This window comes from Poeciliopsis prolifica, unplaced genomic scaffold, assembly GCF_027474105.1.
Source record: "Poeciliopsis prolifica strain line A6 unplaced genomic scaffold, Auburn_PproV2 SCAFFOLD008, whole genome shotgun sequence".
Taxonomy (NCBI): Eukaryota; Metazoa; Chordata; class Actinopteri; order Cyprinodontiformes; family Poeciliidae; genus Poeciliopsis; species Poeciliopsis prolifica.
Window position 1 is genome coordinate 9669319 of NW_026562383.1, and position 70413 is coordinate 9739731.

The following is a 70413-nucleotide window of genomic DNA, read 5'->3' on the forward strand; positions in this document are numbered from 1 at the left end:
GATATTAATTCATCATCCATCGATTTACCACAGTCGCTTAATTCTGGCTGGATAGACTAAGTTGGTGATCCCTGTTTTAAAAAGTGGTTAAAAATAGTTAAAAAATAGTAGTACTCAAACCCCACAAATACTTGAGATCCCCTTTGAGAATGCTTAGAACCGTCTATTTTAACAGTTTCATCTCCAAAATACCTTAATATACATTAATACCCATCGTGCAAATCGTGTTTGCCCCAAGATGATTTTTTTCGGCTGTATTCTGTACAGCCAATCAGCGCCAACAAAAATAAATGCAGCTTCTGCATTGGCCACTTTGGAAACCTCAGTCAGTGGTGTGTCAAGAAATTTTGCAGCCACTAATTCCAGCATTCCTAGTTGCATTTTCTTCCCAGCATTATAGAAATGTCTCATGAAAAACTCAGTTCTTAGGCATATTTGACTGTAGTTTCTAAAAAGGGTCCGATATTATTTTTTGTTTGTTTGTCAAGAAAGAATGTGGATCTTTGATGCCCTCCATGAAGGTATTTGAGCTAGACAGGAGATTAATAGTACAATCATAGGGACATATACAGAAAGAATCAGGCCCTGTCTTTACTGCAGACTTTAGACAGAGGATTATTTCTTTCTGGAAAACCCAATAAATGACTTGGATTATGCTTCAATTTTTCATTAACAATAGTGTATGTGTCTGGCAGAAACAGGTAAAGTTGCCTGTTTAATCCAGAGCAATGTTTTGACAAAAATAAAAAATAAAAAAAATCCTGAAAACTTTTATGGAGTTTCCACATATGTATAAGGCAACGTTATTCAGAAAATAAAGCTTCAGCCCACCTGGGTGCTCTGAAGAGTCCAGTGATCCAAGAGATCTTCGAGACCTCTTCAGGGAATGAATAAGAAGGCTGGCTGTGAATACCAGAAAACACTGGAGGAAAAAGTCCCTCCATCTCGCCGCTTAAAGGCTATGGAGTGGGCGAGAGAGTGTCACGGAAAACCAAGACCAAGAGTAGGAGCTGAAGTTGCTGCAATGGCCTCTGGGGGAGGTGGAGCATAAAATCTGTGTTTATCTCCTGCAGTGAAATGGATAATTGATCCAGGCACTGGTTAGTAAAGGTCTGTTGTTTTCTCAAAAGTTCTCATGTAAGTGAAGCTTGATGCTTGTTTGTGCCTGACTTGGCGAATGAGCCATCAAGAAAAAAAGACTTAGTGTTTGGGAGGAAAACAGCAAGTTGATGTAATTATTAATAATATTTCTTTCAAGTAAAAATAGGACACTAACTGTTCAATAGGTGTCAAGATTTGGGTTTTTTAGGCTAAAAATGCAAAACTTTCTGTGGTCAGATTTGGATTTTAAAATAAAATGACCTTTTAAAAGTAACGAGCATGCCTGTCAGCATTTGTGTGGGAGGGATGCATTTCCAGTTTTGGATGGTTTGAAACTTTTAATACTTTGTTGGTGTTGTTTCTGAAAAAAATTTTAAAAATCTGCTTAACGAGAGAAACTGCTCACAAGTTTTCTACAAGTTTTTGTGCCTAAAATATAAAAATAAGAAAATGTTCTGCCAAAAATAAGCCAGATTGTTATCTCTCCTTAAGCATTAAATGCTGAAGGGATTTATTAGTGATAGTTCATTCCTCATTTTCTTTTTATCCCCTATTCCCTGTCGTGCTTCTTGTTTCATCACTCATAAATGTCCATCCATAAAACTGCTGCTTTGAACGCTGCGGCGTGAGTTTGAAAATATCGTTTTACATGAATATCAAATAAGTAATTGTCAGGAGAAGGAAATAGTGACTCAACAAGAGAAGTTATATGTGCCCCAGTTTTGAATTTTTTTTTTTTAACTTCTTCCTACTTATGCCGATGGTCAAGTGTTCAGCTGTCAACGCTTCCCATGAGAAAAAAGAGACAGACAGACATGTAGTTCCTGCTCAGAGAGCACAGTGATAGGGTCTCAGGTCTCCTGTTTTTCGATTTGTGCAAACAGAAGACAGATTGGGGTGATGGGAAGAAGGAAAGATGCAGAAGACAACAGAGATACAGAAAGTGGAGTTGGGGGGGCAGACAGGCAAGGAATGAGGGAAATAGAAGGTGAAAGACAAGGAAAGATGTCATCATTGAGCGTCTGACTCATTTGGTGCTGGATATAGCACCGAGCTCTGAGGCATGTTGCCTAATTTACGATCGCTCAGGAACAATTACATTCAAGCTGGAATCCGTCTCATATAGAAAATTAAGCTGGTCTTTACAAACATATATATATATATATATATATATATATATTATATATATATATATATATATATATATATATATATATATATATATATATATATATATATATATATATATATATATATATATATATATATATATATATATATATATATATAATGATAATACAGACCTTTGGGCACTTAAATAACTTAGAAACATCATAATATGTAGGAGAAAGAAAAGAGGAACACTGAACATTGCACTGACAGTCAAACACAGCGGTGGAAGAGTGGTGCTTTGGGAATGCTGTGCTACTTAAGAACTTGGATGACTTGGATGATTTACCATGTCTGATGGAACATTGATGGAATGCCAACATATTGTGACCAATATAATATGTACAGTACAGCAGTTTCATAATTTAAATGATATTTTAATGTTACGTAAATCAATAAATGTTTTATTTCACTTCCAATGCCAACATTTTGTGTTTCAGAATTGTTCTGAGCATTAAGTGCAACAACTTGAGATCACCAACATGCACTCAATATCTGATTTTTATTCTGTCACATTTGGAGCGCCATTATGTCTGTAGTTATCCACAGAGGCGGTTAAGGGTATCTGCTTGGCATGTTCTCTGTCTGTAAGAGCCTGCAGAAAGTCCTGGCTGTGAATACTGCAGTCAAATAGCTGTAATTATCTGCAATCAACTGACAAGCAGGGGCCGGCTGAAAGGCCGCTCACACACAAACATGGCGGAGGATGAGAGAGGCAAGAAGGGAGAAACCTCTCCTGGAAAGGAAAGGGAAATGGCAGAGATGTTGGATGCAGGAAAGATCAGACGCCAAGCTCCTGCAGTATCCTCAAAATCAGAGTAGAATGTAAATAAAAATCCGACGAGGAAATGACAAGATTGGAGATTGCCATCTTTGAAGCTTTACGCCTCCTACACAACCTCATGTTTGTATCAAAAAAGAAGCAGCTTGCTGCCAAAATCCTAGAGGCATGGCATCTTAAAGTAGCTGTATATATATAAAAAAATATATAAAAATATAAAAAAAAAATATATATATATATATATATATATATATATATATATATATAATATATATATATATATATATATATATATATATATATATATATATTTTTTTTTTTTTTTTTTTTGGCAGAGATTTAGTATTTTTATTGGTGAATTTGACTGCAGAAAATATTGTTATGTGACTATCTTGTTTTTGATTGCTTTTGTCGCATTTAATATTTCGTATAAATAAACTTTTGTATATCAGAAGACGATAACTACGTCAATGTAAATGAAGTTTTCAAATGATAATGTATTTATAATGGGAAAACAAGTCATGGAAACCAAGATGGGCCGTTGTTAAAACCAAAATTTAATGTATTTAATTAGATGGAAAAACTGAGATTGAGCATTAGCAATAACACTTAAACACTCTCAGAAATCATTCGAGCTTTATTTGGCCTACTCCAGAAAAGGAAATGAGACAACTTAGTCAAATCTGATGTATTTCACTGTGTTTCATCAAACATCCAAAATCTTGCAGCTCCAGACCAATCACAATGTTCCAGCAATATATCCCTGATTCATTAGTGCATGAGGATTCACACTGCTCGCCTCCCACAGGCACACAGGATTCTGCCAGAGCATTAGGGTCGTGACAGAAGCTGTGAACAGCCAGCCTGAAAGTGCTGCTTTGTGACACACTGAAAGGACGAATGGCCTCAGATGAATAGATGGTAATTAATACACATCGCACCCACGAGACTCCAGTACAAGAACAGAGCAAATTACTCTGTCAATAAAATAGCCCAAAGACACAATGAGAGAGAGGAAGAGACGTAGACTGGGCTGCCAAGGGGCCCGTAACGCAGTCATGCCTCCCTGGACAAACACTTTTAATGGAGGAAGTGTCCTAAAGCAGCCTTGAAAAGTCCAATATGGGAGAATATTTATGAAAGAAATGAAAAATAGCTAAAACAAAGATTTTTATGTTAACAGCCCAGAATAAAAGCCACACATAACTAGATAATAGACTCTGGAACAAAGAGATGATATTTCAGACCTGAGCATTTATGGTCAAACAATATTGACTGGATTCTAGTCCATGTAATGACACAAATTACGGTTCTTTCTTCCTTTCTCAGTTCACACATCTTCCCTGATGTCTTGTGTGCTTTTTATTTAGTGATGACGAAAAAGGCTTGGAGATATTTTGGAAGGAAAAGATCAATGAGTAGAGGCACATGCCCCGCACAAGGGGGAAATCTTTCATCTTGTTCTCTGAAATCATCCATCCACTGTAATGTATGTCCAGACCTTCCTCTGGCTCTTTCCCAGACGTCTCTCGGGATTTTTACCTTTCCTCTCCCGTGATAAAAATGTGACAGGCAGAGTATCACATTGTTTAGACAGTTGAACATATATCTGCCTGAGGGCGCGGCTTGAGCAGCAGAAGGGTCCGTCCTTCTTCACCACCAGGCCCCGTGCGCTCACATGTCGAGGTCTCTTGGAGATCAAAGCTTCAACGAGCCGCCTGAAGACATACAGAGAATGTGGGAAACAAACGAGTCCCACAGCAGCTCCAGGAGAACATGAAGCCTTTGGTCCGACGATGCGAAGAGAAAGGCAAACAGCAAAAAGACAATGACTATGAGCCCTCATGGATCTGGTGTCACTTCTCCTCAGATGTAGAAGTTTTACACTGTCAGCACAATAGTGACAGAGGATGCGAAACACACAGGCAGATACTGATGTTGGAGGGTAGAAAGGTTGCCCTGTGAGACTGCCTGGCAGATGAGAGCTGCTACTTGGGTCCTGTTGACTCACAATGGTTGACAACTGCTGGTTTCAGGAAACAGTAGTCTCGAGTCATCCTTCATATCTGTATTGTGAGTCAGCTTTCTGGTAATCTTGAGTCAATAGATTTGTAGGTTTTCTCAAAGTTCTCAAAATTTAGCAAAATGCACATTTCTGGGTTTGAGTAAACATAGTGCTTAAATCTTTCCTGTTTTGAATATAAGTTTTTCCAATTGTGGGTCCAAAGTGTCCCACTCAAAATGGACAACTGTGTGTGGTCCAGAAAAAGAAAGAACTGATGCATTTAGAAACTATTGGCTACAATGTATTTTCAAAGTGTTCATATGCATTATGTCCATAAACCTCAATGTATTTTATTGTGCTTTCATGTCATAGACTAGAAATGCAGCAAAAAATTATCTGAAACCACAGTTTTGCCATGAAAAAAATGTCCAAATGGCATTGACCACGTTGGCAAGACAAGAACATTCAATCTTCATCTTCTACATGTTTGGTTCCCCTAGAAGGTTTCAATCAAATGGTATGCAATGTTTTTCATCCATTTTTTATATGTTCTTTATGTTGCCACTGTTTGATAAAGGTCAGAGGTGTAAGGGGAGAAAAGCTGCTACTCTGCTGTGAAATTGGATTTACTCCCTGGCAGACTCTGTAAGATGTTTAAGTTTCTTCCAACAGACCCGACCAGCAATATTCGTAAGTACATAGATGGGTTGTTTATTCTGCTTACCAAATGCACTTCATGTCTTATGACCTCATTTCTGTTCAACCTGACATTTTGCTCAGGATTCAGAAATGAGTTGAGATAAGGACAATGTTTTGGCTGAACTACTTGCTCTCCAGGGAAATCTCTTTACTTTGTGAAGTAGACAACTATTAATCAAACTGCTGCTTTGGAGATTACTTCTGCTGTTTTTTTCCCACATAACTTATATGACAACATGAAGTAAATCAAACGATCTCAAAAAGTAACACTTCATTGAACCAACCTGAATAAATTTAAGAAGGGATATGAAACAATATCAAATCAATTACTTCTATGAATCTTAAACTGATCACAAAGCAGTTTTGATGACTCTGGGACTAAATCCAGCCACAATGAGGGTCATCAACATCCAAAAATGGAGAAGACATGAAATTTATTTTACTTTTTTCTATTTTGAGGCTATTTAATATAAAAATAAAATAAATACAAAATTATCAGAAGCCAAAAAGGGACCAAGAGCAACAGGCAAGACATCAAGCTGGAAATAGGTTAATAAGAGGATCAGATAAATGACTGGAAACTGGGCAGAAACTGGGATGGAGTGAAAACAGGTTAAGCGATTACCTGTCGGATGCAGGTGTTAGGACAGTGTGTGACCAGATTTATAGAGTAGCACTCTAGAACATGTTCTTAATGTGGGATTTCTTTTCCACCTCCAACACATTTAGTTACATTAGGCTTTTTAGTTATAGCTTCTTTTAAAAATGAGATTATGGTGGTGCCATGAAATCTGAATGATTCTGAATGTTTGTAACCAGGTAAGCCGAAATAAGAGATTGCTTTAGTCACATCAACTCTCCAAACAGTTAAGAAAAAAATGATAATTTAATTGACTAGGGTTTGTCTTTAACAATCAAATAGTAATCCAAACACAGAACCAAACTGTTAATTTTGATAAGAACTATATTCGTCTTGTCTTTCCTCCCCATAATATTTTATGAGCTGCTTGCTTAGGCTGTCCTCTTTTGTGGAAGGACAAAAAAAGGACACAAAATGGGACAGAAAGCTTCATCGGGTCTCTGGTGCCACAATCTGGAACTTAGATTTTTGCCGAGAGCGATGTTTGCTCACTTAATGTGCTGAAATGTTTGCACAAGGGGCTGTTTTTCACCTCAAACCATCCTTTAAAAAGTTGACCCCAAAGAGTCACTTTAACCTTCTTAGTTTTTTTCTCAAAAAGTGCTTGGAATACAAGCACAAAGTTAAAATGAGTCGATAATAAGAAGCAAATTCATTAACTATTTTTCGGTTGAGGCTTTTTCAACCAATCCCGTGTAAATAGAAGAATATCTTGTTTTTCGAAGACATTTCATTCAAAAGGCTTATTCATTTCACAATGAATCTCTACCAAAGAGTTGCCTTTTCCACCAGTGTTAAGTGAAACTACTGATTCCTTTTAAGGTCTAATAAGATCAGAGGGTTGAGTGCAGGCAGAAGATGGAAAAGCAACATGAAACATAACTGGTATTACTGAGGAGTTTGGAATAGAAACTCTTCAATTTAGGCTGCGTTAATTTTGGAATTAACTTGAATTAACGTTTAGAAGCGGGATATGTAGCAAAGCAAGCCACAGGCTGGTTTAGTACAACCACCAAACTGACCTTATGCTGAATAAAAAGCCAGACATCACACTACAGAAGATAAAGTACCGCAGGCCAGCTGTTCAGCCATATGTCCCTGATTTGGGTATTTCTCTGCCATCTTTTGACCAGTTTACACATATCAAAGGTTGCAAAGCTAGTGTCCAATTGGGATTACAGATGGATAAAGCAAAGTGTGATTCATCTGGAACTGGACACCAGCAGATGCATGAGTCACTAACATATATCGCCACAAGCCTGTTTACCAACACTTCCACTGCACTCCCACATACAGGTGGCCTGAAACCACCTAACCCTGATAAAACCCAGTCATTGCTACATCTGGTCATAGAGATTTGTGCTCGCTGTCTGCTAGCCTTTTCCCTCAAACAATTACAAAACACACAGTTTGCAAACATCTGTCAAAAAAATTTGGGGGGGAAATGAAAGAAATAGGGAGATGCACCAAAGCTACAATAGAAACATAATTCAATGAATCACAGTGGTCTCAAGATAAACTATAGAAACTGTTATGGTTTTTCAGAAGACTGAAATTAATTTGTTTGAGTTTTTTTTTTTTTTTTTTTTTTAGCAGACTTGAGCTGTAACCCAACTTGTAAAAGCAAAGTGACATTCAAGAACAGTGGCGCTCTCTGCTGGTGAATACCCCACATGACAGCCACACATTTTCCTGGACCAGAGAAGTGGAGAAATCTGCATGTGGGTCGTTTCCCAGCACCTGATGCCTCCTATGTCTTTAAACCTAAAGGCAGGAGTTTATAAGTTCCCCTTTGTGTTTTTATGGAAAATCAGAATAAAATAATCAAACATAACGACACTAATGGTGCAAAGGATGCCCTTTTTGTTCAGTGATTTTATATTACCTAACCACAAACAATGTGCTTTTTTATCGTCCATAAAAATGTGAAAGCAAGTTTGGAAAAATTGTGGAGAAAGTGTGGACAGTTATTAATGTATTTTACAGTTCTGGGTGAATATGAAACAAAAATAAATAAAAGAATCTTAAAAACTGTTTCGTACCTTTTATTCTGTTCACTTTACCCTCCCCCCAGTTTCCCTCATCATACTTATAGTTTGTTTGTTGTTGCTGTTTTCAGGTTTCATTTATAAAGGCTGTCCACAAAAAAACATCTGACACTTAATGTCTTTTGAGTATATATTTTAACACTGAAGTAAATAGGTTGTCTTTTTTTTTCTTTTAAGGATCAAGTAGGTTTAAAGAACCTTGAACGACACTCCATGTAGATCAAGGATCAAAGTTTGAATTATAAGGGTTTGTATTCCCTATCCTAAAAGCATTGTAAGATTACAAAAAACCTTAGAACAAAAGCTAAAAAGTCAATAATAACAACTTATGTGAGCAAAGTTCTGGTTGTTAAGTAAAACTGTCTCTACATACCTTCACTTGGCAGGTTATATTTGTCTTTATTCTTACTTTACAGCATAATATCTAACAGCTGAAGGAGGCATGGTGATTTCAAGCTTGTCTCACTCAACACGTTTTGTTTTTTCATCCTCCTGCACCTGTGCTTGGCTGTCAGACAGCCCAGAGACTCTGTGGAGGAACAACAACCCCGTGACAAAGGTTTCCTGACTCCAAACAAGGAACACCGAATGTCAAGGCAGGTAGGTCCTTATTTCTGTCAGGAGATTTTCACCAAATGGACTTAATAGCATTCAATTGTTACAGCCAACATATTCTTTTCATGTATTTTTACACTGTCAATCCATGTGTCTTTCTGGGTGGCCCTGCTCCATCTATTTATAGGCCTACAAGGACATTAGCTCAGTGTTCGTGTAGAAATGTCATGTAAGACAGGAGGGCCTTACAGCATTCATCTTTCAATGTGAAGGTCAAGAAAAAGGAATCAGTTTTGTCCATAAAGGGGAGAAATTAACCTTTTTCTTTTGACAGTCTGTGCAGCCAAGCTGAATACTGATTTATTCTGACTTTTTTGTTTTTTTTTTAAGTGTGGGTAAAAGTAAAAATAGTGAAATAAATAACCTTAGCACTTGGAATATTAAATAGTGTTTTTAGCGGTTCTCAAATCAGAAAAGATATCATGTGCTAAACTGGTGTCTGATTACAACCTTATGTAATGTGCATGCATGAAGTTTCAGGCATAGTTTAAATAAAAGAATAACAATTTATGCTGCTTCTGTCTTCCTTTGTCTTTATCTTTATCAGGGGAGGAATGGAGGAAAGCTATGAGACATTTGAGGAGGAGTTATGGCCACCGAGGGCGGACGCTCCTCCACAGAGACCCGTTCGACAGATCCGCAGAGCGAGTGGCGGCACGTACAAAATCACACACACTGACTCACTGATGCCTGCATGTTCAGCTGTGTTCAAAATAACAGCAATCCATTGCCACTGAGCTCCAGCGCCATTTTAGATTAACCTTATATTCCGTTCAATTATATTATAAAATAAGAGAAAACGAAAAGAAGTAAATTCACAACATGTCCTTTTTGATAAAAAGGTTTACAAAAGTCGACAAAGGTTGCAACTTCAGTTTCACACATCATTGCCAAGAAGAACCTCACAGAAATGACACATGCATTTACCAGTCACATGTTTGCATAATGAAAGCCTGCAAATATAGTATTAAGGGCTTATTCTGGTGGGTTCCCTTTATTATTGGTTGTTTTATTGTGTGATACTTCAGTGGATTTATTATTTTTATTTCAGAAATGCACACTGCAAGAAAAGTCAGAGAGGTGAGTTTGGAAGCAACCAACATTTACAAAAGTGGTTCATACTGAGATCCTTTATCACTAAGTTGTTCTGCGACAGGAAGTGCCTCCTCTGTCTCTGCAACCAATATCAGAACCTAAGAACTTCCCCAGAGAACCCAGCGTCACCAAACTTAGTGAGTAATTTACATACCTCCTCTAAAACACGTCAATCTTTTCAGTTCAATATTTAAAAGCGTTCCCTTTTCTTCCAGCATCTGTGCATAAAACCCTCTCGATCCAGAACCTGAGTCAAGTAGAGACACCCTGGGAAAACGTCACCCTCAACCGTTGTCTTTTTGTAGCCATCGCCATCTTGGTGCTCACCTCAGGCTTCCAGAAGCTTCATGGCAAGTAGACTAAACTATAAATGAACTATAAATACATAAAAGTACACTTCTGATCAAAATATGAACTCTGGGGGGAAAAAAAGTTCAGACTATCTGCATTTCATGCTGTTGGACTTTAACCTGCTTTTACGTTGACGTTCAGGGACATGAGATGAACAAAATTAAGCAGACAATTTACAAAAAAACACAACTAAACTGTTCATCAGTTTAGGGCCAAATAAAAAACTAAATGAAACACAAGGTGCAGAATTAAGTGACCCTGATGTTCTTGTTGATCACTTCAAAAAGTAGTTCAGACATGCTTGATGCAAATGTTCATAGTTGGCTTGAAGCTCAATTGTTCAACTAAAGGGAAAAGCTCCAAGTTACAATGGACTCATGTCCACATAGAGGACACCTGTCCCGTGGGATCTTCTGGTGTTTCCAGTGACATTGGAATTCGGCATGACTTGTTTTTATCTTCTGGTCAGAAAATAAAATTTATCCACCTTTGAACATCCCACCTTTGGTGCTGCAAGAAAAGATAGAAGGAAACAAGGCCTTAGAGATGTTCTTTTGCAGCCCTTCTCACACAGACAGAGTCTTTTGACTTGTTGGCTGTAGTCAGCATCAAGGACTTGCTGGTGTCATCACAGGTAGCTCATCAGGACATCTGGCTCAGCACAGATGTGAACTTTTTTGTGCCTCTAGGTGATAATTAATCTAAAATGGCTCAACAGTCATTGCACTTTCAAAGACAGAAGGGCATTTTTGTGTTTTGCATCTGGGGAAAAAGAGAATCTGAATGCATGACAGAAAGTAATACGAAAGCCATATTAAATATTCAGGTTTGGACTTTCTAATCTTTTGTTCTTGATCTTTGATTAGCTGATGGGCAGCTGAAATGTTTTCAGTAATTTGCCAACTCTGTCTCTTGCAGCATGATGGGAAATGATCCCTGGTTTCAAGATATTGAGCAGAAGTACATAGAAATGACTGAGTTGTAAAATAAATGTAAGAAAATGAAGTATTTCAAAATTCCACAGAAACTTTACGTGGCCAGGTAACAATAGAGGAAGAAGAGGAAGCTGGACTAACAATGAGACGATCAGAGTTACGTCACAGAGGCCGTCTGCCGGAGGTGAGCTGGTCTCTGTTGCAGGTTTTACAATTAAACCTCAAGAGTTTCATCACTGTGACTTTGACAAGCCCATCTAAGCTAGACACATTTCATTTCCTTAAAGCCAGAGACGTCTCTATGGGAAGTCGTGTTTTGGTGGCTGCCAGACCTTGATGATGAAGACGAAGATGAGGATGACGATGAAGAGATCAAAAGAAGAAAATCAAAGAGAGAAGTAACAAGACGAACATCGAGAGGTCTCAGGAACAGGCCGCTGCCAGAGAAAAAACTCTTAAAGCAAAGAGACGGGAAATTAAAGGACAGGAGGGCCAGGAAAGCCGAGGCTAACAAAATCAAAGACAAGAGAGGGAAAGCCAGGAAAGAGGACCCTGAAGAGGCGGCAGACGAACGGGATGAAAGAGAAGAGGAGACAAATGCAAAAAAAAAATAAGCTGCAAGATGGGAAATAATAAAAAAAATGACAGAATTTGTATTCTGCTCTTACTACACATCAAATGAAGTCTCAAATGTTTCCTAATCACAAGGCAGAAAAGTTTTAAAGCTCAGTGGGGCTTCCATGGAAAGTTGTTTTAATGTGTCAAGCTGAAAATGAAAGCAAAATATGTTCTCTGCTTCCTTATTGGAGAATATGTTTTTAAAAATTCTGTTCTAAATTGACTGCTTAGCTGAAATCTGCACATATCAGGTGAACTCTCAAAAGGTCAAAGGTGAATTCAGGTCAGGTGAATTCATCAAAAGGTGAATTTATTTTACTACTTAAAAATTTAAAACTGAAACTCATGCAGATGCATGCAGTTTTATGCAGTTTTAATAGTTTATCTCTGTTACTGCTGATGATCCACAACTACTAAAAACCCAAAGAGTTTTTCTGAGAGAAAATCTGATTTTTTCTCCGAAAATTTGATTACAGGAGATCATGAAAAAAAGGATTTTTACGGCAGATGTTAAACCCACAATATGAACAGATGTTGGAACTGGAACTGACCTCCAGCTGTCACTGAAAAAAAGGGAGCTGCTGAAGAAGCTGGTTGTTCAGGTCACATACAAGATACATACTAATATATATAGTTTAGTGGAAGAAAACTATCTTCCACTAACATCGATTCAAATCCACTGTAACAGGATAGTGAAATAAAGTCCATTGGTGGAGATTTATGGCGTACGGTCTGTGGCTGGAGTCAGCTCTTAAAATGCCGCCACACACAGACACATGCAGGACATGAGCTACCTGCCGCATTCTGTGATCTGTGCAACTCTTGAACCAGAGATGTCTGAGAAGCATTTTACTCAGTGGTTCAACATCCTCTTTTCAGATGAAAATAAATTTTTCTGCTCATTTGGACGTTTTAGAGTCTGGAAGAAGAGTGGCAAAAGAAACAAACTCAACTTGCCTGAGGCCAAGTGTGAGGTTTCCAGCGAGTGTGAGGTTTCCAGCGAGTGACGATTCGACCCACATCACCTGCTGAGGTTATCCTTTTATCATGTTAAACGTCAGTGAAGCTTTCCAGAAAGAAATTTTATAGCATTTCATGTTCGAGTTTGCTGTCAAGTTTTAAGCTAAAGCCGATTATATTTGCCAAGAGGACAAGAGTAACCGCCCACATGTCCAAAACAACCAAAACGTGTTTTACTGAGAATATATGGAGTAAAGGGGGAAAGGAAACATACAGAGGTCGAACCCAAACCTACAACTGACAGCAAATGCAATATGAGCACATAGTTTTCAATGAGCTAACAGTTCTGTAGGAAAAACCCTCTTTGGCGTTGTGTAATTTTTAAAGGTTCAGGAGAACATAGTCAAAATGCATCACTGTGAAATAAATGACTTTTTGAATTGGATTAAAAAAGTAATTTAAGAAGTGGGGGGAAAAAATCCTAACATTTGACGTATTGAAACAAACCTGAAAATGATGTGTGAGGAGCTGTTAGAGATTAAATCTGAAGTTTTGTCCTTTTGACTTCAAACAGGTCAGTACAGTAATATTTTCACAGTCACAACGGACAGACAATACTTTTTTGTTGACATTTATTTAGAAAAAACTGTTTTTCAACAAAGTTTTCAGCTCACATTATGTACTGATTTTGGTGTTAAAACAGAAACCATGTTGGAGATTTGACCGAACATATTTTATCCTGAAAATTGAAAAAAAAACAAAAAAAAAACAAAAAAATCTACTGAACAGACTCGCACTGCTTTTTTTTTTTTTTTGACAATCCAAGAATTATCATAAAAAAAACTATTATGATTAATTAACCATAAATTAATTAATTGGACATTCCGAGGCCCTCCGGAGGTGGCGGCCTCATGGGCATGGGGGGCATGGGCATCTGTGGGGGCATCTGTGGGGCGCCAGGAGCTCCGGGTGGGAGAGGAGGGACCGACATCCCTCCTGGAGGAGGAGGGGGCAGAGAATCGCTAGGTGGCCGAGATCCTGGTCCGCTCATGAGTGGAGGTGGGTGCTTCATGCCGGGAGGAGGAACTGGACCGCCGGACTGGGAAATACCTTTCTCCATTTTGAAGTGAAACTGCAGGAAAAACTGCACGCAAGAAAAAAACAAAACAAAAACATGGTGTCAAAACATAAAGTCATATTCAATAAAATAAAATTTATATCCCGACGAGTCTTGTTTGTCAGATTAAAAATGACTTAATAAATTGTAAGAAGGCATTCAATATACTTTTCACCGAGTCAACATTTCACTTTTGTATTTGGAAACAGTTTTTTAATGGTTTGATTGGATTTAGTATTTTTAAATGCCCTCTATTCATTTGCTGCAAGTGGAAAATTATAATCAACAGATAATAAAGGCTTTCGAACATCCATCTGCATGTAATTAATTAATACAGTGTGTTTCACTTGGTGATAAACTGCCATAATTGAATGTGTGTTAGTACCTGTTTAGTTTCTTTGTTCCAGTGGGTCCAGAAGCGATTTTCGGCTTTATCTATTTCCCTGCTGGGAACCTGAGAGAGCAAACATGTTACATTGGTGCCGTCAGCACTTTGACATAATTTTTACTCATATATTTATAATCAGCTTTCATACTTTGAAAGTCCAATTTTTCACAGTTTGCATTTCACCTTTTGCACATTTTCTCAAAGTACAAATACAAAACTTCCCCATAAACATAACTGGAACATTTCTGTCCAGGTGCAGCTTTAAATACAGGATGTCAGAATAAATGAAGGAAGAGCTTGTCTTGAATGAAGGTCTTCCTTCATTCAAGACAGAATGAAGGAAAGTATAGTCAATTACGTACTTACAGAAATCCTGTAACAATTACACAAAGTGAATGAGTAGTTCACCTTGAAGGCAATAGTTTCATAAGGTTCGGCAGCAAACAGCAGATACTGCCAGCGGCGATCAGGAGGCTCAATGCGCTGTTCATAGGCAGACATGAAACGGTGCCTTGGTCCGATTCCTTCTGCAATCTCAGGATAGTCGATCTGAACAAGACGGATATGAAATATTAGCAGCAAGTTACTTGGAACAGTTTGCCTTTCAGATTAAAGTGGTTGCTAATGAGAGGAAGTTATTTTTCTGACATCTGGAGCAGACAGCAGCTTTTTAAGTAGAATTGGTAGGGGATGTGTCCAAATTATTGCAAAAAAAAAAAAAAAAAAAAGAAAAAGTAAATGGGAAGATTAGGTTTAAAAAAAAAAAAAAAAACATACAAAAAAATTAATGAGCTAAAATAAAGATGCACTTAGCATTTCATTTTTCCTTAGGCACAGACCAATGTGAGATTCCCACAGCATAACATTGAGTAAAAACCACAATACATTCACACAGATTTAAGACATATGCTTTAAACAGAAAAACAATTCTAGTAAAACAAAAATAGAAAATACTGATTATAATAACCCAGATTATGCACCATAAACTTAATCATGTTCAAATAAACTGTCTTACTGTGCAGAACATTGGATATTTCAGCTGCTCTCCTAGTTATTAATACAATTATTTGCTTCATTAGTGTTTGCAGTCGCTTATTTTACAGAGATGTAAAAAACGTTTAATAATTGTAATAAGCGACCAGGCTTTAGCTTTGCATAATTTTTTTAAAGGCTGGAAATATCCCCAGTCAAACCCATCTGTTTGAGTTTGACCTTGCTATTACAAGATCAAACTTGTAATAGCCTTCTTTCAGCCAGCTGAGTGGCAGTGCACAGAACAAGGTGGGGGAAATAAAAACCCTTATTACTTTATACTCCATAAAGTTGGAAATAATCTAATACTTTCTCTGGCATCTTATTAAAAAGAACTTTACACTCTTTTTGTTTTTTGGGTTTTTTTTGGAGTTGTGAAACTGAAAATATTTAAATCCTACATCTTCCTTGAGGAGTTTTCCCCAAAACAAACTGATTTTGGTTTTCATTTCAAGTTCTAACCTGGAACAATAACGACTGCTGACCGGTCTCTGGATCCCTCTGCTTGGTCACTAAGAAGAAGAATAAACACATAATGCACTCAGAAAGCATTCCATTAGCAAAATATGAGAAAACCACAATGAACCTGATTTGATTATTGCACAGCCAGCCTACCTTTGTATCCTGGGCGACCAATTTTGACAAACTTCTTGACCTCAACTTTTACTTTGGCTGGAGCTGGTTGAGCAGGCGCTTCTTTTGCCTCTTTGGCTGCTCTCCGTGCTCTGAGACACAAAGTATCAAACCATCAATAGGATGAGGGCAACATGTGACACAGCATCGTACTGCTGCCTGAGCCACAGAAATGACAAAGTAGGTGGTATCGCAACACAAACAGAATTATATACATAGTTATAGTTAAAAACCAATAAATGTGAAATATAAACATACATATTCCAAAGCAAGAAAAATAATGTTGCATTTGGAAAAGCATGAGTGAGATGCACTTACAGGTTAGTCTGATGCTTCTTTCCTTGTGTGTGAGCTAAGTAGCTACCCTGTAACACAACAGAGAAACTTTTAAGTTGTCTTTTTTTTTAAAAAAGTGCACAAACATATGGAAGCATAACCATAAATCTAAAACACTGCGCAAGCCAGTTGATCATTTGCATTCTCACCTCATTGTTGTGAAGCGTCAGACAAAGTTTGCACTCATATGAGCCTAAATGATTCTTCATAAAGTAGGGGTCTTTGTTAATGTCGATGGTCTCCAGAGCCAGCTGGCGCAAGCGCTCACGTCTGTCACGGTTACTCTCGGAGGCAGAGGCCACCCCACCGCTGCCGGTTTTCCCTCCGGCTCGATGCTGGAAATCCATGTTTTCGTCTGGATGGACTCAACCACTTGAACCAAGTCAGTCCAGTTAAAATTAGACTTGGAACCAATTCCTGTGTGAAAACAAGAGCATAAAAAGCGTATGACAGACAATTTTACTTGTAGAACAATCAACAGAAATGCAGAGAAAACTATTGTCTGGAAACCAGAATCTGGTCATTTTTACTTTGATTTACTGTTTTATCCATCAAATGATAATATCGAGCAACTAAAAACAAATCAGAGCTTTTTTCAGATTTTTTAAAACAATGTTTTAGGAGAAAATAATATCTTGTTTTACACAGTTGCACAGTGGGTGCACATTACATTTTGGTTTGGGGACAATTATTCTACTTGGAGAGAAAATCAGAAGTATTGTAATTCTTTTAGCATGAGTACATTTGGGAAAAAAAATACCTCCCTCACATTCATAAAAAGAATCATATTTCATTTGTAGATTTTCAGTGAAACACCAGTATCACTGAAAATTATGTAGCCTGTAACCTTTCGCTGTTTTTAGGAATCATAATTTTACAGACTATATGTTATTGTTGAAACTCTTACAATAAAAAGGTTACTATCAGCAGCTCAGTTTCACCAGCGCTTCCTGTTGAAGTTTTTTGACCCACTGTGCAACTGTGTATTTCGTATGGATTGTATTTTACTTAACCAATCCATTTGCTTTAATGATGTTGCAGCCAAAAATCGGCTAAAATTAAAACACAACACGTGAAATAAATACTTTAAGTAGGTTCCCTAGAAACTAATGTCTTAATCTGACTGAAGGTTCCAGTTCACGTGCTTCATAAACAATATTTTCTTTTATCCAATTTGACCAACATCATTTATAAACACATGGGGCATAATTTACTATTTCGCAAAACACCAAAAGTTTCAAAACCAAACAATCCATTTAAAACGCATTTAGCTCTATGTTAGCTTAGATTACGTTGTAAGCGTGCTAATACAAAGCTAACATATAGAAGTAGATTTCTCCCAGTTTCCCTCGCTAACCATAATCACAAAGCATACATGTATATATAATTATTTCCAGATACGCACAGAGTAAAATATTGTCGATATATAACAATGAAACTACGTTTCCCAAAACACTTACCGACTCAAACGAAAGAAGAACGCAGAAGCTGTTAGCTTTCCTGCTATAGTTTTTTTTTTTGTTTGTTAGCAATTTATGAACTGAATACTGCCAACTACTGACTGGGAGTCCAGCCCTCTCCTCTCTCCTCTCTCCTCTTTTCTTTGCTTTCTCCTCTCATCTTTGTTTCCTTTCTTTTCTGTTATTTTATCAAATTTTCCTTTCCTTTCCCTCTCATTACTCTTCTTTCCTTTTTATTTTCTCCTACATTATTTCATTTTATTCATAGCAGGTACTTTGAAGTCTTGTATTAAAAGAACATGATTGAATCATCAAAAGGTTTCCTCCCTATACGTTGCATGACATAAATTTGTGTTTGACATTGACTGAACAAATCACAAACTTATTCTAATAATTACTCATCATTTAAATCAATTTAAGAAAACTAATGCTGTGTTCTGTGGGCCATATCGATTACATTTACTCAAAGAGAATTTATTTTCTCTGTCTATGAGTGTAGATGTAGAAATAACTTTCATTGCTGGGGCAAGTTTCATATATACACATAAAAAACTATCTATCTGCTGATTTGCATTTGTTTTTAGTCAATTAACACATTGAATAAGAAATTCAGCGAGCTAATTTTCTAATTATTTTTACATGGTTTTTTTTTTGTTTTAATTATGAATATGCACTTTGTTAAATTTAAATAATTATAGCATTCATTTTTATTTCCAATTTATTTTAACTTAGACAAAGTAACTTATTTGAACGTTTATTCAATGATAACATTTTAATATTCGATAGATCAGGGGTTAGCAAACTTTTCAATACAAAGTGCCGCTTTCCCCCCTACTGCTATTAAATACAATTTGTCTAGAGCCTCAAAAATTTGAAACTTTATAAACATAAATAAAATGTTTTATCTTGAAAAATAGTAACATTTAATTCTTTTGTTTTATTTTCAGATATTAGAAAAAAAATATTATTCAATTTTTACAACTGAAAAAAATATTTTCATTTGTAAATATTCAAGCTATGACATATTTTTAACATTACATTATTTTTAAAACCGCTTTATTGCCGAATTTGATTCTCTGGAGCCACAGTGGAGGGGGCAAAGTGCCACACGCGGTTCGGGAGCCTCAGGTTGCTGATCCCTCGGACGGACGGGCACGTCACCTGACATTCCAGCCCACTAGATGGCGATAATGGACGTTCTGGAAGCTTGACAACCTTCGCAAATCTCACCAGAGAGGCACAAAGTAGTGAGTTTATCCGGTGTGCAGCAGAAGGAGAAGAAGTGTGGTCACGGATGTTGAACAACCTCACCGCAGAGATGAGTGGACTGCCTCTGTCACGGTGCGACCACATCAGATAAGCAAGAAGCGAACTCGGCTTGAGAAACACTAACGTTGCTCCGGCATATTTATCGTTCAAGGTCTCCTTTGCGATGTTTTTATTGAGTAAAGCGATTCACTCGTAGCCAAAGAAAACCCCTCCGCCTTCTTCAGTGATCGAGATGCGTTTCAACGAGAAGGAGCTGGTGTGTTTGAGCCGCCAACCCTCAGAGATGGCAGCAGAGCTGGGAATGCGAGGTCCCAAGAAAGGAGACGGTAAGACACGACCAATTTCCTCCTGACTACAATATTTGTTCACCTCTCGAGTATTCTGTCCCAACAGCTAATGTTTATTTATTGGCCGTGCTAACATCAGTAAGTGTGCGGTTCAGAGGAGTATCTGTGTGTCTTTCAGTTGTCAAGAGGAGGCTGGTGAAACTGGTCGTTAACTTTCTGTTTTACTTCCGGACTGATGAGGAGGAGGTCAGTTTGAGTCACTGCTTCCTCTTTATCTCAACACAACAATTGCATCTGTTTTAGTGGATGACTTGGCTCAATTCCATGTAAATGTTTACTTTACAGCCAATCGGGGCTCTGCTCTTGGAGCAGTGTCGTGTAGAGAGAGAGGACAGTCAGACTTTCTCCATTGGTGAGCCATTGACACTCAACATATACACCACATATAAATACATCACATTTCTATTCTCACCATTAAATTAGTGAGAATAATTTAATGGTGTTTTTTCTTACTAGGAAGAAAGTTGTTTTTCTTCAACAACTTTCTTCCTAGTAAGAAAACATTTTGGTATTTTGACACCAGTAACAATCCCATTCCTATTTCTGCTAAAAGGCGCATCCGTGTAGGAGCAAAGTCCAATAATCATGACTGTTTTACAGTTTCAATTCAAGTGTTTCACTAACTTGATGGTTGTTTCTCTCCCAGCATTTCTAGATGAAGCGGAGAGGAAATATCTGTTTGAGTGCGACTCTGAAGAGCAATGTAAGGAGTGGATAGACTTTATTATCAAAGCCAGGTAATACTGACATCTTTCCTTCTTTTAACACAAACAGTGCTTAAAATAAATATGGGATGATCTTACCATAACCTCAGTTAACCTCTACGGTAATCATAAAATCACTGACAAATTGATTTGTGCATCACCGTCTTGCATATTTTTAATTTCTTATTGCTGTGAGAAACAGTGGCATGAGTGTCAACCATATCATTTTTAATGATATCTCTTTGAAAGCGCGTATTCTTTTGCAACTGCTTGAAGGCGGCTGTTGTTCATTGGGAAAAGTAATTGTTTTAATCTTGCTTCATCAGTTTCTTTCTCTTGTTTACTTTTTTTTGGGTTTTAAATATGTTATAGTTATTGAGCTATATCCCTGCTTGGGCGATTTAGAGTGCGACATGAAAGTGATACAATTTTGTAATTACATGAGAAATATTTCTGCAGAGGGAAAAGGATAGTCTTGTTTGTTTAGATTGCATCCCATGATATGTGGCTTTAATTATTATTTACACTTTTTTATGTTTTGTTTATCCTGAACTTATTGAAACATTTTTACAGACTTCATAAAAGGCTAATTTCCCAATATTACCTGGTTTATTAGTTGGGTTACCTGCTTAACTTGAAAGAATATAGCCTCCTACTTAAGAGATGTGATTCTTGTAGATTTCCAACTGCAGTGTAAAAATACTGTAAACTTATGGGTTTTTCCATTTGAAATTATACATTCTTACCAGCGACAATCCTCCTAAAATGCTCAATTAATTTTTGTCATTTCTTGCAGCTACGAGTTCATGAGGAGGAATCTTATATTCTATCGGACGGAAATCCACAGGCTCACTGGAAAGGTGAGATCTGCAGGAACACAGATTAAGCTTCTTTCCTGGTGGCAACCTTTGAACAGTGATTGGCACAGGGAACATTTCTGTCACTGAAGTATTTTAAACATAAGTATCAGTTCTGAAATAACATGGAAATAGATTATGCTCAGTTATCTACTGTCAGCTTGGATTTTTCTTCCTTTTATTTTTCCTTTCTTTTTTTTAGCTCTTTTGTGCTAATCTTGTTCTTTGTGCTTCCTTTCTTACTTATTTTCTTAATCACAGTCTATTTCTCCATTCTTCGTCTCCTTATTCTTCCCTTTATTCTCATTTTTCTTTTTTATTCTTCCTTGATCTTTTTCTCTAGTTTTTTCTGCTGTGTTTTGTTAGCACTGCAAACCCAAGAAGAACATTTTCTGGTCAAATAGAATAATCCACAGGTCTTTACAGGTTTTTTGTTTTTTTTTTAAAGAAAAATTTCTTGAACTTTTAAAGGAACATATTCACACATAGAGATTTAAACAGCCACTCGTTTGACAACATTCTGTTTTAAAACAAATAACAGTAAAATATAGTGGGACAGCACTTTGTCTTAAAAGTATTATCATCTCCTGTTGTCTCAATTAATGGTTTGTTTAACAATATTTAGTTTCACTGTAATAAAAATGAATTGCCACTTCTAGTCTATATTGACTGTCTGCTTTCTCTGCAGGATCCATTGGAACAGTATGGTATATCTGATGAAACCCGCTTCCAGGTCAACAGTGGCTCGCAGCTCATGGCCAGAGATACCTCCTCCCTGTAGATCAGGAAGCTGTGCTTAGTTTATTTTGTTTAGTTTGCCATTTCATCATTCACTTCTTCAAAACAGCGAATCTATCCTCCAATTTTCTCCACTTGCATTGGTCTGTTCTGTCGAATTGTCAGACTACTTCATTAAATAATCTTTCTGTGTATATATATATTTTTTTATGGAATATTGTACTTTGCAGAGAATGTGATGCTAAGAGAAATATTGTTTCTGGGATGGCATTCCTGCATTCATTTTGTGAGCAATCATTTTTAATAGAGCCTAATTCAGGAGACCTTAACATGTGATATAAACTCAACCAAATTTAGAAGCAGTCCACAGTTAACTCTCATTATAATTGTAAAAACTTTGCTAGATATCTGTTTGATTTGACCTTCATTAGATTCTTAATCGAAATGGCTAAACACCCCACATTTTTCATTTTAGCTATTTTGAGTGTTTCTTCAGGTTATATCACATTTAAAATTGGTTTTTGCACATATCACTGGAAATGTGGGGGGGGGGGTTTGTTTTGTTTTTTTAGTAGAATTACGGTCATTTACTTGAACGTAATCTAAGTTGTTCTACAACTGTGAATCAGATTAATTTAGCTAAGCTATTGGACCATTTAGAAAACATTCTTGACATTATTCCTGAAATATAATGTCACAATTTACAAAGTTAGAGTAAATTATATTTGGGAGTTTTGCTGTCTGGTTATAATTTTACACTGGGTTTTGCGGTATCATACAAATTATAATGCTGTTTGACTAGTTTCAGGAGTTGTCATTGAATGTATGTTCTTTTTAATCTTTTGCACATATTATTTCTTTTAGTACTTATCTCCAGTACACTTGTTTTCACTGGCATTTCTTTTTATACCAATAAAGCGGTTTGAAAGAGATTCATGCAGTCCTCTTTGAAAAAAAGTATCCAAAATAAGAAAATATTCTCAAACTGAATTATTTTGCATGGATAATAATTTTTGTGCCATCAGTCAAGTGGAGACATGGTTAAACTAAATCTGGGAAGGAGAGCTTTTAATCAGAGGATCAGTCACTATAACACTGATGAAGCTGCAAAGATTCACAGCTCGGGTACAAAAATCTGTCAGCAGAACTATTAATTACGCAAACTTCTAATTTAGCCTTTACTGAAGAACAAGTAAAAAGTCAAGTTTGGTGTGTCCCAACCATGTTAGCATGGAAGTGAAAGACGGAGCTCTGGTCCTATGAGATCCAAAATGAAAAATAATTCCAATATGCCAAATCCTATGTTTGGTGGAAAACTGACAACACATCAGCCTGACAAGAGCGTCCCAATGATGAAGCATGCTGATGTCAGGATCATGTATTACAGGAAAAGGACTTGAGCTTGTAGTGAAAGCTCCCTTCAGTTATAAGAGTTTGGGTAATTTTGCAATTTTATTATTAAATGTGCAGTATTGTAATTAATAAATTTCACTTTGTACTCATGAGTATGATGACGTACTCTTATTTGTATTCTGTAAAAGCCATGTTTATATATATCTATATATTCTTTTTTTTATGCGCACACAAAGTCAGTGGTGAAAAATAAAACCTCCTTGGTTTGTTTTGAAAATGCCTTGTCTTAATGGAAGCGCAATAGGCTGCTATATTAGCAAACATTAATTTATTTTATCGCATGGCAAAGAAGACCAGAACCGACGAGGGGCACACGTTTCCTTAGCAACGAGAAGTGTGCGATTCAAAATCAGTGACGTCACGCCCTTCCCGTGGTGCTTTGCAAACCCAAATTGAATACTCGATTAAAGAATTCATTTGTATTCTATTAATTCCCGTTTTAAAGGCACAAGAAAAGACGTGAGTTTGACACGCCTGGACAGAAGGAGCTCACCAGCACCAAAAGAGGAGAGTGTATTGGATAAAGGTAGGACTTATCGCAAGTGGAGATTGTTCACAAATAGTGTTGACAAAGCATTAGCTTGACAGCTAACGTTAGCTTAGCTTAGCTCTGTGCGCTAGGTGATTGGATTGTTTTTGTTTTGTTTTTGTCTTTTTTAGTACTGCAACTATATAGTAATGATAATTAACATGTAATGTTAATTTTAAATACAGGTAAATCCGTGTGGTTTGGATGCATTTTCAGATCTAAGTAAATAGTTGTGTAGTGTCAAGTAGATTATAGTGGTGCTCTTATTAGCATCTATTTAGAATGAACTAAATCCATATAAAGTAAATGAATAATAATGTAACGTTAAATCTAAACTTGACATCAGTTGGATTCGGGACGAAGCAAACTTTTATGAGTTAAACTGTCATGTCCTCACTCGTTTTTTTTTTTTTTTTTAAATAGGATTTCACTTGATTTGACCAATTTATGACCGCAGTGGATTATTTTCTGCCTCTTAATGAATAGTTATACAATTAACCTTTTAGACAGAAGTAGGGGTGAAGCGATTCCTGGAGTGATTCGAGATGATTAAAACGCTGCAGGTGTATTTATACAGGTGAGCGGATAGACTTAACACTGCGGGCAGCTGCGCATTAGATGATTAACCTAAGTGTAGCTTTACAGACGAACCGGAAAGTTTATTTCATATCATCCCGTTCTCAACAAATGGGTGGCGGTGATATGTAGCTGGTAGATGAGTTTCTGTGTGTGACGAACAAACATGTCAAATCCCGTCGCTAACATGGACACAAAATCTATAAATGTGGGCAAGGTGACTGAGGATGAATACAGAAACGAAAAGTTGGACTGCAGACATTTTTTATAAGCGTTGTGTGTGAGCCTGCCTCTTTATTATTACACTGAATATAATTTAAGATTTTTGTTTAAGTTTTCTTCAGGTTGACTTGGAAAGCGAGCTATTACTATTATTATTGCACGGAAATTTTCTAAACTACAGAAAAGTTATTATTAGGGAAGCTCAAATGTGGAAAATTGGACTGATGTTGATAGTAATACTGCTGTTATGTTAGATTTACCACTGCTTTCTTTTGTCGTTTTTTTCATCCAATTACTCAACTAATAGTAAGAATAATAGATAGATTGTTTGATTACTAAAATATTTGTTTACAACAGCTCTAGACAAAACATGTAACCTATATTTTTTGCATTATTATTCAAAAAGTTAATTGAAGTACTGTCAGACTAAAATGTCTTCTGAAAGTTAAAAATGACAATTCATCAGTTATTTAAATTTCTAATCTTTGCTGTAACATATTGTGTTGTCTTTGCTTGTTTTGTTAAGGTATGATGGATCAGGATTATGAGTGCCGGCTGCTCAGACAAATAAATATCCAAAATGAGAATGCAAGCCCCATAGTGAGTATGCAAGAAACTTACCTTTCCTTCTTTGCTCATTTTCTTTTCCCGCAAAATTGTTTTCATGGAAGCTGGTAGAACATGCAGGAGAAAATGAGAAGTGGCACAAAAATAAGCAAGATTCAGGACTCAGCTTGTTCATTGATCTGTCATGAAAATGTCAAGGCAAACGTTCACTATATAATATTTACATGCTCTGTTCTGTTTTTTTAAAAAGTCTACGATTCTTGAGTGAAAAAAATGCACAAGAATGTCAATGTATGGTAATGCTTTCTATCTGATTCTCTGTGCTATTTTTCTATTAAAGTTATGATATTTTTACATAAGTATTTAACTTTCTGAATATTTTCAACACTTTTACTGCGTGGTTTTGTGCCAAATCGCCGTTAAAAGTTGTACTAAAGAGACCATAAGGAGACTCTGTCATTGTGTTATCAACTCCCACTGTGACTTTTTGCATCTTATGCACAACATACCAAAGACAATCTCTTGTGGTTTTAATATTGCACAAAATGACATTCTTATGAGGCTTTTTTTTGTTGTTTTTTGTTGAGAGATTTTTTTCCATAAATATATAATGGCATTACACAATTGTGGATTTGTCAGCTGAACATCCATTCTCTGAATCTGCTGTTTCAATCCAAAGGTATTCTAATGGATTGAGATCTGGCGACTTTGGGAGCCATTAGAGTAAATTGCTCTCATTGTTATGTTCAAGAAACCAGTTTGCGATGTAGTGATCTGTGAGACATGGTGCATAATTCTACTGGAAATATCCATGTGAAGATTTGTAAACATTAAATAAAGATATTGCGGTGGTCAACAACAATAATTGGATCGATTTGGATTGAATTTATTTTTGTTAAACCAAAAATCTTGTTTCTTATAGGAAACAAAACCAATGTTCCACAGAAGATAATAGGGATAAAAAATGTATTTCTTCCTGTTTTTAATTGAAATTTGAACAACAAATGGCACCAATGGGCTCAAAGTCTGCAAAAAAAGGTATTCTCTCTACCATTATATCACCACCAGCCTGACGGAGTGAAATAAAGCTGTTTGGATTTGTGGTTTCGCATTGTTTTTCACCAGAGTCTGACACTGCCATCTGAATGTAACAGCTGAGATCAAGACTCCTCAGACCAGGCAACGGTTTTCCAGGCTGTTATTGTTCCATCGTGGTGAGGCTGTATTAACTGAAGCCTCAGTTTCCAGTTGTCAGCTGATAGGAGTGACACCCAGTGCAGTCTTCCACTGCTCAGTGTCAGCATATTGTGCATCCACAGATTGTGCTCTGCATTTAAGGGTTTTAATGAACAATTGAACCTTCTCTTTTGGTATCACTTTCATCTGCACAATTACCTGTCACTAGAGATTTTCTTTATGCTCATGTTAGCAAACGCATTATAGAAGCTTTTTGGTCTGAAATTTACGTTAAATGCCTGTATATAACGTAAATGTGCATTCAGTTTTTATAGTTGCTTGTTCAAATAAAGCATCTTCAGCCACAGCCTCAAATTTTGTAATCCTTCATTGTAAAGATAACTGTATCACCCACTCATATTCAATATATTGGCGTCTATAAAGTGCCTGCTTGACAAAAAGAAGCCAACTGATTGCATCAAATTGCTGTTATTTGGTCTAGTTCTCAGTTCTGAGAATGTAAAAGGCTGCAGGCGACAGTCAAGAAGACACCAGCACCAGGCGCAGAAAGTTGTGCCATCTGTCTTAACTAGTATGTTTAATTCATCATCATTGAACAATATTGACAATTCTCGCAAAAATAATAGTTGTAAATTGGCGAAAGACTAAGAATGGAAGAGCTTGTTACTGTCCATCTGTGTGAAAGTAAAATAGTTAACAGACAAGTTATTTGACCGTGGCTCCAGGGTTGAGGCTCCTCATTGGCCAAATGATTGGCCTTTGTAAATGTTGCCTCCTGTTCTTAACACCTCAAATGAATGCACCATCTGCCACATAAATTATCCTCCTGTTTTGTTATTAAAATTTCAAGTCTGTGTCCAAGAGCTGTTTCTCTTTGGCCTCCAGTCAGAAATTGCTGTCTTCTCTCTTCCCTCGTGTAGAAAGCTGTGGGAGCAGTGCGATCTCTGACACCCACCAGCTCCCCCCTGTCCTCTCCCAGCAAGCACGGTGATCGCTTCATCCCCTCCCGGGCGGGAGCCAACTGGAGTGTCAACTTCCACCGCATTAATGTGAGTCTGCCGCTCTTCACCAGCGACTTCGCTGTCTGTCGTAGCAAACGCATCACGCTTCCAGCATCAGTGTTCAGTTTGTGCGCTTTGGAAACATATTTCACGCTACTCGTTTTGTTCGATCTTCTGCTTAATGTCCAGCTTTGTCTTGTTTTTCATTTTCTGATCCAGGAAATTGAAAAGTCGCACAGTCAAAATAGAAAAACCAAAGATGGGACAACCGACAGCAATAAAGGTACTATATGTCCTGATTTTTAAAAACATTTTTTCCTCTTAATCTGGGATATTTTTGGCACAAATCCGTAGCAGCTTCCATTTCTCCTGACATCTCAAAGCAGGCAATATCAGAGATGGATGTCAGTCACTCTAAATTTTCTTTTAAAGGATTCTGAGCCAGAAAACGCTGTAAATGAAAACAGAACTCTTACACAAATTGCATTATTCTATCCTTGTTTACTTTTTGTAAAATATGGGCTATGTTCCTCTAATCACAACGGTCGGGTGTTTTAAGAGGTCAGCATTTCATCTATCACATAATCATTTCATCTTTCTTAAGTTGTAGTTTGGTAAATTTGACCATTTTGTCTTTTTTTTTTCCTCAAGCAAAAATGATTATTTTGCTTTTTAGCTACAGTGTATTGTTCTTCTGGGTTTGGAGACCTGTTGGCCAGTTTGTTTATGTTTTTATCCTTTTTTCTCATGAACACCAATTAAAGATTACATTTTGTGTTCACTTGTGTTGACTTTGACCAACATTTCAATTGGTTTGATTTTTTTTATTTTTTTTTAAACACTGAAGTGTGTAAAGGATACAAAAAAAGGGAGGCCAACACTTTTTCACACTGCTGCTTGCATTTAAGCATAGAAAGGATTTGATTTTGAAGAAATCGATGATCATTACCCTTTTTATTTCTGTGATTTCTTTTGAACATAAAACCCTGCTTCCTGCATCTTCACTCTATCAAAAGTGTTAAATTCAAAATAATCATTTTAAAAAACATCATGCGTTATGAAAGGGGGCTTGGTTTGGCTGGTGAGCCTCTCTGGTTCAGCTCTGCCTGTTTGGGAACTCCTGGAGACAAAAATTACTGCTGCTGTGTGTGAATTTGAGGCGACTGACCCGATTCAAGCTTGTGTGAGCTTGAACTAAAACACCCTTACTGAAAGCTCTTATGAAGCAGTAACTTTTCTGTTTAGCCGTCTTCTTTTCAATGAACACGAAGTGGAGGAAATATTTATCTGATCGCAGCTGTTTTGTGAGCTTGCTCACCGGGGAAGAAAGGGAGGGTTTAGTGAAATGAGGTGTTGATCCCCTGTGACCCTGCCAGGTTTCATGTGTCTGTTTGGCACAGAGGTCAAACGCAGAATAAATCCTTTTAAATCAGTTATCACCATGGAAAGATAGGAGATCTGAGCAGGGTGTAAATCTTGCAGCTATCTGTGTGTTTTTGTCTTTATTCAGCAAGTTGGAAAACATGATGACGAAAAATGAAGTTTTTTTCTGTTATAAGATAAATTCAACACATTTATGGACTAATAGATGAGGCCCGTGAGTCATAAATTGTCGTGTGTGAACATTCCTCCCATAGTGGAGGTGCTGATTGGTCAGAGTGAATGACCAGTCATTCACCACTGACCGTCCTGTGGTGCGTCTTGACCCCGGTCGCTTCGCCAGGGGTCATCACTGAGGAGGCTAAGGGAGATCCAGGCTCCGGTCATTGAGCCTCCTATTCGGTCTACACACCTTAGTCCTCCAAAAATGTACTGAGTGAGCTGTAGCTCTGTGTTGCTTAGCAGCAGCCACTAAACCTAAAGGCTTTAGAGTATTTCTGAACAGAGGAGCAAACCAAAATCCTTCCTGAGAGGTTTGCCAACCTGATGTCCAGCCGAACAAAATCTCCGAGCCGTGCTTAGCAACAAAGGTGTCACTATGAAGCCCTTAGTCGTGTTTTTCTAAAGAATAAAATCACTTTTTTTTCCCCCAGTAGAGTTTAAATATAATTTTCTAGTGAAGTTTTAATTAGTGATAAATTATGAATTGTTTATATTGAAAGACATACATCAGAGAAGACAGTGAGTCTTAACAGATAACAGATTTTTTTTTTATTGGTTTTAGATGTTCATTTAAAGCTGATTTTTATCTAATATTTTGAACTGTTTCCTCAAGCTTTTCCTCATTCTTAAGCCAGTTTTGATGACTCGACCTCTTTCATTTACAAAGTGTGAGAAGGCATATAGAAAAAGGAAACCAGTATTAAACACAGCTCAGGCAAATATTCTCGCTAAAATATGAGGGGGAGCAGTGAAATTGCAGAGGGAGTATGGTGAATTTGTGTTTAATTTTGACAGCCCGGTTAGTTTCTTCGCCTCTCATATTCGTTTCTGTCGTCAGTGGACGGTCTGGCTTACTCCGCTCTGCTGAAGAATGAGCTGCTGGGAGCGGGAATTGAGAAAGTTCAAGACCCTCAGTCTGAAGACCGTCGATTGCAGCCATCTACTCCTGCCAAGAGGAGCCTTTTTAGTGTAAGAAAAGAAGATGGCCGTAATTTGTGTTTGTTCATTTTAAACTGGGATTTCCTCATGAATTATTTGCCGTTTGTGTTTTATAGTATTCTGTAAGTACGAAGAGGGCTCTACCAGAAGAAGACGGCAACACGGTTTCCCCGTATTCGTTATCACCTGTCAGTAGCAACAGGTAATCAATATTAATCCAGAATCAAGAAGTTTTTGTTTTGTTTTGTTTTGTTTTTTGTGATTTTTTTTTTTTTTTTTTTCTTAACTTGTTATTTGCTCTGCAGCCAAAAATTGCTACGGTCACCAAGAAAGCCTACACGCAAGATTTCCAAAATCCCCTTTAAAGTTTTAGATGCTCCAGAGCTTCAGGACGACTTCTACCTCAACCTGGTGGACTGGTCCTCTCTGAACGTGCTCAGCGTGGGGCTGGGTACCTGTGTTTACCTGTGGAGCGCCTGCACTAGTCAGGTGTGCGACACCCCTTTCAATCTGGCGTTGAAAGTTTTCCGATCCTTGTGTTGCGAATGTCAAGAACCTTTTTTCTTTCTTCTTGTTTCCCAGGTGACGCGTCTTTGCGACCTCTCTGTGGAAGGAGATTCGGTTACATCAGTGGGCTGGTCAGAGAGGGTAGGTCGCCGTCCTTTCACAAAAAAAAAAGATGTTATTGTTCCCCAGAAATCAAAACAAATCTTATTTTAGTACAGTTTTAGGTATTTGCAATTACTGCATTTCAGAAACAATGTCCTGTTTATAAGTTGAAATGTTGAAAGGGCAATAAAATTCACTTTATTTATGAATCTACAAAAAAAAATGCATTATTAGAATGTGAAGTATGATGGGACTTAATTGGAAATACACAAAATTAAACCGCAATTCAATCATGAATGCATCTATAAAAGAGAAACATATATTTTTATGTCGCAGCCTTTAGTTAAAATGTAATACATCTCCATGTGACTTTCAAATGTCTTGTACCGATCAGTACTGGCGAATATGCATGTGTGTCTGGTTTTCATTGGGATAATATTATCCACACAATTAAGTGGAACAAATTAAAATTGATGTGACCAGAAGCACAAAGACTTGAACTGTAAAATATGCAGGAATGTTTCTGGTTTCAGTGGAAACTTGACATTTTGCCAGGCAACATGATTTTTCTGAGCTACTGTGTTTATTTTACTGTCAAAAACCTTGAATAGTGCACATACCAAGGAAGTTGTGTATATTTATATTTACACAATCTAAACACTGTTAATGAATGAATAAAAAAAATATTGGGCTAAAACTTGACTAGAAGATTTACTCTATGTTTATAATGTAGAGTTTAGATTTATGACCCGAGTCCAAACCCAACCAGTGAATACACACAGGACAGAGACAGCCAAACAAGAATACACAATGTACAGTTGTGTTAATCTGTTTATTATAGTCTAAACAAGGGAGATGATAGTTAACCTGTTGAGGAAATAAAGGAAATAAGTAGGGTGTAGATTCTAGTCAGACTCCACCGTGTTCCACTTGAACAGCAGCAGCGATTGATTCCTATCAATCACGTGTCTTAACATGACTCACTGTGATTATAACAAGCGACAGGATGGAGCCGGAAGACATTGAACAAAAGTCAAAATCAGGAGAAGGTTTACTTCTTCCTTAACTGATGGCCTAAAAAGAAAAGCAGTAAAATCTTAATTAAAATAATATGCCGGGTTTCTTCTGGCTCAGGCCTATAATTAAAGTTAATCAGTAGGGTTGAATTGGGCTTAGACACAATGACTGCTGGTCGAGTTGGATATTTTTATTTTTTTTTAGTCTCAATGTAAACTCCATTCTACATCGGGTCTAAATGGAGACCATGATTAAAAAGTCGTGGTCTAAATACTTCAGTATTTAAAAATCAAGTTTCTATTCTCGTTAAAGCTATCTAAAGGTTACTGAAATAGAAACAGATCCATTGTTGAACAGAGTACAAAATTTCTGTTCCTCTTTTTAAATAATTAAACGAAACATGTAAGGTTTAAACGCATTGTCTGACTCCACAATCACATATCCAAGTGTTTCGGCTGAGCTGTGTTTGACTGGACGCGTGTTGTTGTTGTTTTTAGGGTAACCTGGTAGCGGTGGGCACTCATAAGGGCTACGTCCAAATTTGGGACGCGGCAGCAGGGAAGAAGCTCTCTGTGTTGGAGGGACACACGGCCAGAGTGGGTGAGTTGACAGTAAGACAGATGAACAGATGAAGGAGGAGACGGTGTGAAGACGAATTTATTAGAAGATTTGAATATTTCTTCGCAGTTGTTATCAGTGTCTCTCGTTTTCACCCAGTGAATCATCTCCCCTTTGACCCGCCTTTCGGGGGTTTTTTTGTTTTGCTGCCAGGTGCTTTGGCGTGGAACGCCGACCAGCTGTCGTCTGGAAGCCGCGATCGTGTGATTCTGCAGCGGGACATCAGAGCGCCGCCTCTGCAGTCGGAGCGTCGTCTCCAGGGCCACAGGCAGGAAGTCTGTGGGCTCAAGTGGAGCACGGACCACCAGCTACTGGCTTCAGGTGGAAACGATAACAAGGTAGGCAGAAAAAGGATCTCATCTGTTCCTCTGATTGCTGCACATCTGGAGAGCAACCTAATGTCCTGCTTCTCCCTGTTTCCATAGCTACTTGTGTGGAACCACTCGAGCGTGCTGCCCGTGCAGCAATACACGGAGCACTTGGCTGCAGTTAAGGCCATCGCCTGGTCACCCCACCAGCATGGCCTGCTGGCCTCAGGTGGCGGCACGGCTGACCGCTGCATCCGCTTCTGGAACACTCTGACCGGCCAGCCGCTGCAGTGCACCGACACCGGCTCTCAGGTCTGCAACCTGGCCTGGTCCAAGCACACCAATGAACTGGTGAGTCCTCTGTCGCTTCTGATGCTGTTGACGTGAAAGAGAATAGTTGCAAAGGGGGGAAAAGTACAGTTGGTTCCAGATGTGTTCGTGACTCAAAGCTCAGCTTGGAAATGACTGAAGGATTTTAAATCAGGCTTTTTTTTTGTGGCCAGTTTTCTCTGCGGTCTGACCTGCCAGTACAGTTTAAGTTCTTCATTTTTATTGATTGGAAGACATGACATAGATTATGTGCTGGAGGTTCAAAAATTGCAGTTTTAATTTTTATTATTTTATTTTTTTGCATTTAATTTTAACTCCAGAATGAAAGTAGAAATTGTTGCTGTTCCTTAAATATTTTTGCCAGGGTAACAGGTGTTTCTTTTAACGTTGTGACCCTGCCAATAGCTTTTTTTTTTGTTTGTTTCTTTGTTTTTTTACTGCTTTTATTCAATACCACACCTACTATATACCCCTCTCTGCTCCTGTGCCACTTTCCTGCTCATTTGTTTGCTTTTCTTTTGTTTGTTGTTCCCTCCAGGTTAGCACACATGGTTATTCCCAAAACCAGATCCTGGTTTGGAAGTATCCCTCTTTAACCCAAGTGGCAAAACTCACCGGGCATTCCTACAGAGTACTCTACCTGGTAAGCAATTTATATAGAGATTAGCCACCATAAACAAGAAAATAGATGAAAATTATTGTTGGTGAAGGATAATAAAAAGCACAGGGGAATCTTTTCTTGGATATTAATTAATTTGAAATTTGAAAAAACAATAAATTAGCTAATGTTAAGTTCTTTTGGCCTCTTTAAATTTGTCACAAGACTCAAAATCTGCGACAATATCCTTTCCGGAGGGCTCAAGCATGATCATAGATACTGCTTGCAGTAATCTAGTATTCTGGCTCCAGGCAGAGAACAGCTGATCGTGGTTTTGATCCTAGATACATTGCTCTGGTGGTTTTCTGTCTTCAGAGCTGCTGTAATAAATATTACTTGTGAAGTCAAACTGTCTATGATGCTCTACAAAAAATCCGGAGCAGAGCCGAGAGTGTCAAACATTTCCTGGTGGAGACATTTGCAGTGATGTGATGTGAAGGCACCATGTTGCTATGGGAAGCCAAGCAGTTTATAGAAGCAGTTAAAATCTGGTTCTCCTTCCAGCCCCGGGTTGGACGGTGGAGCTGCTTTGCTGGAAAGTAATGAAGAGACAGTCAGCTTTTCTGGAACGTAGCTAGAATAATAACAGTATTTTGTGTACTGGATGTGTAATAAGGCGTTCTGTGCAGGCCATGTCACCCGATGGAGAAGCCATCGTGACCGGGGCGGGAGATGAAACACTTCGGTTCTGGAACGTCTTCAGTAAAATGAGATCCACTAAGGTAGCGACCCAACTCCTTTTTCAAATTGTTCCATTCCCCTAAATGCACAACATGGCATTTTAAAACAATATTTTTGTGATTCCTCCCTCTCAGGAATCTGTGTCGGTGCTGAACCTCTTCACCAGGATCCGGTAGTCTGTTCTGCAAGGGAGCGGCGGCGGGAAGGGGGGAGTCATCTCTTCGCGTTGTGAACGGACCATCTTCAGGAGGGGAGGCGGGGGCTCCCTTCCCCTCCACTTCCCTTGAATAATTTAGCCGTGTTGTAGCTGAGGTTGGGAGGTGCTGCAGAGATGCACTGTCAGGTTGTGGAGAGCTGAAGGGAGGAGTGCAGCGCACACAGAGTGAACCTCTGCAAACAGACCTGTGGTCCCCGATCACAGGGAGCATTCTGGAGCCATCTGTGTGATTGTTTTGTTTACAAACTGACTCTGTGCATACCTGCCAAAATATATTACGTTTGTCCTTTTGATTGTTTGTTTATTTATTTGTAACACTTTTTTTTTTTAAAGATATATACTGACAAATCTGGTGGATTTATTTTCATGTCCCTAGTTTTCAGTCTAATGTCTGGACTAAGTCTGGATTTGTTCAGGTTTGCTTAAAGAAAATCCTTTTTTGTTATTCAGTTTTTGGAGAGGTTCTCGGATAAGGATTACAAATAACATCTACCAGTTTTGCTTTGAAAGCTCAAGATAAGTTAATTTCATTAGAAAAAAAAAGCCTTTTTTTTAACATAGTTCATTTTAGGATAATAAATGTTCAGGCATTATTTCTCAATATCATAAGTTAAAAGAGAAAAAGTCTTATGGAAAACTGTACATAGGGACAATATTACAGGAGTAATTCCTGTGAAGCTATATCGTTTTAGTCCGACTTGTATGGGATTCTTTTTTTATCTTATTATCCTTCAGTTCATTTGTGGGTTATTGGACGTGGAACATTTTTTAAAAAGTCATTTCGGTTCATCTGTGTACTTTGTAACCACGACTGAACTTTACAGTTTAAAAAAAGACAAAATGAATAATCTGAACAAATTATGTTTGCAGAACTTTTGCGTTATCTGCTGAGATGCTTGAGCCCAACGCCCTTAAGCCATGCTTTTTGGATAAACATATTTTACCGTATCATATCACCTGCTTTCATTTTCTCCCTGGAATGTCAAGCTGAGGTGCCAGGTTTAAATGAATGACTTTTAGTTTTCTATACAGTGAAGCATGTTTGAGGAAAAGATGAGCAGATTTGCTGCAAACATCGCATTTGATGCCACTTCAGACTTATCCTGCCAATGTAAATTATGGAAAACTTTCTGTACCAAGATTTGATCAGCAAATAAATGCCCATATCTTGTCAAGTCTGCCATGGCTGTTTTGTTTCAAATCTGAGTTTTTGGTAAATGGACTGAAGTCAGAGTACAGCTGAATCTAGTCAGATTCAGCCAGCTGCACTCTGAAACGAACATATAACGTCACTTTGTGCATTTCTTTTAATAATGTGCTTTTTGATTTACAGAGTCCTTTTCTTGGATTTTTAAAAATTCATTAAAATATTGTAAGTTCATAAAATTATATATATATTTTATTTTTTTAATTTTATTTTCAAAATCAATCAGCTTGACTATTTTGGTCCCCTGTGGCAAAAAATTAATGTCTTGACTTTGGTCCAGACCATCAAATCCGACATACAGTGGGTTACATACTAATGAGGATGTTATGCTGTACTTGAGTTTTATTCATTTATCATTTACTTCCCATCATCCATCACCAATCTGAACACTTTCTGGCTGCTGTCTCCTTTTCTACGCCAAATCCAAACACCAGAGGGAGCCACTCAAATCCACATCTGCTTCCACACCCAACCTTAAACAAATTACCTAGAAGGTGGAGTTCAGATCTAACATACTCCCTGTGATTCAGACTTTGTTAAAAAAAAAAAAACACTATTAGAAACAGTGATCTGTGACTCACAGAACATCCTGTTTAATTTTTAGCGAGAGTTCAGATTGAACTGCATTCGTTTGGATAAGAGTTTCACGCCATGAAGCATTTTCTGTATCACCTTGTTTCCTGGGAGTCTGTAAATTTCCATCATATTCCTGAAGCAGCCCACACACAGAAGCTTAGTTTTGACCCAGAGGATGGAGCATAATAAATGTTCTCAGCCTTAAAATGCTCCCACACCTCTGCAGGTGCCCCGCAGCTTATCCAAATTCGCTTTCACCCATTAAAACAGCAAATGGATGTTATGATCAACAGCTGAAGGGCTCAAATACATGCAAAAGTGATGGGTGAATAATTACACTCTTTTTGCTCTTGTTTTAATTTACACATCACAAATAGATTTCAACATTTAAACTAAAAATGTTGAATAAGAAAATCACAATAATCACAACTAACTGAGTTTCTCTGAAAAAATAAAAAAATTAAGGTGTTCTATTTTTTTGTTGTTTTTTGTTGTGCCAGGTTTTGTGGGCCCAGGTGATTCAGCTTCTATGAACACCAAAGAGCCCGAGCCTTTCTTCCCTTTCGGACTCCATTATAATGTCATCGGAATTACATGCCTGCTCCATTATAGTGGTCAGATAAATCATCAGAATGGGGGACTTTCAGCACAGTCTTTCTGCTCATCATGGTGGGCAGATGTTAATATTAAGCCCCCTGAAAGCAGTGGGGAAAGGGGAACTCTAATATGCATAATCCTACCTCCTGATGCTCCCATCAAGAGACTCAGAGTGTGATGCACATTATGCCGCCAAAGCCCTTCAACACGGAGAACAGGATCTTTCCCCAGGTTCCTCCCTAAGCCTGACTCTTGTGTGTTCTTGATAACTAGGTGAGAGTGATATCAAAGGAGGAACAAAGCTTCTGTGATCACTGTTAGCTGCAGCAACCAGACTCCTTCTTGTTTTTTTTTTCTTTTGCCCATTTTCTCCGCAGGCACAGAGCCCATGAGGGCCCTGTTTACACGTAGAGAAAAGTCACTCACCTCTGCTCTGCCTTTTTTAAGCTCTGATAAAACGGGGGGGGTTGGGTGTTTTTCCACAGCCTGGAAACTGCAAAGAGCTGTCAAATGACTTCTGCTGCTTTGATTTAAATAGCTCTGTGTTCTAATGATGCTTCAACATGTTCATTAGGTGGGAAAAGGAAAATGAGCCACGCTCATGTAGGATGTGAAAGAGAAACAGAGACAAATTGACTTTTATTTAAGACGTCCCAGACAAAGTGAAACAAGTATTTTGGAGAAGTGATTACCTCTAAGCTTGTTGTGTTGCAATGGGGAACGCAGTAAAACATGTTGCGTGAATTAGTTCTTAAACATGTATGAATAAAGCGATAATAATAGTGCATTATCTATCTTAACTGTTACGTACAGAAATAGAAATTCACCCTTATCTTAATGAACATCAAATCATTTCTATTTATAAGTTTAAACATGTCTACTTAATAATATATTTTAATTATATAATTTTTTTATTCTTTGTTTAACTGAGAATGATTACAAATCTAACTCCGCCAAGGGTGTGGATAGGATTCTTTTGTTCTTCATGGTATGCTCTTTATTATTTTATTTCTTCTTCAGAAATGAGTTATATTGTGGTGCAGGTGTTAGAGTGCTGGCTGCTGTTTTGCAGCAAAAAAAAACTTTTAGGGGTTCAAATCCCTGACTAAGTTCCTTCTGCTCTCCCCCTGCATGTGTGAGTACTCTGTGTTTTTTCTTTACGCTGATATGCCACCAGTTTAAATTTGTCTTAGTGTGAGCATGTGCATTCTCTGTGTTGACCTCTGACAGTCAGATGACCTACCAGCCCTCAATATTAAACTCTATAGATGATAAGTTAACATAATTTGAGCTTTTCTAGCAGCCAATCATATGCGTACCAGAAGGTTCTATGTCTAGTCCAGGAGTTATCAACGTCTGATAAGAGGATCTGGAATTGAACACACAACTAGCCATTATTCGTCCCATTTTTATCTAATTTACTAATCACACTGAAAGGAAGCAAATTAAAAACAGTAAGTAAATAAGTCCTGGTCCAAGCATAACGTGTAAAAGGTTTTACAAGACATTCAAAGCATCTGAGTGTTCAGTTGTGACAATTTTGTTTTTAAGCTTTAGCTTGAAAAAAATGTTTGTCCGAATGAACCGCTGTGCTGTTTTTACTGCTGTGAGATGGCAGAGGTCTGCGTTCGCCTTGGCCCCAGTCTGTCTGCCCATTAGATGGAAAACTAGTTAGAAAATGCCAAACTCGTACCAAGAAAGACATGATGAGGCCTGGAAGAATGTAGCTTAAGTGATCCGATGAAAAATGAACGACTCAAATGGAGGTGTGAAGATTATATGGACATATGGACAAACTAGAGGACGTGTTCTGGCCCAGCGGCTTCAGTCTGAGATGTTCTGAGAAACAAGAGGCTATTTGTGAGCAGCAGCTCTCAGAAGTCCAACAGTTGTGAGGACGTGCCTCTGCATTTAATGTCATTACTTCCCACAGAAACTTCTCCAGTTTGACCTCCACGCTGTTAATCCTATCTGGATTCTGAACTTTCTCACTGAGAAACTTGGACCTGTTTGCGATGCAGAAAAACATCTTCCACTCCTTCTGAAAGTTGAGGCTTTCATGTAGTCCTTAAAAAGTGTTATCAATATTTCTTCAGGCTTTCTTAAAGTTTTAACAGTTTTTGTGTAGACATGGCGGCTTTCCTGTTCATTTTAGTATGTATCTTCTCAGAATAACATGCAGAATTTAAAGATAAACATGAATCAACTTCAGTCATTTTACTTTCAATTTTGGATCTGAGTTTCTTTCAAATATTCCCTCTCTAAATAGTAATGTAAATTATTGCAATCGACTGTTTTGTTTATTTTAAATGACTGACAGTGATAACAAATTTTTGTATTAATTATTTCATTAAACAACCCTGCTTATTGCATATTGGTTCTATTACTCACTAGAGTTGTATCTTTTACTGCCTTTCTGATAGCACAGAGTAGTTACTGTTTTTGTTTGACTTGATTCAAGGGCAACATCTTTATCTGCTGTGCAGCAAATTAAAATTATATTGAGGTGTGATGCTATCCTAACCAGATTACAGTGTATTGCCATTGTATCTGCTCAGTTTCTTCAGGCAACAGGTAGGCATTTCTCTTAATTAAAAATACACTTAAACTGTAATCTTGATCTCAGAGTCAAACTTTTATTTAATTAGATTCTCTGTACCTACATTGCTAATGCCTCTTTTGTGTTTTCACATTTTGTCATGTTAAAACCACTAAATTAATCGTATTTTATTTTGATCTTATTGTGAAAGACTGACTCAAAGCAGTGTGTTATTACGCACTAGGGGAAGGAAATGATGCGTGCTCTTCTTAATATTTTACAAGTCGCGGTGCCCTTCTGTATTCATCGTGAAAACCTTGCAGTCGCTGATTGCATATTCCCTGCAATCACTGCAGCAATCTTTTTGGGAATGGCGCATTTATAGAATTACATTTTTGCTAATTCATCTTTGCAAATTTTCTCCAGTTCAGTCAGACAGCTCAGTTAAATACTGAAAACAAACATATTTTCAACTTGGTTTGGCTCTGGATTTTAACTTCACCATTTCAAATACATGAAGAGTATTTTAAAAAATTATGCAAAAATGAACTATTACTGTATTTTTAGTGTTGCTTTCTTGGTGTAAAATGAACATATGTTTCAGTTTCAAATCATTTGCTTGTGTTTTTAGCCACTTTTTCCTCATCAATACTTACCATTCTCCCACTCTGTTCATACTGAAGATAATCGTCCTCCTGCCATTGATGCTGCCACCTCCATGTTTCAGCATTGTTTATGGGCAGTAGTATCTTTTTCAGATCACAAAGCATCCAACATCTGAGCAAAAAGGTTCAGCCATGGTCTCATCTGGCCAGAGCACGTTTACAGTGTCACCTGTAGCTTCTGTGGAAAACTTTATATCTGTCTTCTTGTGGTTTTAAGCAATTGCATAATTTCTAAACTTTCTGAACGACCAAACTGTGAAGCAAACAACCAATAGTCAACCTGCTGACAGATCCTCCAATGGACCGTGGCTCTCCTGTTGGCTGCTGGTCTCTTTCTGTGGCCTGCCTGCTAAATCACAAGCCACATCTTTGTTGGCTTGTGATTTTTCACACTTTTAGGATTTTACTCTAAGATGTTCAATATTTGTTCATCAATTAACTCGGCTTTAGCCTTCTACACACCTTCATCCTTTATTGCTCATCCTATCTGTCTCTTCCTTGGTCCCTCATCATGCCGTTTGTTCATTTATGTTCTCAAACAGTTTATTCTGCACTGAGTCGGGCATAATTAATTTAATATTATTTTTTTTAATTATTGTTTATTTCTTCACCAAATCCAATAACTGAACAAAATAATAATAATAATAATAATAATAATAATAATAATAATAATAATAATAATAATAATAATAATAATAATAATAATAATAATAACTCTGCCATAGAGGGGGGGAGGGGGAGGGGGAACAAAACAAAACAAAAAAACTCATCCTGAAATAGAAACAGTATATTGGCAATATCAACATCCTGCAGAGAGATCCATCCTCCCTCACCATATGTTTTATTCATAGTTTTAACCTTCATATAATGTAATTTGACTACCGGTTCGGGCCACACCCTCACAGCGGTCTGAAAAAAAAATTAATAAATAATAATAATGATAAAAACCCCTAAAAATCACGTCAATTGGTCTCCTCGCGCAGTCGTCACTCCGCATCGTCCCTCCTCCTCCTTGTCTCCTCCGGGCAGCGGACGTATATAAACACGGCTGATCCATCTTCCTCCAGCTTACCCAGTAACATCACGACAACCATTACGTGGAGCGCAGATGGGAGGGCTCAGATTGTGGCTGATTTCTGTAAGAAAGAGAAACAGAGAGAGAGAGAGAGAGAGAGAGAGAGAGAGAGAGAGAGAGAGAGAGAGAGAGAGAGAGAGAGGAAGAAGCTCAAACAGTAAATCAGCTCCAGCCTCGGATGCTCGTCGGAAGAATTGAACGGTGAGTATATTATGATTGTTTTTATTGAAACAGTCCGGTTTGCTTCATTTAACCGCTGAAACTGTCGTCTTTTTAAATTCACACATGTACACATATTTTCGACCAAACGCGATTAAAATCAGTTTGTTGCCAAAAGGGGTGAAAAAAGTAAAGAAAAAAACGCTGAAGAGTCTCATGTCGATATGAAACGTCAGCCTCTCCTTCCTGTTGATCATGTCGTCATGTGTATCTGTGATTTGAGACGGAGGAGGTGGGGGGGGGGGGGGGGGGGGAAACAGGCAAACAAACATATAAACACTTCCAAACCGCGGCGCATTTTATAACCCCAGACAGGAGAAAATGTGTCGGCCCATTTTATTGTATTTTTTTTAACCTTATTTATTTATTTTTGAGCCTCCTGAGAGAAAAGTTGGGCGCAGCAACAGGTGGCATGTTGTCTCTTTTCTTCCCGGGCCGAGGCGAGCAGCTGAGGAGGAGATGGAGGAAGAGCAGGGCGTCATTCAGCACCGAGACGCTGGACAGCTCCCACGTCTGCGGCTGATCGCTCCCCTCCCTCCGAGCCGCCGATCCGGTGGGAACGACAGCTTCATCTGGGAGTTATTTTCACCCCCACATTGTTTAGACTTATTGCTGGTCGCCCATTGATTGCATGACCTGCCTTAAAAAAAATCAAATCCATTCTTTCTGAGCAGATGTTTTCCTTCTTCCAAGGAAGTTGCCTGATTTACTTTGAATCGACACCAAAAAATAAATAAGTTGGTTAGTCTTATGGATTATCTTTAAACAGGTTTTTCCCTTTTCGTACAAATAGTCTCTTTTTCTTTCTAGTTTGCACTCAAGGACCCCCCCCCCCCCCACACACACCACACACACACACACGCACACACACACACACACACACACACACACACCCCTACAGACACCCCTACACAAACGCACACACACACACGCATACACACACTTACACCTCCTCCTCCCCTTTTACCCTCTTGCCTCACTTCCTTCCTCTTACTAAACTGGCCCCTATCTTCCCATCCCCCCACTCCCACTCACTCCCAGTCTTGTTGCATAGCTACCAGCTCATACACATACTGGAGATGCAGGACATTCTCCACGTCTGTTTGCTCTCTCAAAATGTGTCCTGGTAGACAGAGGAGCACGCACCAAAAAAAAAAAAAAAAAAAAAAAAAAGCCCCTCCACGAGCTTTCAGCTGTGCACCGTGTAAGATTTCTGTGCTGTGATCCGCTTTCTCTGTTTCCGTGTCCCAGCGCCTCTCTCCTCGCAGCCCCCCAGCACCCCTCCTGTCTCGCTCTTTTGAGAGAAGCTGAAAGGTTGGCATTAAAACAACAAAGGAAGGATGGAATGTCAACAGGCTTCAGAGAGAAATAGGTTGAGGGAAGCGCAGAGATGGAGATTGCATGTACCATTTCCGTCTGCGACTAAAGTTCACAACCTGACACGCTGGGAGCTCATGCTCCGCAGCACCGCCGACACACGCTGTGTGCGGCAAACGCCTCTAATTCTTGGGTCCACTCTGTGGCACACATGAAGCACTGGCTCCTTAATGAGAGAAGAAGAAAAACAGTCTCAAGTTTCCAATCTCCTTTTTTGTCTCTTCTTCTTCTTTCAGCGCAGACTGAAGCACGAGGATGAGGACGCAGTCAAGCCTGGGATGAAGTATTGGTGATGCTGAGTGGAAGACTAGTGATTTTGTTGTGACACTCATCAAAGAACAACAAATCCCAGTCTACCTCTCAGCACAAGCAAGTGCCCTTCAGTATGCACCACCTTTGCACCCCTGCACGCACAGTCGGCGCTGACGTTAATGACAAGATTTCAAGTTTTTTCACCAGCAAGCTGCCCTTTAAAACCCCCCTAAAACGCTCTGATTCGGTCCCTGCACAAACCATCATTCAGTAATGTTAATTACCGGCAAAATTGCAATCAAAAAGGATAATTTAGGCATGGTACTGAATCGTGCGGTGAAAGCTGCTCTGGAAAAAACTGTAATTATGTCATAAAGTGCCTCGTAAAAAAAAAAGAAAAGAAAAAAATACGGGGAAGCAGCTTTGTTCTGTTGTATTCCTCCCATTTCCAGACTGTGTATCTTTATGGCACATTGTTTCTGAAAATTGTCATAGATTATTTATTCAACTACCTCGGATACAGCGTGTATTTTCAGTTCGTTATATAGTAAAATAAACCCTTAAAAGTTTTTATGTATGTTCCAGAGGTTTTTTTTCACTTCGGCACCAACACCATCGCGGCAGGATTGTCAGAGGAGACCCAACTGGAAGGTTTCATGTGCATTTAAAAATGCAATCAGACATTTTATCTGAAGGAGACCTGAGCTGTAGTCATGGGTTCACTTTAGACATATAATAACTTATAACATAACTTATAGACATACAACAGATCACACATCAATATGTGTGTGAGGACCCATTGTGACCTGAGGAAACAGTCTTTCCTGTGCTTCAAAGTTGGAAATTATCAAGTTGTAAAACTAAAATCCACAGATTTGGTGAGAAGATGTACAACCACCAGAACAAGACATCAAAATGTGTGAATATACACATGAGAAAATCATGGACATGACATGTTAGCCAGAGAAAGTAAAAAGCAATGAAAATATATAACAAGAGTTATTTCTACAGTAAGGTTACATTAATATGTGTAAACAGGTTGGAGTAAACATCAGATATCTGCTGAAGATAAGAAGCAGAGCACACACGTTGTGATCTCTGCTCTAGTGAACATGTTTGCCTTTTAACCTTGCTTAATGTTAAAGATTGTAAAGAAATGACACCCAGTCAACAGAAAAAAAACATGTAGTAGGTGGCAGATGAATGCTTAAAGAAGTCTACTCATCCCACTTTGCAAAAATACGTCATGTACTCGTCTGTCATAAAGCTACCAGCGATGAAAAAGGAACAAAAGGGCAGCCTAAATACACAAAATTCTCATTACTGAATGAGCTACGGCTTGAGGCTATGGAGATTAATTTGAAAACATACCACATATACTTACCTTTGCTTGTTACCAGGGAACCTGCATGACTGAGCTGACAGTATCCCAGTCTTTGTTATCCCTAATGAACACGGTACCAAACCCGCTTTCACTGACCAGGAGACGGGCACTCGCACTACAACCTGATAAATCCTAAAAAATGTGGGTTGATTTATTGAACTCTAAAGCAAAGAGGAGCCAAATACAAGCAACATTTGAACAATAACAGGCCATCATCTCCAGTGACACTGAAGGCCAAACTCAGCCTCTCTCTGAGGTCGACTCCTGTCAGCCCCTTCAGCTCTTTTCATTAATAAAAGCTCTCTATGGTAGAATTAAAAATGCATCTCAGCAGCGTCTCCTGCACACTGCACCCTGTAAGTCTCCAGATTGGCAGCATCCTGGTTTTTCATATATATAAAAAATAAAAAAAAAACAGGGACTGGCTTCCGTTGCTAAGCAACACAAAAGAGTCAAGTGCATTTGTTTATCGGCCAATAAGAACGCGAGCAAAGTTTCAAGGTTTTTGAGGAAGGCCCTGCAATAATAACATGAAAAAGAGGAGGAGGACTGTTCCACAGATAGTTTTCATACCCATCCTGTGCATGTATGCATTTATACATATGTATATCACTAACAATAATGCATTGACAGCATCTGTCCTTTTTAAATACACTGTTTTTATTGCAGGATTTGACACTTGCAAATATGCAGCAAAATTTGTTGCATGATATCATTTGAAAAAGGCAGATTTATTTCTAACATTTATGTATATCTTTGATGATTGATTAGATTTGCTACTCTTTTGAAGAATCAAAAAGTAAAAAGGGGAGAAAAGTCAGTAATGGCTGCTACAGACTGGCGACCTGTCCAGGGTGACCCCAGCTCTCGCCCGAAACGTTGGCTGGTGATAGGCACCAGCACCCCTCCTCACCCCATTAGGGACAAGGGTGTTAGAAGATGGATGGATGGATAGGTCAGTCATGCAATAATAGTTAAAGTCATGCAACAATATTTCATTTGGAAAGGTCCTAATTCTGATTCGGCCACTCCCAAACATTCAATTTCTCCTTCAGGATTTTCCAGTAGAGAGCAGAGTTACAGCAATTCATCCACAAACCATCACAGTACCACCTCCATGTTGAACAGTCAGTACAATGGACTTTTTCTAAAATAGTGTGTCCACAAAAATGGCTAAAATGTTCCACTTTATTTTTAGTCGTCTACGCAATGATTAATGTCTCTGAGATTGTCAAAAAAAACTTTTCTTACATATTTTAGTAAATGTGACTAAAATGTGATTTCCACCTTGAAAAGCTCCAGGAATCCCATTTTTGCCCAACCTCTTGTGAGGCTAGAAGTGCTTAGATGTTGTTCTGGGTTCATTTACGACCTCCTGGACGAATCTTCAATGTGCTCTTGCCGAACCAGTTTTGGTATGCCTGCCATCAACGAGAAGGTTTTGGATAATAAGTTCATGATGGTTCACTGGAGTCTCAAAGTTCTCTTTGGAAGCCATCCCAAAGAGAGTCATTTGTTTTTCTCCTGTTCTCGAATTTCTTCAGATCAGAAGAAGAGGCAAAAAGATTCTTGAGATCTTTTTGCCTACTTCATCTTGTCAGGTAGGTCCTGTTTAATCCTACTGTAGTAATCAAACCTGTGTGGCTAGTAAAAGTTTGGGTAATCACAGTTAATCCTAAGTAGACTGACTGCAGCTCAGTGGTCGAGTAAGTGTCTTACAATTGGAAGGTTGTAGGTTCAATTCCAGCTTCCTCCTGTCACATGTTGATGTTCTCCTGGACAAGGCATGTAACTGTATGCTGCCGGCCTTTAAATGTGATCATGTTTGTGATCGTGAATGCATTTGAGGTGTAAAGTGCTTAAAGATGTGATTGAGACTGTAATTGGTCCCACACAATTTTAGGGGGTCAATTATATGCTGACGGTGGGGCTTTTCAGTTTGGATACCTTCTCTCCATAATAAATGAAATTACTTGAAAGACATATTTTGCATTTTCACAGTTCATGGTGACCAAAAGGAAGAAAAGAAGAAATTTGTTAGACTTTTTCACAGTACAGGACAAATGGTTCTTCTTTTTTTGTTTGTTTGTTTTGTTTTGTCTCAAATGCAGCTCAGTGTTGTGAGACTCAAACACAAAAGACAGAGCCACAGTTGAAGATATGCGTGTAATTATGATGTCTACACAATAAAAGCTGTTGCTAAGAGCTCTGGCAGATGGCTTCATGAGAAAAGGCAACACTAGTAACTAGTGATGGATGTGTAAAGGGAAGTGCACAACAGGTGAGAAAATTACATCATGCACATTCTCAAGAGCGCAGACCTTAGGCAAGCCGTGTGCTCCCTGCTTGTTTTTATTACTATCTGGGCATACAGCCTGGTGTGATGGTATGCCAACTGTTCCCCGATGTCTGCACTGGCACCCGCCGCCAAAGCCCCTGGCACCCAGTAGAGACTCCGGGGGTGGGAAGAGGCAGTCAGCATGTGGCTTGATGTGAGATCAGGGAGATCAGAAATCAGGCGAGAACATGTCGACATTAAAGCGGAGCTGACATTTGATCAGCAGAACAACACTATTATCAAACGGGGAGCTCCTCTGAAATGGCAGGACAAATATCTGAGCCAGGTCACTTCCAATAACGCCCTGTTAGTCACAGAAGTTTCACTAATACCAGTAGAGCTTTCCTGACCAAACGTAAGCTGGAGTCAGCACTAAATGCTGCTGATTTTCAAAATGTTTTCAAGTGACTCCATTGCTAAAGTAACTTCATTGGCTCCAGGTAGACAACAGAGTGCATTTCAAAGAGCAACATCTCTGGACGACGACACCTCTGACCCCCATCAGTGAAGCCATGACTCCAAGACTTTGGAGTTCCCTTCCTTTGACTCTCAGATCCATGCAGAAGTGGTTCTGATCTACCACACCGGGTACAGCTGGCCGGTACCTTCAAACTGTATCCTCTGTGGTATGAATTCAACAGGACCTGAATCACATCCCTCTGAGATTTTTGTTCACATTGACTTGGTTGAACATTTATGACAGTCGACCCACAACCTTTGCATTTGGAGTCCAAACCTCACTATCTCCCAGCCCAATAGAGATTGAGTGGGAACGGTAAATATGCAAACTGGCTCCCTGAGAGACAGACAGCCCATATTTGATCCAATAAAACTCTTTTTCTCAGCACCATTGCAGCATGTCTGGTGCTGAAAGTGGACAGAGCAACTCTGATTCTGAAACTTTATGTCGTTTCCCTTGGTTTCATTTCCTTTTTGCATTAAAATATAGGCATAAGAACTTAGAAGCAGAAATTAAAATCTAATAAAATAAACAAAAAAGTGGCATCTTTTTTTATATAATTTAATTCCTTTTGGTTTTATGCTTCTTTATTCATTAATAAACTTTTGGTCATCAGGTAGTCAGTTGTATTTTTGTCTTGTGGACATTTCTTTTGTTTGATTATTACATTTTGTTTCTGCAATTTATTGATCAGTATCCAATAATCTTTTTGATTTTGCTGAAAGGATAACTACCTTTTTTATTAATTTATATGATACAGCAAATGTCCAGATTCTTCTTTTTGTGATAAATGAAAAAACATTTATATTTCACATTGATTTTGAGTAGATCATAGGACTGACTGCTCTGTGAACATTAATGTGATTTAACCTACATTAATATCACCACTCAGAGAACAATTAAAAACAAGAAAATATGTGCCAAGTGCAGAAGTGAAATGACAAAGAGGATTTATATGAACTCCAAGTGCATGGAAGCTATTCAAGGTCCCACAATGTATTCAAGCTGAAGGCCAGAGAACAGAAAATAATCTTTCTCAGAGATTTAAATGGATCTATACTCAAAGCAGTGCATACGGGGGAGGAATATTTTTCCATAGAGTTGAAACAGCTGCTGGAAAAACTCGATCAACCCTGCAACCTAATATGGATCTTGGAAAAAGAGAAACCGCCCGCTCCTACAGGTGTTTCGAAACTGAGAGGATCACATATTGCGGATAGACCATAAAAGTAAGTAAGAAATGTTGAAACTCAATCTAGAAAAGAAAGTCCAAACAAAAATTGGACATTCAAACCAGATTGTAACCTGCTGCGTTGTGAAGAGTTTCAAAAAGCCACATCGAGGACCGAGCTACCTCGACACACAAAGCACAACAGGGCTAAGACCTGAGCTAATAAAAGCACAAATAAATCATTTCAAGGTCAGTGAAAGCAAAAACATTAATTTTACACGTGTTATCTTTTTATCCAAGTTACAGGTGTCACACCCAAATTCATGACAACAGAACAAATGACAGCAAAAAGACTAAAATAATTTCTCAAGTCAAAAATATCGGCCTGTCTTGTTCATTAAGATTTAGAAAGCTTACCTTTTTGTATATCTTAATTTTGTTTGTTGGTTTCAATGTTTTACAACAAAACAATTTGACAAAAATTAGCTTCTCAAAAATATATTCCCAGGAGGGGATACAGAATAGAAAACAAATTACCTAAAAGGGATCCCTGAGGAACCCCAACCTGAAAGCAGCAACAGAATTTACTTACTTTTTCTTTTTTGAAAAAGGACCCAAATACAGAAGAGGAGTTCAGAATGGCTGTAAACAGAATACTTTAATAAAGTAAATACAGCAGAAATGCACTCATATTAGTCCATAAACCAGGGGGGACACAAAAGACAAAAGAATCCATCAGGGAATGACTGAAAAAGACAGGCACGAATACCGAGGTGTACATTTACTGACAAGGTTCAGGTCAGAGAGAAGACAAACAGGTAGACTGAGAGAAGATGAAAAATAAACCAAAAGAAGCTGAACAGGGACTCAACAGATCCAGAAGGCTGTCAAAGGCTGACTGCAAATAAATACAAATATACAAGAAACAGGACACATGCTTAGCCCATGAAACTAAACATTCAGAGAAGAACCCATAAGGCAAAACCTAATGATAATGAACTAACTGTGACAAGACCTTTTAAGAGATAACAAAGAACACAAATACAGCTGAAAATCAAAACCCAAGCACGAAAGGATTGTGACACAGAACAGGAACAGGCTCTTAAGGGAAGAGATAAACTTGGATATGTCCGGAACTATTCATTTGGTTTCCAATAAAGTGTTCCAGTATCAAAGAAAAGGAACAAACTTGGTTTACCAATTGTGAATCTGCTTATAATGATCCATAAAGCTGCACATGGATCTAAAAGCATTTAAAAGAGCAGAGTTCCCTGTGCAAGGTATCAAAGTAGAGTAATTACGCTCCGCTAAAAGAGCTGGTTCAGTGTTACGGTGTGATTTAGGGCTGTTTCTCTGTGTTAATTTCATTGGCCTTTAAAAGCTGAAGCTAATTAGGTCTTTGATTAAAATGAGCATCAAAAGCGTTTTGTTGCAGACGCCAGGAAAACTTTGATTCGTATATCCTTGACTTTTAAAACACAACACAGACAGGATATTATTTTTATTATTTGGCAGCCTGTCTAAGAGGTTTTGCTAGCTCTACACTTAAAATATAATAAAAACACAATAATGGAGGAACTGGGTTCCTGTCTAAGAAATGAATTCAAATAATTGACTTTAATAATAATATTAATTTTGAACACTAATTACACCCAGGAACAAGGTTAATTATTCTCTCTCTTGCTCAGGTGGGGATGACAAGACACTGGTTGTGATTTTCTTTTGTCTAAAGCGTGCAGATCACAAGCTGTTGGTAACATCTGCTAGTTTTCTAGAGGAATAGATTTTAAAAAAATGGGGCTGTAAGGCAAAAAAAGTATAAACCTGATAAAACCTTTGCAATATTTGATCTCTTGGTGTTATAGAAAATTAAAGGCTTGATTAAACAGACAAAAGTAGCATTCACTAAGTGTTCAAGGAGTCCTTTCTTAAAGTGACAATTGTTCACTTTAATCAGCGAAAGTTGACTGTCTTCCACTGTTATTTTGTGGGCCATAAGCTGAATCTGCTACTACAAACAACCAAAGAGTTGGCTATAATTTAACATCTTACCTCAGGATATCAGAATGACCTGCAATTTTTCATCAAGTGCCATGATTAAATGTCACTTAGTCTTACACTGTGATTTAGGAGAAAAATACCTTCAAAACTAATTAAAGTGCCCTAAGTGCTGTGGAGGAAAATTGGATGTTTTTGAGGGAAGCTTACAGCTTCAAAATGTATGGATGAACAAAACATTGCTTTTTAGCACTTCTATTCATAACAAGAAGGCAAAAGACAAAATTTAAACTACTCCTGTACAGGTACTCCGTACATAAAACTGCAGATTTACATGTATGTTGATTCCGTGATGTGTCATTCACAGTTTTGCTGCTTTTGATTAGATTATATTGACACAAGAAAACAAGAATTTATGTCAGGGGATTCTTAAACTTCTTTAAATAAACACCGCAGATGGTTCCATACGACATAAATTAGCACCTAGTTTAAGTTTCACATTATATAAAAAATACTCTGATTTAGAGAGAAGCAGAATATTTAACAAGATGCTTTAAAGTAAACTCCTTGATAAAAAGGTGTTGTTTTTTTAGAAAGTAACTTGCATATTTTTATCACCTTTCTTGAAATGATGCCTCTTTATTTCTTACCAATTCTATTTTAGCATAATGATTGACATACAATTTCTGACCAAATTATCTTCTATTATTGAGCTACAGCGGCTCTTGTCTCATGGTTTACTCAAGCGGTGTCTTAAATACCAAAAGAAAAAGGCCAATCAATTCAGTCAGTCAATCAGTCAATCAGTCAATTGAGCAGGACCAGTTTACCAGTAAAACATAATTAAAAGTCAGAAATGGAAGAGAAAAGAGCTCATACAGCTTCCTCATTGACTGAACACAAGTCTGTTTTTTTTTTCAAACAACCCACTGAGAACTATTTATACTAAAAGATCAAGCTGAACTGTTCCTCAGAAATTACGAATGCAGTTTTACACCCAGTAACCCCTGACGAATCTGTCCTTCAATGTTCTTTTTACTCAGATGGAGAAAACTGCAGTGAGGCTGAAACTCTGATTGAAACTCCGCTCCAAGTGCCTTGAAAAAAATAATTATTTTCAGGAGACTCGAGTCAATATCTGATGAACTCCTAAAATGCTTTTTTTTTAAAGACAAGGAATGTTTCAAGTCCCCCAGAAGAAAAGTTGATGTTTTGGTAAAAATAAACTAAAGGAACATTTCTGATTAAAAATGCTGAGTGTCTGAACTCATCATCATTTCAGCAGCAAAATCCGAAATGCCAAAAAGATATTTCTCTTGATCTCTGTATATAAGAAAGCTTAATCACTTTATGTTGGACAACAGACAACGGCTCGACGCTAGTCTTTAAAAATGTCCAATTGATGATATACAATGAACACAGTAATTATTTGAGGACTTGAAAATCTCAGAATTTATTGGTATTGGTGCATCCTGTCAAAAACAGGAGTAAGCAGCATGGACTTAAAATTTTAGCGCAAAATGTTGTGGTATAATTGTGACAACGATAAGGATTATGATAAAATATTATTCATTACTTATTTTTGGGAACTATATGGCTGACTGCATGACAGTATTTATGGCACCGAAAGCACAAATATTGTTCTTGAAAAATGTTCCTAGGTTGAAATTGACTTTTTCGGGAAGCTTTGATTTAAAAGTGTTTTTTTCAGTAAACTACTCACATTAATCACATTTAATCATATATTCAAATTTACTGATACTTATTGATGCCCTTGTAGAACAAACAGAAGAGAAAAGAGCAAAAATAACATTTCTGATCATTGCGTTTGTTTTTTTAAAAATAAATTTACCATCAATTTATCACAAGAAAATCTACATAGAAATTTTTAATACTAAATAATAAATGGTACTATAAATGCCCACCTGTAGTCAAGAAGTGTACCCATTTCTGCAATTTAAGTCATATTGTGTGCTATCTGGATTCTTTCAGCACAAAGTGACGTACAGATGAATCGGATGCGAAAACACTCTGTATAAAAAACTATATATAATGTAGTAATACATCATTCTACCAACACAAATTTCTGCTTATTGTCACAGGTGAATTTCAAGTTCTCAAAAAAATCTTGCAGATTATTCTGCAGTCTCAGGGACTTCATGTAATCGTCTCTACTAGTCTGAGCTAAAACCTCAGCAAGCCCAGAGTTGCAAATAAATTTAAACATTATTTAATAAAAAGTAGGTACTCCTAGCAGATCTGAAGGAGATGAGATTGAATGTCAGAAAGTGAGAAGATATATGCGTATGTTAACTTTAACTGTATATTTTTTAAGTGTACTTTTACAGGGATTTCCTCATCGTTGTATAATTAAACAACATAAAATAACTAAACATCCATCCATACCAGAAACATTTATAAATAAACACAATAGATTTTAAATCATGTGTTTATGTTCTTAAAAATGTTTAATTATATTTACAGAACAAAAACATAGTCAGGATCACATTGAGTAGTATTTCTTTTTTTTTGGCAAATAATAAAGATGCAAGTTAAAAATACTAAGCAATGTAAGTAGCCAAATCCAACTAGATAGTGTGCAGCACAAACAATTTGAAAAACAGCCCCACATGACCACCAGTAACTTTGATACAAGATCATAGTGTAGAAAACATATGGTTTACATGATGAAACTAAACAGAAATATGATACATAATTTTTTACTTTTTTTTTTAAAGACCACACCGATTTCTATTCACAGTGTGAGACACGGTCTCATGAATGCCATCACACTTCAACAAAAAAAAATAAAGACATGGAGTTCACTGGGATGGAAAAAAAACAAGTCCAGTAGTTAAATGAATGTTACTCCAATATTGAACAAATTGAGGCAGACTCAGTGCCATGAAGCACGGCCGAGTTCTCGTTTTGGTACCAGCAGCCAGGCAAAGATGCACCACGTGAAAATAAATAAGTGAAATAAAATCAAGCGAAACACAGATGGATAAGCAGGAAAATGAGCTTCTCTTTGATTGAAACTGGAGTTTTGGAGTTGAAATAAAGAAGTTTGATTGAACTGAAACACATGTCTAACTCCATGGGTCTCAGACTTATTTACACTGAAAAATATGTAAGTAATATATTAAGTTAAACTTGAAAATTAATAGTAATGATAATAATAATAAAAAAGCAAGCAATGTTGTAAAGCAAGAGTAAAGCAAGTAGGCAAAGGAGAAGAAAAGTCTTGGGTCTTTTTAAATTGGACATTTCTCCTCCTGCTGCAGAAAAACAAACGTCCATCTTTAACACTTGAACAGGTAACGACGGGCGAGAGCGAGCGAAAGCCATGAGCGCCGACCACAGTTTTTAGGTGGTCTTCACGAGGTCGTAGACATGAATGTGGACGTCGTCGTCGTATTTGATGTAATAAACGGTGGGCTTCGCCGGGACCTGGTAGATGACCAGCCCCGTCCTCTTCAGGCCGTTATCTGTCACATACTCCACCTGTTTACCCACAAGGCTCTCTGGCTCCTCACCTGGCTTCCTGTCTGCCGGCAGCAGGTGTTTGTTCTCTGGAAGACCAAACATAAGCAGATGGGAAAAAAAAACAACACATCAGAGCGGTACAACTGAAATACGCAGCTTATAGCAGTTTTCAAAATTTAAGTGACTTGTTGGGATTTTATGTGAACAATACAAAGTAGCATAAAATTGCAAAGTGGAAAGAAAATGATACATTGTTTGGAAAGCTTTTTTATTTTTATTTTATAAATATAAAATAAAAGCCTGACAATGCTAACTTGCATTTGGAGCTAAAATACATTTGAAAAAAAAAAGCTGCATATACAACTACACGTCCTTCGGCGCATGTCTCTACCAGCTTTGCATAGCAAGACTGAAGCTTTCCACCCAGTTCTTTGCAAAGTCACTCAAACTCATCTGAATGAATGATGAGTATCTGTGCAAACAAATGTTTAACTTTTGTCCTATATTCCTTAGATTTTGGACTTTCTATGCATACATACGCTTTGATCTAAACCATTTTATTATCTGGCTGCGTATTTAGCCAGATTTGTTTTATCTTTTGCTGCCCCTAACTGGTTTCCTTCCAGAATTGCCCAATGTGTGTATGCCTATCAACTCTCAACAGCGTCCATGTCTCTGCAAAAGAGGAGCACAGCATGATGCTTCCATCACCATGCTTCACTGCGAGGATGTTGTGTTCAGGGTTTGTTTCAGTCGACGCAAAATTATTTTCATTTAGAGCTTAAAGTTTGATTTTGTTCTCATCTGACCGAAGCACCTTCTTACATGTCACCGCCTGATCTCTACTTTTTTCCTTTTAGATATTTTTTATTAGTAAGTGACTCCAAAGCACTGACTTACTAGCCAGTCTTTCACTAATTAAGCTAGAATTACCACAGAAATCTTGGCTGTGATTTTGTTTAATATGTTCCTTGCTTAGCTTTGTAAAAAAGAAAAAAACAAACAGACAAAACAAAATAAATTTCCTTCCAAGTCACAATTATGTATAACCTTGTGTTGGAGTGCCACATTAAACCCTAAAAAAAAACAAAGCTGTGGCTGTAAAATAAAAAAAATATGAAAAAGAACATAATAAGGAATAATTCTAGGATTTAAAAGTAAAAAATGTGCTAAACATGATCATGATGTCAACAAAACAGTAAAGTGATATTTTTTGACTCAGACTATTTAAATTCATCCTTTTCCCTGAACTCTAAACTGTTACAAAATATCCTAAAATATTCAGTGCCGAAGCGCTCTTTACTGTACCTGACTCCGGCAGGACACGGAGATCTCCGTCTTTGTAGTCGTCCCACAGCTGGTACATGTACAGCACCGGGTCCTTCTCGTAGGTGATGTAGTACCAGTGGGTCATGATGGGGGCTCGGGACAGAACCATGCCCCGCCACTCGTTTTTCTCCCCGTCCTCCTTCTCGAACAGATGCTCCACCGCTCGACCCACAAGCTCCTCGGCCCCAGGAGGCACCTTGATCTTATTGTTTACTGCGACAGAGAGAAGCCACTTTAATGAGCCCGAAGGCTTTGTAGATCCAAAATAAAAAAAATGCTGCATGAAAATACCAACTTCGGTTCAATATATTGCAAATTGCTTCATATTAATTAATATCAGATTTTAAAATTTAGAGAGTTGAAATTGCTTCCCATCTTGAAACATGAGAAGCTAAGTTGACATTCTGTTTGATACAGACGACAGGGTTTTCTTAGTTAGTAACCATTAAATGATCCATTTTTGTAAACAGAAGTAAAAGAATAAAAAGTTAGATAGGTTTACAGTTTCATTAATGTTTGTCATATGAAACTAAAAAGATTCAGACTTGAAGTACAACAGGCTCACCGACTTTCTCTGCCAAAACCTGCAGGTTGGATACCCGGTTGTCTTTGAAGAGCTCGATGCCGTAAATGCAGTCAAAGCCGTCGTATTTGACCATGTAGAGGGAGTTGTTGACGGTGAGGCGCTCCAGGACTGTGCCTTTCCATTTGGTCACGTTGCCTTTTTCCCTCCAGGTGTGCTGGATCCTGCGGCCCAAGAGGTTGTCCGGGTCCGGGCTCGAGGTCGACGCTGTGCTTTCACTCAGCTCTCCACTGCTACGCTTCCTTTAATCACATAACGTATCTTTGTTTTAGGAAGTCAATTTAGGGAAAATTGACTTTTAATTGACTGTTATTGCAGAATCAACACATCCAAAGCATAAAATCACATTAAAGGCATAGATTGAATCCACATTAAACTTGGATTAAGGGCTTACGGTTTGTCTTTTTAAAGAGTAATGCAGATCAGATTTATTTAAATTTTCTTGACTAAGGTCAAATGTTTTTTTTAAACGTCCTTGAAAGTGTTAATTTCACATATCTTTTAAAGTTAACCTAATTTTGCTATTGACAAAAATAATGTGCATGCAAAAAAAACAAAAACAAAGCAAAACAAGTCCGTTTCAATCTTGAACATGTCAAATGTTCATGAAAAGCTGCAGACAAGTTGTTTGTGTTGTCTGCATGCATGCGATGCCTCGGGGGTTTTTCACTGCTCATGCTACATCCATATATGAGGTAAGATTTTATAGAAAAGTAAAGTCATTTTCGAGGATTCAGTTTTCTTTACAGCACACTGAAATAGATAATCATGGTACTGCTCATGTGTTTCTGCATGGATTAATAGAAAACAGACTCAAGAAAACAAGTTGTCTATCCAGCTCCTTGTAGAAAAACAACATATGCTAAAAATTGACTGATTCAATCAACCAGGTAAAGTATCCAGCACAAGATCCTGATTCTGTACAAAATTGGAAATAATTTTTATTTTGAACTGTCATTTTTGCTTTGATAAAGAATTTATTTATGAAAAAATAGTTTATTTCAAGGCAAAATATTAAGTGTAGCTGTTTTTTTTCTCTTTACTTATACACATAATTTTACTTGTATTATTTTTTCTTTTCATCAACTTATTTTATCAGCATTTTTGTACAGCAGTTATAAACCTGTTTGTTTTCAAAGTGTCATGTAAATAAATTTGACATTGTAATGACAAAAATAAAATGCTACAGTAAAGAACGCAAGCCTTTTCTTGCTGAAACACTGTTACCTTCAATTCAAATTTATTGTCCCTGCTGAAAAACTAAGAAAATATAAATCAAAGTTTTTTTTTTTTTTTCTGAACATTTAACAATAATATGAACATTTTGTGATTTCTGCTCTTGTGTTTTCACTATAACTTGACATGCACAGAAACAGTCACACCTCAGCCCAGTTTATTACACCAATTATCCTGACAGTTATGCTCATGGACTTTGGGAGGGAGTACCCAGAGAGAGCCCATGGCTATAAGGAGAACATGAAACCCCTCAGCAGAAAGACCTCTGGCTGAGATTTGAACCTAAAATCACACAGCAGCCCACTTTACCTCGGATTATTTACATTTTCTCAGATTGGCCTTACAGAACTAACTTAATTGTTTTGGCAGGCAAGTCTTGCAAATTTGGAAAACATCCCAATTAAGCTGTCGAATATCGTCAGTCATTTGCAGAAAGACACGTTTTATTATCATTTATAAGGCGGAATTGCTTGAGTTTAGCCTACCTGCCACGTTTCTTTGACATGTTTCCATAAATTCACACGGCCCTGTAAAAAACAACGACTCGGTTAGTTCAGAAATAAGTCCGGAAAATGACGATGAAGTCACCGAGGAGAAAACCGCATTCAAAGTGGACAAAGTGATCGAGCAGTTCAAGCTTAATTATGCAAAATATCAGCGGGACCCGAGAACCGGATGTAAACAAGCTCAGAGCTAGCTAGCTCGGCTTGAAGCTAACGACAGGTTACATATTTATGCTGCTAACCATATGGCTAATAAATAACTTAGCACGGCGCCGCTAAATAAACACAACCGCGGTCATTCAAAGTATAAACCCACAGCCTGTTCAACATGTATCAAGTCAGGCGGCCGAAGCCCAGAGCGCGTTTGCGTCGCCACTTCCTGTAAAACACTAAATCATTCTTTTTTTCTTTTTCTTTTTTTTTTTTTTGTACGGAAAGTGGTTTCTACATCTCTGCACACAAGCTAGCCGAACAAAAGGAAATGCATCGCCATGTACGCGCTGATTTTTTTTTTTTTTTTTTTTTTTTTTTTTTTTGCACCACTGCGACAGCGACAACAAACAGCGTGGAAACGAGAACCAGACGAGATGAACGAGCTGACAGTCTTTACCTGGACGGCGGCTCAAATGCTCCAGAGCCGTCAGGAGAAGTCGTTTGTCCTGCCCGATCAATAATTTCACGTGTGATTTGTCTTTGCTGAGCGGATTCCTCCACCTAACGTAGGCTACACGGAAGCGACAATGTTTTAAGGAACTACAACTACCAGGAGGCTCCGCGGCTTGCAAAGCCCTCTGGGAATGGTGGTTAGGCGAAATTAGACATCCTTTTTTATCTTCTGCAGCATCCACATTAAGTCTCCGCCTGTACGTAATGATTTTTCTTTATCAAAGGCCACGTTTTTATTTTATTTTATTTTACTTTTTTTACAAGCTGGTCAAGCCTCTTTGGTCTTCAGCTGCATAAAAAAGAAACATTTTTGTCCACTTAATGTCTGCAAACTCTGCTGAGCATCATTTAAGATGAGCAAAATTATTTATTTGGGCTAAATTTCCAGAGAAATGAAAATTTGCTGAATTATTAAGGCAACAGTGCTACCCACTGCGCCACTGCGCAGCCGAAATTACATTATATATTCAAGAATTTTATCACCACTACTTTTTTTAGATGAGCTGCTTTCATGAGTCGTAAATGGTCTTTTGGTTACTGAAATACTGACTTCATCCACAAGATGTCACACTAAACACAGAATCTGTGTCCCTGCTGCTGCTAACACTGTGACCATAAACTGAGCAGTGAGCTCAGTTTATGGTCACAGTTTATCAATTAGTACCCTTGATCAAGGGTACTAATTGATCAAGTACCCTGGGATCCACCTGACAGGCTATTTCAGGAGGAAAGAACAGCTAGAAACCAACAGACCATCAATCTTTTTTTTTACTCTTAGTGCAACTCAGTATATAATGTCTTTGGGTTATGTTTGCTTTCTTATTTCTTATGCATTGTGTATTGACTATTAGTTTATTACTTTATCGCTTATTTGAATCCAACAATCAAGAACATGATTATGCTTGCAGATATAGTTTTTTTGTTTTTTTTTGCCATGTTTTGTAAGTGTCAGAAAGAGGTTTTCTGATGCAAATGAAAGACATCCAAGGATGGGAGTCATGATGTTAACATAACTAATGTAATTTCCTCTTTGGACCATGATTTGACCTGGAGATGGCTTTTCTAAATGAATTATTTGAGTTTTGAAACCTCTTGACTAATTTACAGACATTGGACCTTTACACTCTTTAAAAGATTATTTAATTTTATTTTATGGTGTGGAGCCCAGGAAGAATAGTTTCTACTCTGCTGGAGACTAATGGGGATCCTTAAATAAACAAATAAACAAAGTACTCTGAGTACCTGAACTCCAATCTCCTGTTTCTTTCATTTTATCATCTGTGACATTGCAGGTGACGCACCAGGCCTGCATTGGAGAAATGAAATTAGAGATCTGGGTTTGAAACGTGTGGCTGCACCAGTTTCAGAGTCATTTCTGTGAGACAGTTTCTGAGACGTGTCAACGTTGGAGCACTGAAAAGCTCAGGGCATTTTGTGCAGAAACCAGAGTTGCATTTACACAAAGCTGTCTGGTGTCCAAGGTTGCGTCCTCTTGTCCTTCCTGTTGTCACAGCAACAGAAAAACCTGGATGCTGGGAAATTGGGCCGTCTTCTTTCAATTTTTTTTCACTATTGCCCCTCATGACAGTATCTGTTTAGTCAGAGGACATTCATCTGCTATGAAAATTGCATTTGCTCACAGCAGCCTTTTACTTTTTAAAGTCATAACGGGTGTTCTGCTTTTCAATGGACCCCCAAAAATGCAAAGCCCCGTGTTTACTTGTCTGGATGACTGACATTTTCTGGAGCTTGCAGGTTTCTGTGTTGCTCTGCCATCAGAGGAGGGGGGAGCCCTCAGCGGGCCTCTCTCCTGGAAACCCATGAGAACACTGATTCCAAAAATAGAGGAACCCTCTCCTCTCTTTCCGTCTCCACTGTTCATCTGTGTGTACAGTATCTATGCATGAAGGACAAAAGATCATCTGCCCACTCATTCATTGAGACTAAACATACATTGCTGAGAGAATGAAGAGCACAAAGATTGACTCTTAGGAACCAATATTGCTAGCAATTATTCCATAAGAGGGGGAATTACAAGCAGATGCTGTATTGAAATGTCTCGAGAGCTGAACTGCAGTCATGTTTAAGAAATCCTGTAGATGTTGAACGAGAGGTGCTGCAGATTGTGTATTGTATCTGGGTTTTTGTTTTTTCTGTGTGTGGCAAATGTACCTTTCCTCTTAGTGAATGAAAAACAAACCATCTTGAGCCAAATCACCATGATTCTCCATCTTAAGTACACTCTGACTTTGAAGATAATGAATTATGACAGACTGCAGGATCTGTGTATGCTAAACTACCCATGTTCATATTTGTAATGGGCTGAAAAAGCCTTTTTGTGCTTTGTTTTTCTCCAGATCAGAGATGATTCTCTCTTATAGACCAGACTGTTTCCCCATTTATTGGAAACTTGGTCATTCAGCAGGAAAAACAAGCATCTAGGTGCCAAACGTTGTGAATAGTGGTGAGAATTGGTCAAAAAATGTCAATATTGAAAGACTGCAGTGCGATTAAAACAAAAGCTTAAAGACAAATGCTAGAGAATGTGGGTGTAGTTATTGGAAAAACTAAATCAAAACATCTAACTAGCTCTAGATTTAACAGGAACCGTGTATGAGGATGATTTTACACCCTGCTGTTTTTTTCCATATTTTTTTTCTTTAAAATATCAAATCAACTCTTCATCTCTGCCTCAGTTACACCATAACTAAGCAAACACCACGACAATAAGATTATGTGGATGTGTAATTACGTTTGCTGAATATTTTCTAATGCAGAAGTTTGTTGAGCTCAAAACTCACAGCAGGTCAACAGGGAATTGGTAGGAGTAGCATCTGCCAGACATTTTTTCAATATTAACAGAAGATTGAGCCACTTTCTGTATTGGAAGAATTAATTATTTTTACATTTCAAGTGTGTAATTTAGTTTCTTCGGACATGTGACAGCTTGACAGTTTGGGTCTCTCTGGGATGTCATCCACAATTAATTTGAGCCCACAATGTATATCTCATGCTATACAGACACTGGACAAACACCTCTCTGAAACTGCTCTGGTCCGAGTCTCAGATCATGCTGCTTCTCTGCTGTTTCAGGCTGAAATACTGGGATATATCCAAGACAGAAGAGGGCAATTAAATAATGACAGCTTTTTCAAAGTATGAATTTAATGCTGCAGAAATAACTGCAGGATTACTAATTGTTCTTTCCAGCATGCTAAGGGTAACATCTGCTATCCTGCACTTAACCGAAGCACTAAATGATTCAGTCTAATTACATTCATTCAGTGTGATAATAAGTAAATCCTCATATTAATTGGGTCTTAGGATTGTGAAGCTCTTACTGTCAGAGAGAATTGACCCTAAGAAAGGGTCAATTCGCGCACACCTCTAATTAACACTACCTCTTCAACATGAACACACACTTGTGTGTCTGCGCATGTGACATAGGAGCTTTTGGCCCCAATCAAGTCAAGCACACCAAGCGAACAAAAATAACACAATGTGGGATTTACCTCTGACCACCAGCAGCAGCAGGCAAGGCGGGTGAACTAGAGGCAACAGACGTACATAGAGCAACACCATTTAGTTTCCATAAAAAAACAAAAGAAAACATTAAAAAAAGGGGGGCAAATGCAAAAACACTAAAATTCCTTCTTACAAAGCAAAGTTCATAAAACTGACAGAACAGAAAGATAGATGATTAAGTCAGAAAGAGAGCTAAGTCTGGGGCAGAGGAGCATCTTTCAGCAAGATGAAGACTGCAGTTATACAACCATAGCTGCAATGAAGTTATATTAATAAAAGTATATTCTTGTGTTAAAATAGTCCAGCCAAAGTGCGGATCAGAGCCCAGACCACAATACAGTTCATAAATACTCCTGTTTACAAATATGTTCAGTCAGAACGAGCTGGAGCTTTGTCTGGATTCCACTGTATTTGGCAATATTGTGATCCATATAGACAGTCATCTTTACCTTAAGAAATTGATTACATCAAAACATAATTAATTAGTTAATAAGCCAGTGATTGTCCTGGAGTTGATGCCACTCTGCAAACAAAATACAAAAATAACTCTCCTGCACCTGCTGTTTAAGTTTTTTGTTAAGATCCTGCATCTGAAATGCAGATCTTTATTTTACTGAACTCTCAAATTTTATTGAACAAAACAAATTAAACATTATTCAAACTGCTCCTTCACATTGTTGGTTAAATTTGACATACTGTGCTACCTTCAGAGGCTGCTTGACAATGGAAAGGTAGAGCATGGTAACTCTTTAAACTTAATCATGCTTCAAGCAGCTTGTGGAGTTTATGAGCCTGATGAGAGCTGCGGGAGAGAAGCTGTGAGCCAGCGACAGAAAAGATGCTCCAAAAACCAACCAAGTTCAACTCGGAGGGCAGATAATGATCTGTTGACTCATCACTATTAGAGACCTCCTTTGACGATAAGGTTTTAATTTAAAGTGTTTATTGTACCTCCTGTTTTTGGACAGACATGACACCACCTTTGTTCTTGTTTGTCCTTTAAATAAAACACAGATACTTGGAGATTACTTTTCAGTGAAAGTTTTTTTAATAGGAAAACCGAAGAGGAAAATCAAGCCCTTTCCGAAGCCCTTCAAAAGGCATTCATGACATAAAGAGATTGAATGAAAATGTGTTATTTGTACTGGAAAAGTCAAAGTATGCAGCAACTTGCCTCAGTTATCGGTGAGATTTGAGCCAGGAGAAGGCACTTTACCCTCAGATAATAAACAGACATTGTTTGAAATTGATTAGAATAAATTTGGAAGAAAAACTCTTTGCGTTACTCCAGTGGGCTTCAAGACCCTCATAGACTCGCTGTCTGTATTCCTGCCCACACTTTGTCTCCCTCACTCAATCCTTTAATCTCCACATAAACCCGCTCTGACTTCATAGCCCTGAGTCATACTGTATGACATCGGACTCTTTTCTCCTGAATGGTTTCTTTTCCTGTTATGCAAACAGCAGAGGGTGCTGCACCTTCAATTGCTTTCTGATGTTGCTCTGCTGACGCTTGTTTGTGTGCTCAGGTGTATAGATGTGTGTTTTCAATTTTCCTCTAACCTCCGATAAAGAAATCCGTAGCTAAACATGACAATAGTTAACCAAGAAGTGGTGTGGGCAAGTTAGTTGCAGGTGGACATTCAAAAAGTTCACTAAGCATAATTTACAAGACCATGAAGCAAAGAAACACTAAAGATAAGTTGTCAGTCAAAACATTGAAACATTTTTCTCTAAGTACGTCAGTCGGTCTCCTCAGTTCCCAAAAGTCTCTAAAGAGTTGTGCCAAAATTGTATGAATTCTTAGAAATGTTTCATTGACTTAAAGAAAAAAAATGTACTAAAGTAGTTCAGTATCAGCATCTATATAATTAAAACCAGACTCACTGTTTTAGATCAATTAAAATTACTAGCAAATATTTTCAGTAATTTTTGAACATTTAGAATGAGGAAAATAATTAGAAATAGAAAACATTTCAATTCACAACTTTAGTATTTGGTTAAATTGACTCTTTAGAAGAATCAAATGTTTTGGGTATTTTTCCATGTGTGTCGCAATAGCAGGAAAATTTCTCCTGACAGGGGTAGAATAACTGGATCAAGTTTGTACTCACCTTTTTAACAAAACCTTTTCATGGAACTAAAATTAAGATTTTATGATGTCCACTAGAAACATTAATGTTTGTTGTCCTTAAGCTGTTTCTGGTGTAAAAAAGAAACAATGAGGGGTCAAAAAAAACTAATGAATCTGACATCAATGGATTCATAACAGAAGGAAAACTCACTAATTGGGAAATAAATCAATTGGCCATACAAGAAAGCACCAAACAAACAGAGAAAAACAGAAATAATTTAAAATACAGGCAAAATTAAACCACAAAAGCCAAAGCTAAATCGAGTTTTCTTAAATTTTTTACTAGTTTAACGATAAACTGATTTTGACATCATTGTATTTAATCATGATTAAATTGGACTGATATGAGCTGAATTAGGTGCTAATTGAATTTTCATATTAGGCTACAATATAAATTTGAGCAAACTGAGATGATGTGCAGCAAATCGGCTCCATACAAATAAACTGAACTAAATTGATTTAATGTGGTGCTGATAGCGTGATTAGTAATTTAATGCTTTTGCGATGCAGAATTCATCCAAAGCATGCACACTTCCCACCAGCCAGCCACATCCGAGAGGCCTTTTATCTGTTGATTTAGTTCAGCATACGTATATATTTTTTTGCTTTCTATTTTAGGCAGAATAAATCCACATGACGGCAGCAAAGTCAATACAACAGCGCAGCTTTGTAGGAACAACATTCCTCATCCCCTTTCCTCTCGGGCTGCCAGTGTGTGCGTAAGTGCGCCTTTTTTTTTTCTCAGGGGTGGAGGGGGGACAAGCTGTGTGACTTGTTGTGGGGCCTGTGGGTGAGAAATGAACATCAGAAGGAGAAAGAAAGAGGGTCCACAGCTTTCTGTGAGTCAGCAATTTAAGACATGAATCTTTTTTTTTTTTTGTAAATAATCTCCTCATTTCTCCTCTTGCCACCCCTCTCGTTCCCTTTGTGCCCTTTCCCAGCTCAATTTCCCCCTCTTTTCCTGCTTGCTTCCAATAACTCTGCATGACTCATTACTAAATTGCTTCTGTGTGCAAAAATAACAACTCATCGCGATAATGACTCAGTTAAAGCAAAGAGGGACAGCTGATTTAAATCACACATCCGCAGTCCTATTAACGCTCCTGTTCCAGGAAAGTGACTGCAATGGTAAACCTAATCTGGTGGAAAAAAATTAAAAAAAAAATTAAAAAGGTTGAGGATTTAATTTAATTCTTTCGCTGTGTGCTGTGATCTGACAGCGTTCATCTGTTAAAAGAGACGTCAGAGGCTCTTCGCTGAGAGCAGAGATGCAAGGACAGAAATAGATCATACTGGGATATCTGAGGAGGAGAAGGGAGACGCCCTGGGTATTCTGCCATCCTAGATAATACAGACTCTCCAGCCTGTGTGGGGTGGAGGATAAACACCAGCAGAGAGGAACATGAACGTGCTGCGGTCATGCCGGTGCATGTGTGTCTGAGTCATAGGTTGATCACGGCATTGACGGTCTGGCAGACGGCGACTGCAGGAGCCTTTGTGTCAACCACACTGCATTAGCAACAGAGGAGAACATCTGTAATGTGAGAGAACTGAAGCATCATGACTGTGAAATGATTGTGTTTCTGAGCTAGCAGGACATTTTGAAGAGTTTTGAAGAGTGATTTTATCCTTATTTCTAGTTCTTGTTTTATTGATTGTTTTGTTTGTTTTCAGTTTCAGTGGTTCAGAATGATTTTGTAGTTGATGAATAATGTTATCTTGTAAAACACTTCTATAAATCAATAGTAGTAGATCTGTGTTTTAATATTTTACAAAACTCATTAGAAAAAGTAGAGCATATTATGAATAATTGCCAAAGGTTATAGATGAATTATTAATTTTAGGAAAAACTAGGGTGTCTAAAAACAACTACAACTTTATCGTTTAAGGTTTGTGCAAATAAACCTTAATAACAGATGGTGTAAAAGTGACCAGTTGTCTCTGAGAGCATGGAGAGTGGTGCAGCCCTGATTGCTGTTTCCTGCCAGTCAACTGGCTGAAAGAAAGCTACTGAAGAGTTCGGATCTGTCAAGTCTTTATTTTGACTTTTTTTTGAAAAAATAAAGTCTTCACTAATAATGAGGATAATCAAAACTTAGGAAAAAAAAGTGTAGGAAAAATCAAAAAATAAGAAATCAGCAGATGGTGTCAAAAACAGGGTACATGGAGCTTCATTTGTCTGGACCAGGGACATTCAACCTCCATCCAACCATTATCTATACACCTAATTGTGATTTATTTATGATTTTTAATACAGCACTGAACAGAGATTCATACTTGAGACAGTAATTTGGAGAATAAGCACAAACCAAAAAATGACAAGACAAAAACCAAAAAACCCAGCAATTCTTTAAATAAGTAGGTGGATAAAAAGTAGATAAATATATGCCTTATCCTTGCAGGTCATGAGGGGAGCAGGATGCGTATCTCCAGCAGTTGTTGGGATTCAGCTTGGACAGGTTCCCAGCCCATCAAGAGACTCACAAAACAAAACCATCCACACAATTATAGATTAATTAGAGAGATTTGTTTTTGGGTCGTGGGAGGAAAACCCACAACGCACTGGGATAACAAGCAGATAAACCTTAGGCTGGGATCTGAACCCAAGACCTGCCTACGCCTAAAGTACTAAAGAGTAATTGAGGTATTGTGGGAACCTGCTTCCCAGTTTGGCCACTGCTAAAGTCATTACTACTACTGACTATGTATGAATTCAGAAAAGTATTACAACATTTTGAGGATATTAAAATAGTTTGTAAATGATTTGCCATGAGAACACAGTTCAACATCCTTCAGAGTCTTGATGATCTTAACTTGGACTTTCTTTAAGGACTCCACATTCTGATCAGCAGCCACACTTCTTTATATTCCTCCCCATCTCATTCAGCCAAATCTCCCTGAAATCCAGGTTCATCGTGACTGCTCTTTATTTTTCCCAAAAGCTCAGCGAGCGCACACAGTTCCTTACTCACCTCATTTCTAATGCTCATCAGATGAAGGTAAGACACGATGCTCAAGATCAAACTGTTCTGTGCAGAAATCGCATTGTTGAATAACATATCCTGATGTGGCTGAGTCACACAGATCAGCAGATGCAACATGAACATGAACCGATGAAAAATATGCATTGTTATGTCTCTTCGACCACAAACTTGAGAGTCCTGATCTGAATTTGAAATATTATTTATTGTCACTTTATGCATCTGATGCTGAGTCATGTTATTGTTCAAATATTCCTCACACAGCAGTTTTTCCCTCCATATCTTTGGTTATAACTCTTAAAGCAGAGAAGTTACAAAGTTGGAGGACAATTTCTGAACTTTAAAAAATAAAATAAAACCTGTGTTCTCGCTTCCCTCATGGATCAGGTTGATGACATACACGCATGCTGCCATTTGAGTGCTGTTGAAACACTGATAAATGTCGGAAGGGGCAAAGAGAATCTTACTTATTAGGGACAGGGATGTATAGTCATGGTTCTCATAAATGTTCAAAGGCAGTATAGGATTGTTAAAAAGGTGTGGCATTACATAACCTTGAAAAAGCTTGACTTGGTGATTCATATTTCTATCAAAATATTTGAGCCATGAAGTAGCTTCTCCAGCTTTAAGATTGTAAGTGCTCAAGCGTCTCTAATACCTCGACTGTAATATCAATTTTTAGTTAATCTTACCAATGAAGACACATTTTATATGTGTATTTATGTCCAAATAACCCATTTTGGCACACATTTGTGTTGATTTGGCAGGTAAAATTGTTAAAATTTAACACATCATGTGTTGTTTTTGAGACATTTGTTTTAAGAGTGTGGCACCAGACCAGTGTGTTTTGTGGCACTTCAGAGATCTAAATGCACATGGTCACTGGAAGCAGTGAACAAAATCTGCACTGCTCAGAGAATATAACTATTTTACAGCCTTTGTTCTAAAGCTGCCAAAATTGTTACTGTGGGCCAAAAAAAGTTCTTGATCTGACTTTACCAGCTCCTTCTTGCCTCAGGCGATTAATCCCTCTGTTTGGGCAAGTGAGCAATTTTCCTTCAGTTGTCCAATCTGGTAAGAGGTAAAACAAAAAAAAAAAACAAATGCAAAGCTTTGTGCTGCAATGCTGGACCTCTCCATTGTCTCTTTCTGTCTTGAGTTCATTAATCATATAAGCTTCAAGTGAATGACCCCCGCTGGCTGTTTACTTCCTGCGGGCAAATTTTTTATTTAGCTTCTTACTCCTATCCTTGCATCCTTCCATCCATCTCCCGTCAGTGTGCCGATGCAGATTTTAAATTTATTCTCCATCCACCCAGCAGACTTTGTTTTTTCCTCTTATTTTTACTGCAATGATGAAAAGATCTAAATTTCTGTTCTTGTGAGACACAAATAGCGCAGATTATTCTGCGCTATTTGTGTCAGAGGTTTAAGCCAAAAATAAACACTCCAAGTTCTGGTTATCAAACGAAGCACATCTCAGTCTATTAATCGAAAATGGAAAGAGAGCGACACAAGCACCAATACTAAAGATAATACAAAAAATGAATGTTTTGCAAGGGAATGTGAGAAGTTCAATTATGGATCTACAGAAAATTAAACAGTCCGGATTAGTAAAGTGTTTCAGATCCTTAAAAGCTGTGGTAACCTGTAGCGGCTCACACGTTTAAAGCTATGTGTATGGGATGCTGTTTATGGAGAGACTACATCTGTTCAGCCTCCTTAAATGAAGACATATTTATGGCTGAACGACCGCATGGCGGAGGGCGCAGTGCTGCCTCATTGGAGCCGAGCACAGAACCTTGGGTGTGTTTGTTGTATTTGTTTATTTGAGCGGGACTTTTACAAGGTCTGTTTGCTCTGAGAGGAGATAGAGAGATGAGGGTGCTGGTTGGACCCAAGGGTGCTCTGTGTGAAGATGATGGATGCTGAGAGGCCTTCCTCCATACTCCTGACAATTAGAGTGTCACTGCTGTTCTCTCCCTCACCCAGAAACAATGCCCTGCTTAAGATCCCTCAGCACACAGACATCAATCTTTTCCAAGGTCATTTAAAGTCATTAACAGAAATTATGTTTCAGAAAAGAGTCCTGAATTCAAAATGCAAGACCCCAAAGCAGGATGCGATTGGAAATTTGGTCACATAATCATAGTGACGGAGCAGAACAAACCAGCTACATTTGCTGATGCTCAACAACGTGAGCAGAAGCATCTACACAACCAGAGTTGCAATGTTCACCTAAAGATTTATGAAAACAGAAGTGGTCATGTTTTTTTTTTGTTTTTTTTTCTGTCGCTTTCTCTAATTTAGCAAAGCTGTGCTGGTTCTTCGCACAGAGTAAAAAAACATGACATGCAAAGCCTTCTTCGCATTACAAATAGAACTAATTCACAAAACATAAACAGACATCAACCAGGTTCTTTTTTAAAAAAAAAAACAAATCTCTCAGAACTTGAGAGAGCAGATGCACCAACAAACGACACCGCCAAAACGGTAAATCCAGGAACAAATCACCAAACAAACAAAAGACTGTTGAGGGAAAACAACAGTATATCGGCTACGGATCTGGAGCTGAGCAGCTAAAATCATGGAGCCTTAAAATAGGAAGAAGAGAAACTGGCCATGTGAAAGTGTGGATTAAATGAGGAAGAGAAAACAGGAGGTGACATGGCAATCCATAGACAAGATGAAGATGACTGAGGACTTCTAGGCAAGAAAACAGCAGAAAAGATTAAAAAAACATTAAGACACAATTCTGACTCATAATATCTATGCTGTAGATTTAAACAGAAGGTAGTTGTATCTTGTTTTGCCTCTGACTTCTGTGAAAAAAGTCTAAATCCATTTTAATCTACTGTTTGAGACAACTACACCAAATAATCCGAACTTAAACCGACTGACTTTGAATCTTTTCAGAGGAACATTTTTTTTCCAAGTAATTATTTTTACTCAATTGCAACTTGTTTAGCTGATCAAAGCTAAACATTTTTTGCTCAAGATCAGCACCAAAGATTTTTTTTTCTAATGGGTGGTAGAATCTGGAACCAAAAATTAACACACACACACACACACCTACACACACACACACAAAAAAAATACACCTGGAAGCCATTTCCACAGATCTGTCAAAAATCAGAAAATTTAAGAAGTTGTTGTCAATCTTTACTTGAAACCAGAAATTACATAAAAACCAAGCAGTAACGCGTAAAAAACTTGTAAAACACCACAGGGTACCTTCACTTTGAACAAATAAATTGTGCGCAATGACATGCTGCCACGGAGAGATTGGGTGGAAACTTTACGCTGATTAGTTAATGAGAGCTTTGAGACGGGATGGTGGATATTTTTGTCCTTCACTGCGAGCGCATGACAATGTGCGAATGTGTGAGCGTGTCTGCTCCGATGAATAGCCACAGTGTCACTGAGTGCAGACCTTGACAGAGCAGAACAGATGAGATGATTCAGAAGGAAAGCATTGTCCTGGCTCTCATCACTTCAGTTGGCAGCCCAGAGAAAATATTATCACTGGAAGTGGATGATGGAGCAGAATTACAGTGTGGGGGCTTCTGCTTCCTGCTGCAAAACAATCACAGCTGAAAGACACTGCAGACTTGAGGAGATTAAATGTTTTGTTAATGAAACAAAGTGCTTGTGAGAGAAAAAGGGTAATATTATCTGACTCGAGATTTTTCTCCTTGATTCCTCTAAATGAATCGTATTTCCTGTTGC

General features: G+C 38.0%; 5 protein-coding genes across 11 annotated transcripts; 3 read left to right on the forward strand and 2 right to left on the reverse strand.

The window, feature by feature from the left end:
• The first annotated feature begins 8957 nt into the window (after nucleotides 1-8957).
• On the forward strand, nucleotides 8958-12112 carry LOC129361586 (uncharacterized). 5 transcript variants are annotated; one of them, XM_055032512.1, is made up of 7 exons: nucleotides 8958-9044; nucleotides 9607-9717; nucleotides 10111-10139; nucleotides 10216-10291; nucleotides 10370-10504; nucleotides 11530-11624; nucleotides 11728-12112. In XM_055032512.1, the coding sequence occupies exons 2-7, from the start codon at nucleotides 9627-9629 to the stop codon at nucleotides 12052-12054; spliced, it is 753 nt and encodes a 250-aa protein (XP_054888487.1). In that variant the 5' UTR covers nucleotides 8958-9044; nucleotides 9607-9626; the 3' UTR covers nucleotides 12055-12112. The 5 variants fall into 5 exon arrangements, with proteins under 5 accessions (XP_054888487.1, XP_054888486.1, XP_054888488.1 ...); XM_055032511.1 differs by having other exon boundaries at nucleotides 9607-9713; XM_055032513.1 differs by having other exon boundaries at nucleotides 8965-9040.
• A 1521-nt stretch (nucleotides 12113-13633) lies between these two features.
• sf3a2 (splicing factor 3a, subunit 2) lies at nucleotides 13634-18044 on the reverse strand. Its single transcript, XM_055033231.1, has 8 exons — nucleotides 17985-18044; nucleotides 16674-16941; nucleotides 16507-16553; nucleotides 16171-16280; nucleotides 16018-16067; nucleotides 14932-15072; nucleotides 14521-14589; nucleotides 13634-14162 (listed from the first exon to the last, which is right to left on the reverse strand). Exons 2-8 carry the CDS (start codon nucleotides 16869-16871, stop codon nucleotides 13890-13892), a joined length of 888 nt encoding a protein of 295 aa, XP_054889206.1. The 5' UTR covers nucleotides 16872-16941; nucleotides 17985-18044; the 3' UTR covers nucleotides 13634-13889.
• A 1131-nt stretch (nucleotides 18045-19175) lies between these two features.
• Nucleotides 19176-22831, forward strand: plekhj1 (pleckstrin homology domain containing, family J member 1). 2 transcript variants are annotated; one of them, XM_055032481.1, is made up of 7 exons: nucleotides 19176-19325; nucleotides 19405-19579; nucleotides 19719-19786; nucleotides 19886-19952; nucleotides 20247-20337; nucleotides 21101-21164; nucleotides 21850-22831. In XM_055032481.1, the coding sequence occupies exons 2-7, from the start codon at nucleotides 19486-19488 to the stop codon at nucleotides 21940-21942; spliced, it is 477 nt and encodes a 158-aa protein (XP_054888456.1). In that variant the 5' UTR covers nucleotides 19176-19325; nucleotides 19405-19485; the 3' UTR covers nucleotides 21943-22831. The 2 variants fall into 2 exon arrangements, with proteins under 2 accessions (XP_054888456.1, XP_054888455.1); XM_055032480.1 differs by having other exon boundaries at nucleotides 19176-19579.
• Nucleotides 22832-23686: 855 nt separating this feature from the next.
• fzr1a (fizzy/cell division cycle 20 related 1a) lies at nucleotides 23687-35558 on the forward strand. Its single transcript, XM_055033755.1, has 14 exons — nucleotides 23687-23838; nucleotides 25166-25239; nucleotides 27324-27452; nucleotides 27624-27687; nucleotides 29845-29975; nucleotides 30062-30147; nucleotides 30251-30434; nucleotides 30528-30593; nucleotides 32069-32171; nucleotides 32343-32527; nucleotides 32615-32848; nucleotides 33366-33470; nucleotides 34115-34207; nucleotides 34301-35558. Exons 2-14 carry the CDS (start codon nucleotides 25168-25170, stop codon nucleotides 34340-34342), a joined length of 1494 nt encoding a protein of 497 aa, XP_054889730.1. The 5' UTR covers nucleotides 23687-23838; nucleotides 25166-25167; the 3' UTR covers nucleotides 34343-35558.
• A 17128-nt stretch (nucleotides 35559-52686) lies between these two features.
• On the reverse strand, nucleotides 52687-58142 carry LOC129362286 (spindlin-1-like). 2 transcript variants are annotated; one of them, XM_055033736.1, is made up of 5 exons: nucleotides 57989-58142; nucleotides 57361-57402; nucleotides 55622-55881; nucleotides 55036-55269; nucleotides 52687-53813 (listed from the first exon to the last, which is right to left on the reverse strand). In XM_055033736.1, exons 2-5 carry the CDS (start codon nucleotides 57378-57380, stop codon nucleotides 53608-53610), a joined length of 720 nt encoding a protein of 239 aa, XP_054889711.1. In that variant the 5' UTR covers nucleotides 57381-57402; nucleotides 57989-58142; the 3' UTR covers nucleotides 52687-53607. The 2 variants fall into 2 exon arrangements, with proteins under 2 accessions (XP_054889711.1, XP_054889712.1); XM_055033737.1 differs by lacking the exon at nucleotides 57989-58142 and adding an exon at nucleotides 57695-57896.
• Nucleotides 58143-70413: the final 12271 nt, after the last annotated feature.

Bases quoted from the DNA above. Each gene is read 5' to 3' on its own strand.
- LOC129361586 (XM_055032509.1), top strand. The intron at 9,714-10,110 runs GCACGTACAAAA...TTTTTATTTCAG, and splicing joins GATCCGCAGAGCGAGTGGCG to AAATGCACACTGCAAGAAAA. The intron at 10,140-10,215 runs GTGAGTTTGGAA...GTTCTGCGACAG, and splicing joins CTGCAAGAAAAGTCAGAGAG to GAAGTGCCTCCTCTGTCTCT.
- fzr1a (XM_055033755.1), top strand. From the start codon at position 25,168: ATGATGGATCAGGATTATGAGTGCCGGCTGCTCAGACAAATAAATATC. The intron at 27,453-27,623 runs GTGAGTCTGCCG...TTTCTGATCCAG, and splicing joins TCAACTTCCACCGCATTAAT to GAAATTGAAAAGTCGCACAG. The intron at 29,976-30,061 runs GTAAGAAAAGAA...TGTGTTTTATAG, and splicing joins CCAAGAGGAGCCTTTTTAGT to TATTCTGTAAGTACGAAGAG.
- plekhj1 (XM_055032480.1), top strand. From the start codon at position 19,486: ATGCGTTTCAACGAGAAGGAGCTGGTGTGTTTGAGCCGCCAACCCTCA. The intron at 19,580-19,718 runs GTAAGACACGAC...TGTGTCTTTCAG, and splicing joins AGGTCCCAAGAAAGGAGACG to TTGTCAAGAGGAGGCTGGTG. The intron at 20,338-21,100 runs GTAATACTGACA...CATTTCTTGCAG, and splicing joins GACTTTATTATCAAAGCCAG to CTACGAGTTCATGAGGAGGA.
- LOC129362286 (XM_055033736.1), bottom strand. From the start codon at position 57,380: ATGTCAAAGAAACGTGGCAG. The intron at 55,270-55,621 runs GTGAGCCTGTTG...TCTCTGTCGCAG, and splicing joins GGTTTTGGCAGAGAAAGTCG to TAAACAATAAGATCAAGGTG. The intron at 53,814-55,035 runs GTACAGTAAAGA...TTGGTCTTCCAG, and splicing joins CCGTGTCCTGCCGGAGTCAG to AGAACAAACACCTGCTGCCG.
- sf3a2 (XM_055033231.1), bottom strand. From the start codon at position 16,871: ATGGATTTCCAGCATCGAGCCGGAGGGAAAACCGGCAGCGGTGGGGTG. The intron at 14,590-14,931 runs GTGAACTACTCA...TTGCTCTCTCAG, and splicing joins ATGAAACTATTGCCTTCAAG to GTTCCCAGCAGGGAAATAGA. The intron at 14,163-14,520 runs GTACTAACACAC...TCTTGCGTGCAG, and splicing joins GGAACAAAGAAACTAAACAG to TTTTTCCTGCAGTTTCACTT.